This window comes from Chanos chanos, chromosome 3 (genome assembly GCF_902362185.1).
Source record: "Chanos chanos chromosome 3, fChaCha1.1, whole genome shotgun sequence".
NCBI lineage: Eukaryota > Metazoa > Chordata > Actinopteri > Gonorynchiformes > Chanidae > Chanos > Chanos chanos.
The window spans coordinates 36,915,276-36,976,223 of NC_044497.1; the positions used below are offsets into that span (position 1 = coordinate 36,915,276).

At 39.0% G+C, this 60,948-nt stretch overlaps 1 protein-coding gene across 1 annotated transcript; it reads left to right on the forward strand.

The window, feature by feature from the left end:
* The first annotated feature begins 28,299 nt into the window (after positions 1-28,299).
* Positions 28,300-51,694, forward strand: cntn3a.2 (contactin 3a, tandem duplicate 2). The gene is made up of 22 exons (XM_030767812.1): positions 28,300-28,354; positions 30,000-30,135; positions 33,271-33,446; positions 33,869-33,961; positions 34,589-34,792; positions 35,587-35,689; positions 36,212-36,396; positions 38,703-38,839; positions 39,130-39,259; positions 40,236-40,386; positions 41,287-41,414; positions 42,638-42,807; positions 45,447-45,564; positions 46,492-46,650; positions 46,958-47,107; positions 48,441-48,511; positions 48,839-49,073; positions 49,507-49,616; positions 50,002-50,188; positions 50,371-50,483; positions 50,746-50,911; positions 51,585-51,694. Exons 1-22 carry the CDS (start codon positions 28,300-28,302, stop codon positions 51,692-51,694), a joined length of 3,087 nt encoding a protein of 1,028 aa, XP_030623672.1.
* Positions 51,695-60,948: the final 9,254 nt, after the last annotated feature.

Genomic DNA, 60,948 nt, shown 5'->3' on the forward strand with positions numbered 1-60,948 from the left:
ATGTGTCATGTGTCTGGCTCCTGCGCTGGGACTACCACCAGAATACACACACCTTAGAATTACGGCTGTATTTAAAGCTTGCCAAATGAAGAAATAACACAGGTAGAAATCTGTTGGCTAGTGCCCTCAGACAACAGTGAGATGCAGATACAGACACCTTTGTGATATAGATGTGGATTATTCCTCCCAATTTTTTTGTGTTTTGTTTTCTGTTTTACAGGGACTTCAAGATGCTCAGCCACCAGAAGAGGAAAGAAATGAAGAAAAAAACACTTGGCAAGCCACTTTTTCAGAATTGCTATGGACAGTTTGGTGAAATGGCAGTTGTACTCAGAACAGTTTCCTATCAGCTGGTGTATGTGTGTGTGTGTGTGTATGTGTGTGAGAGAGAGAGAGAGAGAGAGAGAGAGACAGACTGCACTCCCTCCCATTCAAAGTCATTCCCATTCCTACAGCTCACTCTGACATACTCTTCTTTAATCCCAGCAAGGCTTGGAGTCAGATAACACATTTATCATTGCCTTTCACCTGCCTGGTACTACAAATTATGTACTATCCTCCAAATATTAGCCCTCTTTCCCCTCCCCTTCTGGAGCTCTGTATTTGGCTCCAAAACTCAGGACCTGAGTCTGGGCTGGGCTGGTAGAATTACAGTACATAGACCATGTCTGTCGTGTAACTTTTTTGAAAGACTGAGGCTGGAAATTATGATGCAGAATTGCCTCCTTTTATGAAGCAGTGAAACGTGTGACTGTTTATTAGGCTGTGAAAGTTCTACACGTTTTTTTTTTCCTTTTTTTTTCTAAACCATGACATGAGTAGCATTTACTGTCAAAGGGCTGAGGTAATGAGATCAATAAAATCATTATACACTTATAAAAATAGTTTTTCAAATATCAACTATGAATGATGAAAAGAGGTCATTCGTTCATTATTACTGTCAAAGAGAAACAGAGAAAAGAGGAGAAATGACATGTTCCGCTCTCTTGGTAGAGAAGAGAAATGCATATGAAAGCTTTCGCCTTAAAGAAAAGGAACACAATACCCGCACCTGTAAGTACTCTCGCTGAGTATTCTGAAGCACATGGAGAGAACAAAGCAAGAAAAGTCTTGGACAAATCTACTACAACCAACTGCTGAAATATTATAAATAAATAAGTCAAAGGAAAAGTAGAATGTAGAAATAGTACAGCTGTCTGTGGAACAGCATGGTGAAAAAAAAAAGAAAAAAAAAGAAAAGAAAAGAAACGATCTTTAGATATGAGTGTGTTGAAAGCCATTTTCCTTGTCTTGACTTGTGGGGAATTTGATGGCTGAATCATCTTACTGTAATCTATGCCCCACAGTCATTCTTCAGAATTTCACTACATGCAACATGCTATGACAATGTTCCACAGTAGGCAAACATCAAAACACAGGTGAACAAAAGGTATCGATGCACAGTGAGGTTAATTTTTTTTTTGTCAGAGAAAGAATGATTAACTGTTTACCGACACACACAGTGACTGTGTATCTTTACAAAACCGTTGTGCTGAATATTCATTGAAATCGTCATTGACTGATTTGTAAGAAAGTTGTGGTTCTCATCAGGAGTGTGTGTACACCTGGGGTTATGAGCACATGTCCACAATAAATGAGTCACAGTTTTGCATGAAACTGTATGTGAGCTCATTTCTTCTAGAAAAGAGAGGAAACACACCGGTCAAAAAAATTAAAATATAATATAACTTGGGAATCCACTGGTTGTAATAACTGAGAAGGCTATTACATACAATGTACACATGCTCGCCTAACAAGAAATGTCAAAATATAGTCAGTCATTACCTGTCGAAATGAGAGATCCCCTGAGACATGATCTTTTTAACAGTACTTTTGTTTGTCTATAAACTGTTTGTAGAGTTTACAATACATCCACACAGCCACATATGCCATTTCTGGAGTGTGCACCCTCTGTTGACTGATATCAAGAGTCAGTATGGTTTTACTCATTTACTCATATAATATTTACAGGGAGAATCCAGCAGATATACCTTAAATATTTCATCTTTCAAAATGACACAAAATTCCTCAACGAGCTTGAAAAAAGGAGACTTGTTCAAATGAGGGTCATGAGGCTTCATATAATAAAAATAAAAATATAATATATAATCCAAATCCACGTATGGTACAACGTTCTGTAGCTTTGTAAGGTGTGAAAATCACAGACTGCGACTGTCATGTAGTACTTAGTTTCTGAGTCACACATTTTGGAAGAGGATGAATGGAGCGGCTTGTTCTAGTCAGTGTGTTTCTCTGAAATACTCTATTAGCTGGAACTTTGTGGGAACATGTCACATCAGCTCAGACAAAAATGGGGAGATGGGAGACTCTGGAAACTTATGGAAAATGTAACTTTTTTTTTAACCTAAAATATGGAGACTTCAGGTGTCAGGAATTCAGAAATATTTGTCCAATGTAATATGTCAAACTTTGAGGGGTAAAGAAGTAAAATGAAATATTTCTCCAAACAGATGAATATGTAGGCAGGTTAGGCCAAGCCTAAATGGTCTAATGTTCAGAGCCAAATACTCAACAACTCCCATCCCAACACCCTGCTTTGATCTACACAAAATATTGCAACACCTCCTAAGGCAACACCATTCAATACCATTCATGTCAATTAATGCTTACATCCCGCTGACACCCAGTTTATTTGACAATAGACAGGAAAGTGGGCAGCACACAGAAGCACGTCAGCAGACATCACAGTGAAACCTGTCACTAAATACTTTTCATTCAGAGTGATGGGAGCTGCAAATACAGCAACCTATAATTACATTTAAAAGGCATTTTTTTTTCACATTAAAAACACCAAATTCTCATTTTCTCTTTCTCTTTAAACCAACTCCTATAGTTTGTAATGTCATTCACCCTGTGGGAAAAACACACAGATAAAAAATCCCTGAGGGTTTTTTTGGCTTATCATCTAGTAACACCAGTGTATGAATTATCATTGCAATTATTGTTTAAGACTCTCTGTATGCCTTCCAGGACCTTTTACTCTGGAAAAACATATGATTAATTTTACGTATCAAAAATAACATAGTCATTTGACATTTGAGTTATTTAAGTGAGATTTCCTGTTTATCTTCACTGATTTATGATACGTCAAAGCATCATGTGTGAAATTCAGCCTTCATTCTACTTGAACCAATGCTGAATGAAAAGGGATTGAGTGCGTTTGACTTATGGTTTTGAACAGAGAACAATGGGGTTAAGGTGCATGGGGTTTTAAAGGGCCAGGCACTGCACTGGCAGGTCGAGAGCTCTGTAGAATTTGCTAGAATACATGGGAATCTCCTGGAGAGAGAGAGTTCATTTGCATGTGAATCCATTTCTAAACTGAGGAAAGAGCACCCATTAGCAGATGTTACTGAACAGATAAACAAAGGGGGGGGGGGGGGGGGGCAAAATCATACACAGAAGTGAGAAAAGTTGCCTGAGGTTCGAAGTGACATGGGAAATTACTGCTCTAGAGGATGATAAGAGGAGGAACAATAACTGTTAATTCAAGATCATAGTCATTCCAGCTATTCCACTTCCTGTAGTAAAAGTAAATATTAGCTTGGTCCAAATTTTTTGTTTATGTGCACACACATTTGTGCATTTGTGTTTCTTCCTCAAACAAGCATTTATTACTGCCAAAGCATCCATATAAATGTAGGATGCTGAAAGAACACATTAAAGCTAAGAGTGCACATCTGCCATGTAACAACGAGGTTTGGTCAAAACTTGCCCTATAATTTATGGCTTATACCTATAAACTCATGACTTCACTCTCGCTTGCACGATAGACTTCAGTGTTGTTTTGTTTTTCAGGAATCTAAGTGCTCTTAGTGAAATTTGAATTCCATACAGAGCTTCCTCAACCTGCCAAAGAAATCCTTGCAGCTAAGAGATGTGTATCAACCCGTTTAAAAACACCCCACTGTGTCCTGGGTTAGGCACTCCCTTTGTGTTGCTCAGGCAGCGCTGGATATAAACAAGACCTGAGTCTACTTCCATGCCTTTGATTTGAAATTAAGCCTGAGATTATGCCAAATTATCTTTACTTTCTATTTCAGCAGAATATACTGAGTCATGTTCCACACAATCACGCCATCGAGGAGGAGAGAAACCGACGAGGGGGAGGAGGCATGGTGGAAATGGAAAAGTTGTCTATATCATGTCCCAGCACCGGTCAAAACATTCCCAACACTGAGTGTTTTATTCTAAGCCGTGTGATACTGGGAGGAGGGTGCGACAAGAGGCTAAAGAGGGTGGTCTATATTTGGATGAAACAGAGAGGGCACTGTTGAACCGCAAGAACCCTGACTGAATAAAAGTGAAGTACACTCCAAGCGCTAGCTAAACATGTCCATACTCACTCAGTGGAATGTGGAGCTTTGTCCTGCTGAATGAGAGAGGACCGAGTGCGTGAGTGTCCAGGCAGATACAGCACTGGACAGGATTCAGTGGGAATGTTAGTGCACCACAACCCTGATAGCTCCAGTTCCTGTTTCTTAGTAGGTGGTATGAGTTCATAATACAGTACTGCCTTCTCTTTTTTCATGAGCATCGGGGTTACTAGCTGGCATGGAGGGGTAGTGACTTCTTCACGTGGAAAGTGTTTTGCTTGGGGGGAGCAAAAAAAAACAACAAAACAAAACAAAAGAAAAAGATTTTCTGCCTCACTGCCTTTACTGTAAAAGAAATGTTGCAAACATTCCACACCTAGAAAACACACTTTAACTACAGAGGGAGAAAGAATGAATAAGATAACTCACATGATGAATATGTACAATCACAGCACAGAGTTAAAAGTATGACAGCAGCCTGTAACAAACAATAATAGCCTGTAAATAGTTCAAGTTATCTGCAATTTGATCTACACTTCACAGAGGAGAGATCTGACTGTGTGAACAGGAAAATAGAGCATTTGGCCTCTATGGACATAATTCCTCCCTCCATCCTTCCAAAGCATAGGAAAATACAATAGACCTAATTAGAGAGACTGGAGATGGCCATGCTGCAAAGGGTTTTTGCAGAGTGGTTTTGGATTCTAATGGCACTCTGACTGTGCTCTCCCCAGCAGGGGACAGACAGCTCTATGGAAGCAGACCTGTTTGAGAGAGGCCAGCATGTGAAAACAGGCTTTTACCACAGAATCCGGAAAAGAATGCTTCCCTTGCTATCACTTCAAAGATGTGATGGGTGGGGGTGATGGGTGAAACGCACTCAAAAATAATATGCAAGTATCAGTACAGGCAGCCAAAGAATTTGGTTTCTGTTCATTACATTGTGTTAAATCACAGCTGCATAACAAACACTAAATATATTTTAGATTAATGAGATTGATGATGGAAACGTGGTTTAACTGGTGAATGTTTGTATTTTAATTAGTTTAGTATGCAGAACATTGCAATTGAGAAAGAGACTAAAATCTATGCAATTGTATGATAGAGTAGGCAATAAAAAAATTAAAAAAACTCACTCTCAACAAACGCAAAACACAAATGGCAGCTCGGAGAATTAAAGTATTTTTGGAATTTTTTTTTTTAAGCTGTTGACACTGTGCAATGGGCAAAAATGCTAAAGCTAATCATCACAGCACTTGGGAACCTGCCACATTATTATGAACAAGCATGCTGAGGTCAGCTTTTCACCCTCTGGAAATTCAGACTGATACACATACACATCACTCATTGTAATTTACAACCAGAAATATTCCATTCTCTAACACAAAGATCACAGTTTACTGGGATTAGTATATATAAAACACTACCATCTCTGCACAATGAGGATTGAAAGTTATGGTTATGCATTATTAAAACCCGGAAAATTGTGATAAAACATTGAATCAATAATCTCTAAGACGAAAGCACCACTCAAAATAAGGAATTAAACAGCAGTGGTGGGGGGATGGACAATCTCACATCAATTGGTCCCTTGAAAAAGTTTATTGAACGACAGGATACTAAAGTGCATCATAACAAATAATTTCATTTGATATGACTCTTAAACTCTCAGCTAACACCATTGCTTCCACTGTCAAATAATTTCTTAATATGCATTGTTTCTTTTTATCTTCAGTGGTACAACTGATCTTTTAAGGCAGGCACTCACATGCAGAATAGCCTTAAATTGCAGTGGAGTGGGTCTTTACATTGGTAGATAGCACTGAACAGTACTGAAGATGAAAGCTCCATTAGTATGTACATGAAGTAGAGGGGTCAAACTTGTAGACCCAGAAAGAGACCACACAAAATACCGTAAACTGTTAACAGGACACTCACCCCCTTAATGCCTCATTGTGTTTCACTCTCTGTTTACACAGTACACAAGAGCCCCTATTGCCCAATGACTTAGTGAAAAAAAAAAAATCTCCCCAGTGCCCATTTCTGACTGAACCGGGGTTCACACAATGCTTTAACTCTGAATAGGCTACCCTGTAATCCAAACCCAGACATTTCTTATCGCCAAATCCTCTAAGATGTCATCAGCTATGCTTGGAGTGAGGGAAAGGGAAATGTCTCTGAATATAAAAACTGCCATCTTTCAAAGACATTAAAGGGACATTTTTAGCATTTATATGGATTTGTCCCTGTGGGATGTGTCGGCAAAAATGATTAATTGTGACTGGTTCAGGTTATACCCAGATGTTCATTTCATTAATAGTTTTCAGTGTTGGTGTTGCTCCACATGCCTTAAGAGGTCTCAAGCACTTTAAATTAAGAAGAAATTATTTTGCCCGACATAAGTCGTCCAAACGAAAGATAATACTACACATACCAATCTATCTATGGCATGAGGGGTCAACTGTTGTTCTTATCTGTGTTTCATATCGTATTTCAGATATGGCTGTCACAGTCATCTTTGATCTATAACGAAGAGCCCTGAGATTGTAAAGATAAGGATTTTTCTTGTTGTTTATCCTTGGTTTATCTTGAATCTCGCTCCTTATCCACTGTAAGTGCCTCTATGCATTCCATGCCAAGAGCCAGTATTATATGGTTATCCGAAACTATGAAAAACAGTTACGTTCTGTTTCTCCCTGCCTCCTTTAACCACCTCTCTTTCAAAAAAAAATGCACTTGGTGTGTGTGTGTGTGTGTGTGTGTGTTTAAAATGGGGGAGAAAGACAAAGATCAACATTTAGCAGACATACCCATCTACAAAAATAGGCTTCAGAAAAAGAAAGGCTTCAACATAATATTTCATTTCTTACAGTAGCAGGTTGTTGTTGTTGTTGTTGTTGTTGTTGTTGTTTATGTAAAGGGCTTGAATCTTAGGTCCCCAGTGCTGCAGTAGCTCAGTGTTGAAATAACCCTGGATTTTCCAATTACCCGTTCCCAGTCAAGTTAGGTCACAATGAGGGAAGCTCGACCTATTTCTGCGCACAAAGCTGTGGCAGACTGAATAGCGACGTTTCAGAGGACCAGACCATGGCCAGTGCCCTAAACGACCCAGTCTTTTTACTCCGTCTGAAAAGATTGCAGGCGTTTGTACTGTGTTCATTGCTTTACTCACCCGACTGGTTCGTTACTAGACATGATAAAGAGTTCGTTAAAAGAGTCGTGATAAAGAGCTAGCTAAGGGACAGGTTGGCCAAATTTGTACCTGTTAATGATAAAAGTGTAGCCTACAGTTTTATACATTCATTGAAAAGTTTTCTCTTAGTACAGCTTTCTTTATGGCCGAATGGGGGGTTGTGACCAAAACACTCATTTGACCCTGAGTAGGCCGAGGTTTAGATAGAAATAGTAGATTTTGTGGTTCGACCATATCAGCACTACATTTAAAAAGAAAATCGTTAAAGCGTGCAAAGCAAGCGTGAGTGCAAGGTGGAAGACCCGCAGAGGGCTATTATACTTTAAGCACCAGTCTGGTCGTTTTGTTCTGTTTAACGATATTGTGCTGAGTCGCTTATCAAACTGACAAGTTATTTTTAATATCTGCCCACAAATACCTTTAAACCCCTGTGTTATTTAACTGAATTATGTCAAGAAGTATAGAAGATAAACAGCTAGGAGTCCCAGTAAGTGTTCAAATCCATCCTGAATTTAATCGACACTCTGGTCTAATAAATTAATACTCGGATATCAGTTTGACAATGTAGCGGTCAACTCAGCGATCAGGCTGTAATGATGAGACTATATGCGGCAATTGAACTAGAATCCGAACGGAAAACGTGTAGGTCTCTCAGTATTTCCACGAAAAACTCAACTCGGCGAACACGAACAAGCCAATAACTAAAACTATCTACAGAGTTTTTGGATTTTCAATTCCTCTGTGAATTGTCATTTCCTCGAGTGTCACATTATTTAACCTCGTACAGCTTTACGTCACCTATAGCGGATACATCACTGAGAATTGTACATTTCTCACTCGATTTTTTTAAGTGAAATGTCTCACCTTTTAATGACAGCTACGATGTATTTAATAACGTCCGTTTTCTATATGCTTTTCACACACAAAGGCAATCAAATCTTCAGATGAACATTTTCCGTCGCAGCCGATGTGGCTCCCAACTTAAAGGAAAAGTTTTCCCAGTGAACCGCAGGATAATCATGCTCCGACTAACTTTGTCAAGAAGTAGAAGTCCGCTCGAGAATTATAAAAGAAGACCGCTAGGTTGAACCCTTGAATATTTTGAAAGAATGCCAAATGCCAACTTTATGTATTTGCACAGAGAAGGTAGATAAAGCAGAGAGAGGGAGAGAGAGAGAGAGAGAGAGAGAGAGAGTGATCCAATAAAAAGGCTGCAATAACAGGCTGGGTCAAAAAAAAAAAAAAAACAGTGACTCTTAATCACATACAACCACTGCAACATCGCATTCCAGGTTTCAGCACCTTCAGCACCTGAGACAGCTACAAGCACTGCACTAGAGGGTGTCATTGTGGATTTGAAATTCATTGCTCTAAGACAGAGGTATTCAATTACAAATTTAAACAGGCCAAAATCAGGCCTTGTTTAAGGGTAGGGTTGCCACCTTACCTCTGTTAAGATCCTGGACACCGGGATCGAAAGGTAAAACATACCTATATGACTGTATAGCCCGTGTTTGATAGGGAAAGTGTTCCATAACGACATCAGCGCCATTGAAATTATCCCTCTGATGCTTCTTGTATTTTGTATTAATCTACTCTATTGCTTACTTGTTCTCTTAGTTGTGGCTAGCCAATCGTTTTACACTTAGGATGTTCAGCAGAATTCTATTTTGTGTTCATTTTTTTTTTTTAACATTTCTTGGCTAGCCCTCTTGCAATGTTTTAAGACTTTACACAACAGAAATGTCATGATATTATTTAAAATGGATTCCATCCATAGCTATCCTGATAAACACAGGTCCGTGTTAATGTTTTTATTTCACGTCCGTCACTGCTTTTAAAACTGCTGGGAATTAAATAAGTTTACAGACAGAAAAACAGTGGGTATCAACTGTTGCTACTTAGAGGTTGTAATCTAAACCAACGACACGCGCTCTTGTTTAGAAATAAGACTTGGTAAAAAGACATACTAGAAGCAACCTAAATTTCAAAACCAGTAACACCTGCACCCCCCGAAAATGCTCGGACTCCGGGGCATTTGGTGTCCCGGACAGGAGAGTTGTTTTCCCCCGTTCAGGACAGACCACAAAATCCCCGTAGAGCGAACGCGGAAAAGATTAGACGGATAGCAACACGTTCCAGCGCTGTTGTTCTGTTTTCATATCATAGACGTTGACGCCACTAGTGACTGCCTGCCGTTCACTTTTCTTCAGAATAGCTCAACTATGTGAAAATTCTCTCATTGCTGTGAAAATAATGCAGTAGGCTACATAGGTTGGTCACTATCCCTGACAGCGAACACACAGATAGTTTTTAACCTAAAATCGAACCGAATTTTAATACTATACTATGAGTGACTGCGAGGTTATAGCTTCAAACGTTTTACGAGAGGTAGCCTACTATCTGAATAAAGGTGCATCGTCTTTGCAACGATAAACTTTTACTTCATAACCTTTGAATTGGAGTCCAAACCTTTAAGCAAAATACGTAAATGCTCTTATTTTATTTTGTTTTATTATATGTTACCATGGTGTAAATGGGATAATCTACACCGAGGTGTGCTTTAAGGGATTTTGAGGGATTTTAACAAACTCCGCAAAGCGCAGAATCCTTTAATGCAAACCTTCATGAGGATCATCCATCATAATCCAACAGTCATGGAATGCCTCTTGCCCAACTAAATTACTCGACTAAACTAACTATAGTATAATTTGAATTTGGCTGAGATTGCTTCAGGGCTGCTGGATTTTGCTCCTGGGCCGAATTTGGCCCGCGGGCCGCCAAATAAGTAGGCCTGCTCTAATCTCTCTCTCTCTTTCTCTCTCTCTCTCTCTCCCCAATTGTGAAGTTCAGAATGTCAGAATATGGAAGAACCACATATTTGCCCTTCCCACACACGACAGTGAAATCTGCAATTTGGAATTTTGTACCACAATGCCCTAATTGCAAACATAAGGTGAATTTTGCTAATTGCATTAGTTTTGCCCACAGTGATTAGTTGAAATGCTTTTGAAAGAAGTGTGCATTAAGGAACAACATTGTAAGCCCTGGACCAGCTCAGCTTCTGTGTGTAGTGCATGCCACATTTCAGGGCAAAGTGGACTGCATTCATTTATACAGCACCAGGCCCAGAAGATATTTTTAATATATTAAAAAGGAATTTGTGCTTATCTCTGCATGCACAGGTGAAGAAGTAGTTCCAATTCAAAAAGAAATACTTCAGAATATATACAACTTTCCAACATGGGAGTGAGGTTTCAGGCCAAATTAGTTTCAGCAGATAAAAACATGCATTGATATTGTTCACCTGTATACTTGTACTTAAGTCAGAAAATAAAAATGTAAGCAAAGTTTCCTCTGTGTCCCATGGCTATTAAATAAGAATGTGAATATGAATATGTTTTAGAGCTTGTCAGTGTGTTTGAATGAGCTGTGATTACTTTTTTAATCTGAGAGTACAGGAGGAGGACATTCATTGTTCAGTCAAGCATGTAATTGCTCTCTGTACATACCCTGACTCATTACATACACTGGTTGGTCATTTCGGTTCTTATCTGAGCATATGTTGCTGTCATTTACTCTGTGGAATTACCATTCCTCTGCACCACATTCCAAAAACTCTTTCTCTCTCTCTCTCTCTCTCTCTCTGCTCGTGTGTGTGTGTGTGCACGCTCATGTGCGTGTCTGTGTGTACGTGTGTGGGGGTGGGTTTGTTTGCTGTGAACTGCATGATTTTTTTTGGAGAGGGAAGGTAAAAAATATTGAGTTGAAATGCCACACATAGCGTGGTAGTTGACTGATAAATGATTCTGATAGCCTACTATGTGGGCAGGATCAGAAATAAGACTTACGAATCTTCCCAGAGAATGGATGATAAATCTTCCCACTGAATCAACAGGGACCAGCTGATAGTCTTTCATTTAAATCTATCCTTAAAGGCATAAGCTGGTTTGAAATGAGAAAAACAATGACATCATTCATGAGAATGCATGATGGAATAGCCAAACTCATAAATGCACGCAATGTGTTCAACATTATTTCCAGATAGCCTGCTTATTTAATAATTATAACTTTAATGCAGTGCTGCAAGAATATATAAATCTAAGTGTGGTTCATTTTTTCATTAGTGTGATTTTTGGGCAAAAGATATTTGAATTGGACTACAGTCACCCTTAAATGTTGTTGCAGAAATGTTGATGTCTTGTACATTCACAAACAAAAAATGTTTTGGTGGATGGGATGCCACAGACGATTTTGCTTAATGTTGGCCATTTAGTGATGCAGGTTGCAGTGTGTGTGTGTGTGATCTCTCAAGGAGTGTTCAGTTAAGCCAGCATTTTATGCAGTTTATAGTTTTGTGTGTATGTGTGTGTGTGTGTGTATTTTGTTTTGGGAGTGGAGGGGGTTTGTGTGGGTGGGGTTGCAGTAGAAAGATCGAAGTCAATGAGAAGGGATGTTTAGATCTTTATTCATGGGCTTTATTATGTTTGTGAAGTACAATCTCATACCATTGTCATGGCAACCTTAGCTATGTGGAATGCAGGAAGTCAGTTAAATATCTGTGTTTTCCATCTCATTAAGTCAGCGCTGTGACCGGTGTCTTTTTGCAGGCTTTGAGAAAAATCAGGATTGCAGGGATAATCATGGTGTTGACAAATCCAGTCAAATAATTAGCAGAAATAGGTAAAATGACTTGTACAAAGGATGATATTAAAAAAAGAAAGAAAGAAAATCAAGGAGGATTCTCTTAAGAGGTAGCCTAATTCTACCACCCTCATCCTCAAAAATGTTCTTTCAGCTATCCTGTCATAATATCACATGACCTAAGTTCAAAAGAGAAAGTTCCAGGCCACATTTAAAAGCTACACGTTTAACAGGTGAAAATGAAATGATAATGTATGAGAGATTTCATGAAATTTCAAAATGTCATCTTTCCATCCATCCTGGAGTTCTTTTTCTAATTCAGAGACAGAATTCTGCCCTCTAGTGTTTAAGACTGGCAATCTGGCAGAGGTGTCACCATAGCAATCAGTATACTGTTTTGGTGGCAAACTTTGTATTTGCAAAAATGTGACAACTCTTCAAATTGATAAATAGATTTCAGTTATTTCTTAGAGCCAAAAGTTAAACATTTAAGTCCAGTTTTAGCAGCCAGGAAGAGGAAACTTTAGCCATGCTTGTGAAGCCCACCTCTGTGGAGAGGTTACAATACACATCAAGTGTGAGACTGTCAAATGTGTGAGTGTGTGTGTGTGTATGAGAGAGAGAGAGATGGGGAGGGGGTGAGAGAGGTTTAGTTAAAAGGCTGCAATATCAGGCTTTTAAACAAGTTATTTTGCTGTTTTGTCTTTAGATAAAGTGAAAACATTTCATTGGACCAGTGAGGGTTGATTGGGGAGTGGAGAGTGGAGAATGGTACTTGAGTTTTGTCCCAGCTGAGGCCACTGGAGGGTTTTCAAGGCTGTTCCTTTCAAATGAGAACAAGCAGTACAGGGATAGAGAGCACTGACCGCAAAATGAAAATGCCACTGTTCTGTCACACTTTTGAAACAGCTGAATGGAAAACTTTGTTGTTACTTGTATCAAAGAAAAAAAACCTAGATTGATTTATATATAAATTTCTAAAGTTCTAAAAAGATCTTTTCTTCTTTTATGAAAACACGCTAACCTGATATTTTAATTTTATGTAATTACATATTACCACAAGGTTTACCACACTTAATACCGAAATATTTATGTAATATTTGTTTATATTCTTTGAATATGATGACATTTCTTAAAAAAAAATAAAGAAGAAGAAGAGGAGGAAGAAGTGCGTGAGTGAGTGATCACGCGAGTGAGTGAGGGGTGAGTGAGTGAGTGAGTGAGTGAGTGAGTGAACGAGTGAGTTAAAAATCCTTCAAAAACTCAGCCAGTATTCACAGAAATTCTACTGCACCTGTTTTTAATGCTGTGTTACATTTTGTTTTGAGCTGTAGCTCACAGTATCTTCAGTTTGAAAAAGGCTGATAATAACTGAATTGATTCTTGAACTTGAACTGATGACACTTGAACTGATTGTGAAGAAGCCACTAGAGGGCAGCCACAGACTGTGACCTCCGTGAGTAATACCACAGCTGATTCTGAGTGACTGTTAAAGCTGCAGATGCTGCTAGCCTCAGAATACTTTCAGATAGAAACACTACATATAAACACTAATTTACCTGCCAGTGGTCCTTTGAGGTCTGAACTGCTGTAGTAATCTTCACGGCCATACATCACAGAGTTAAGGTAAAAGCACATCTCATGTAAAAGGGCTTCACTCCTTATTCCTGAACACCACCCTACAGAAGAATAGCCCTTTTCCGCTGTTCTGATTCATACTCACTGGGTTTCAATAGAGAAAGTGATGGTGTGTAAAGAAAATGATCATTTTCCATGACATAAAGGAACTACCTTTCAGTTAAACTATTTTTTAAACAACAGCTTACAAGGAGCTAAGGCAGACCCGTGCCCTTTCAGAACAAGGTAAACTATCCAGATATCCTGAAATGTCATATACTTAAAGATGGTAAGAATATATGTTTTCATACATATATTTTCAGTTTCTCTATGCTTCAAGTAGATAAATTAAGGCTGACATTATCAAAATCTGGAAAGGTTCAGTTATGGAATATATCATAATCTTGTAATAAAACTGCTGTCTTATTTCAAAATGCTAAATACAATAATATTAATAATAATGACTTACATACACATTTTTCTGTTTTGAATATTTGAATTGTTTTATAGCGTAACACCCTATATCAACTTGAGATGAATACATAACTGCACTCATGGTATCAAATTACCATTATACATATATTGCAATTTAAAGGAAGGTTTTTTGTTTAAATGATAGAAAAATCTGAAAGCAAATTAAATCAGACTGAACATCTGAATGTCTTCAATCAAATATGAATAGAGCATCAGATGCAATTTCTTGATTAGACATATCAAACCCCTCACCAGGAGATGGCACGTAATGTTGAGGCTTTAACAACAGAAGGGACACTTCAGCAAAATCTTTGTTTTTTATGAGTTACCTTCTAAAATGATATTGAGGAAACTATCCTCTTGTAATACTTCAGCATAACACTTTGTTTTCCATATTCAAGCCTTGGTACCATGTTCATCACGGAGTGATAACCAGTGATCTCCTAATATGCATAAATTCATTACCTGAAAATATTGTTTGTACAAGATCCTTAGGTTGTGTAATATTTTCATATTAATTAATGCCGATTACCTTCAAACCATAGAAGATAGAATGTTACGTTCTGCCCTGCTATGTTGTACACTCCACATGCAGTAACTGCGTGTTGATATATGAAGTACTGTGGTGCATGGGTTCATACAATCACCTTGCATTCTCAGTGGCATACAGTGCATACAGAAAGTCCTCAGACCCTTTCAAGTTTTCTGCATTTTGTTATGTTTCAGACTCCTCTTAAAATGGATTCAATTCATTTTTTTTCTCATCAGTCTACACACAGTACTCCACAATGAACAAGCAAAAACACGTTTTTGGAGTGTTTTGTTAATTTATTAAAAATAAAAGACTGAAATATCCCATCTACATAAGTATTCAGACCCTTTGTTATGACACTTGCATCCTGTTTCTATCAGTCATCATTGAGATGCTTCTACAACTTGACTGGTGTCCACTTGTGCTTAACTGAACTCATTGGACGTAATTAGGAAAGGCACATACCTGTCTATATAAGATGTCACAGTTGATGGTGTACATCAGAATGAAAACCGAGCCATGAGGTCAAGAGAATTGTCCGTAGACCTGCGAGACGGGATTGTGTCAAGACTCAGATCTGGGGAAGGATACAAGAACATTTCTGCAGCATTGAAAATGCCCAAGAGCACAGGAGCCTCCATCATTCTCAACTGGAAGACATCTGGAACCACCAACAGTCTTCCTAGATCTAGCCGCCCAGACAAACTGAGTAATCAGGGACGAAGGGCCTTGGTCAGACAGGTAACCAAGAACCCAATGGTCACTATGAATGAGTTCCTGGATCACTCCACCGATCAGGCCTTTATGGTGGCCATAAAGATCAGCAGCCAGAGAGGAGATTAGCAATGTTCTAAACACTATAATACTGAACCAGTCAATGGAACCACTGAACCATTTGATAGCTACATACATTGCAAACTGCTCATTCAAGCACTGAGTCAACAAATGTTTTATTTCTTAACTATTATATTATTATTCAGAGAAAACATACAGCCAGGCAAATTTGTCACTTTTAATATCTAATAAAATTAAGACTAATCAGTTAATTTTTCAAGGGCAATGCACATGTTGTAAATTAATGCTCAGAGACCACAGGAGAAAAAAAAATCAAAAATAAAAGAAAATCAAAATACTAAATTTTATCTGAAAAAAATGTAAACTTAAAATTTTCAACTTACTTTTAAATAAGCTATAAAGCTTTAAGAGTCGCAATGTGTTTCGTAAGTTCCTGAGAAAGATTTCACCATCTGCTTTCTACTGGAACTCAGTCTTATATGTTTCATCACTGTATGATACAACTAACTCCTCTGTGACAACAGTATATCCAGCCAAAATGCATGTATATTTACAGAACTTATAATAAACATTTAAAAAGTTTGTGGACTAATATCCAGGGAAATCTTCCCGTCTAGGGCTCTTGCTTGTATGCGGATCCATACACGCAACCAAACTGGAACTAGAGTTCGAGCCAAACATCTCTTTACTTCTCTCATCTCTCAGTATTAACGACTGAAATTTTTGTTACATATATATATAGACTTACAGGATCATCCCAGTGCAGACTGTGTTTATGTATGTATGTCTTTCTTTGAGTGTGTGTGTGTGTGTGTGTGTCAGAGACAGAGAGAGAGTGTGCGTATGGAGGGAGTAGTAGTCAAGTTCTTATTAATGGTTCCATTGTTTTCTCCCCCTCACCCAGATTCCCTCTTTCCAGTCAAACTGAAAACAAACAACTCTAAAGACCATCTCATCCTCTCCTTTAGTGGGTAAACATTTAATTTAACTCATGCACACACTAAAGGTGAATTATTTCTCAAGTGCAGCAGTTTGGCCAAAGTGATATGAGACCCTTCAAAACTTTCAAGAAGGAAGGAGAGGATGAGAAAGTGAGAGAGAGAGAGAGAGAGAGAGAGAGAGAGAGGGGTGGAGAGAGGGAGAGAGAGAGACAGGGAGGGACTGAGAGAAAAAGCAAAAGTCTCGGCCCTTTGTGGAGGGACAGAATGTAATAAAGAACTAATAACCACATGCAGACTCCAATACCCTGTGCAGCATACTGATCTTACACCCCAAGGTTCGCTTTACATCATCAGTGCACACAGACAGCAGGTCTCTTTTCATATGGAAGGAATGTCACATTTTGTCAGAAGAATGAGCCCTGACTTTGAAATGGCAAATTTTTTCCCTACTGGACCAACAGACTGAAAAACAAAGAAACAAAGAAACAAACAAACAAACACATTACAACATCAACAAAACAAGTTTTGCAAAATGAAAGGTTTGCATTATGCTCTTTATAGCAAAAAACTGCATCAAAATAATACCTGAACATTTCAAAAGCCTCACATGGGTTTAGAAAACACACTGTCTCATGACACTCAAGCGAGATATGCTATCTATATGTTATTTATTGTCTGCCCTCTACTCTGCTTTAAGAACCATCGAAATATTCTGACATTTTCTTAACATTTGTTCGATTCCATCCTTAAAGATGTTCCTTGCATTTGGATTCAGTGTTCAGAGTTTCTCATCTTCATTTTACAACACATTTTTACTTATACTTTGTGACCCTGTTGCTGTTTTAACATGAATGTTTCCAACAGTGTGGCCCGGTGGTTCAAAGAGCCCCTGTGAAGAAGACCTACTGCTCAAAATGGAGGATGAAATATTTATCACTGATACATATTCAGCTGTTGGTCTTTTGTGAGCACTAGTACCATTCGTCTCAACACGCAAGCAGATTAAATATTTATCGCTGGTTAAATAAATGCTCTGCAGTTGGGCATGACAAGTGAGATGCCCCAGTGGATGAGAGAGAACACTGAGAATGATAAGATAAAGGAGGGAGATAGCAATGGAGCCATGAAAGAGATACAACAGATAGACCCACACACAGGGGACAAAGGCACAAGGCAATACTGACAGATATGAATGCAACTGCTGTGACACACTTAACTATTCACTCTTAGATCAGAGAAATCTGAAAACATTTTTTATTTTGATCAGCATAACTCTATATTTATCTAATATGACAAAATATGTGAATGAAATTCCATTCATAGACCTAGTGTATGGAGACAGCTGCTGGTTTTGGAGAACAATGTGGTGTAAATGTGCCAGGTGATAATACTTGAGCAGAGGAATCTCTTTATTAGGTGATAACTGTTTTACTTTTATTATTACTCTTGACAAATCTAACAAAACAGTCAGATGAATATTACATTCATCTTTTCCTCAGTTTGGATACCCAGATTAATTTGGCATAGTCTATTCTCTGATGACGCAAAAGATAAATCTGGAAATGGAATTCAGCAAATCGCTGTTTGACAAAAAGATTTTGACCAAACCAATTAGATTAAATCTCCATTCATTTTAGTCAGCTGAGCTTCCTCACACGCCCACGCATGTCGTGCAGAAAATCTCATGCCAGATTGACATTTGGAAGTGTTTTGGAAGCACCACCTGCTCCCTTCTCATTTCCCTCCATCGCCTGGGTGGATGAGTACAAGCGGAGTTGGGATCTATACTGAATAAGTCACTGAAAGCCTATGCCATCCGGTGCCACGGAAGGCATGTGGATTTCAAATGCCTGCCTCTAATTGTCTCTCTTTCAGCAACAAACAACTCCACTGACCAACCAAAGAGGATTTATATACAACCCGAGTGCTTCGCTCATTAAACTCAGCTATGGACTCTCCTGCAGTGAGAGGGTAAATTCAGGCTCCTCAGATTCTAATGGGCCAGAGCATGGTAGCACTGCAGTGAGCAATAAAAGCTACATGGGGCCATTAGTCTTATGCAGGCCAATGAAAACATCCTGGATAATGAACTAAGGAGACTGTAAAGGCACCCAGAGGAAATAAGACACTTTCTGCAAAGGTGAATTCAGCAGAGGAGACAAACACAGCATGGAAATGTGAAAGCGAGCCTGCAGACCAACAACCGTGCAAATAAAAAGCTCTCTTGCACTCAACAACAGCCTTTATTGTCCATCAGAGTAAGAGAGATGGAAAAAAACTGGGACATCACAAGTAGGCAAGGCAGCAAGGCACTGTTCAGATAAATTTCAATTGCCATCATTCTTGATTGGTTTACTTCCACCCCCAACGCCCCCCCCCCCCCCCCTCTCTCTCTCTCTATATATATATAGTAGATATGCATGTGTGTGTGTGCATGTTGTAACACAATGGTTGTTGTGCTTGTTCTGTTAACTTTGTAGTTGCAAAGCAATAAAGTCACAAAATATGTGTTAATTGATGTCTACTGTTTCCTCGCCTCAGGAATACCTGAGTACAGGCTGTCAAAAGGGACTTTTCCTTTTTCATCCAGGTTGACTGAGGACAAGTCCTGCCAGAATCAGTTTAGTCATTTTGATTGTCTCATACAGATGGTTCAGTTCCATTGCCAGGACCTTGTCAGGTCTCCAAGAGTACCCACCCTTTAAACAAACTTTAAGCCAAGAGCTGTGAGAAATACTTGCAGAGTGAACTTAATCTCCCATGACAACAGCACTTTTCTGCGCCACCGGTACTCCACCACAGGGCTGTTTACAGATACAGACCCAAAATAGAGGTTTAAAGATTTCTGTTTTCTCAACATACGATTGTTATTTTACTTTATTTACCTCTCATTTTACTTTATTTGCATGAAAGAATGCCAGTATTAAATACTTTCTGTGGGTGTGTAACTGTGCAAAAATGATTAACAGTGTAATTAAATAAACTAAATTTGCCTGTAAGTATACGCTACTGAATGTGAACCTGCTGCATTCTGTTAATGGTATTGGTAAATATGAGGATGTTTAATTTATTATTACTGAATGATAAAGCAAACACAACATTATACCAGAGTCCCCCATAATATTCCATAACATAGATTTCCTCAATAAATGTATGTTAGCTGCAGGGTCTAATAAATAAGAGTGATTGATCTCCCAACTTTAATTAGTTCACACTGAGAGTAAGAACTGAATATGAGTTTCCGAGCAACAGAAATATCATTAAATGTTGCTTTACAGTTTCATTAAATTTAGACAAATATTACCAAGAAATATCTCACCATATCAGGATGAGTATTTTATATCTCAAATACAAACCACTTTACATCAGCATCTGAGAGGCTCTACCCTAATCCAGAGGTTGCCAGACAGGGATGCAGGGGAGACTGTGATAGAAATGTCAATGTCCAATAAAACACAGTATATTTTTAAAATAAATATGTTTCAAGTTAAAACATATTAAACTAAAACAATCACAATTAATTTTTACAAAGTGAAAAACAGGCCAAGAGGATTGCAGTGGAACCTCTCAGCATTTATTCAAAGGTTTGATTTAGTGAAAATCTCAAGGGGGTACTGGAGAAAAATAATTTGGGTTGAGATAGTTCAGCTAACAAAAAAGGTTAGGAACCCCTGCCGTAATCAATAGCTTTAGTGCTTAACATACACAAAGACACACACACACACACACACACACACACACAAACATAGTGTGTGTGTGTTTGTGTTGGCGTCGCTGTGTGTCTGTGAGCACGCACATGTGCACACACACACACACACACGCACACACACACGCACACACACACGCACACACACACAAGCTGTAATGACTTCCAATCTTTCCATTAACATAGATAATCCCATGCCTTCAAGAGGCAGAGTAAAATCTTCCTACAGGCAGCTTTTCACAACAAGACTCAGCAATACACTACAAGAGTAAGTTCCAGAGATAATTAAAAGAAATGTCAAAGCAGTGTCCTGGGCCGAAGCATTAGTAATGATGTCCTAGCTACCTCACAGTGTCCTGGGCTGAAGCGAATGTGATTAATGTGTGTTTAATGGTGGTGGGAGAGAATACAGAAGCCAGCTGTAATAAAGAGAGCTTATTCTACTGGCTTCATCTCAGGTATTGACCCATGCCCAAAGCCCCAAAGGGAAGGACTGTGACCTTTCTAAAGAACATCTAATCTTTAGGCCTTGTTTTAGGATTTATCACGCCGTGATCAACAATTAGAGAAAGGTGATGTGAGACTGTGGTTGTAGATCACTATAACTGTGATGGGAAATCATTTAGAGAAAACTCATTTTCTGTGTTGTTACTTTTGTGGGTGCAAACATGTAAGTAAGCAAATCAATCAATCAGTCATTCATTCAGATCCACATTTGATTATAGCTACAGTACATTGTACACATAAACATAGAGGGATCACAAGCAGAGGGCTGGAAGATAAGAGGATCTGGTACATGCCTTTCCATAAAGGGCAATTTTCTGACCATGACTAAATCGATAATTTAGCGTTTCATGAGACATGATTACACATGACATGAGTGAGATGAATCTGGTTTATCTTAAAACCAGTCACTTCTTAATGTTATTTGGAAATTGGAGTAATTTCTCTAATTATTTTCCTAAATTATGAAACAGAGTGCTATTTGCATTTCTGACATGGCTGAGATAATGTAGATGCAGTGGACCACGAACGGTGAAAGAAATTTCCAGAGATTATATACGTGATGTATTAGTCCTCTGCCACAGCAGCACAGTGTGAAATTGAATGCTCCACTATGCAATGCTTTATAGTGGAATAATGTTTTCAGAAGAATTCTCAAGCCTTTTTTTTCCTTTGTGTAAGGGGATAATCTGGATGTCTCTTATAGGTCTTCAGAAAATACATAAAGGAGCAAAAATGCAAACTCTCTAATGATGTATGAATTATGCTGAAATCATTATTTAATTTTTCAAAGGAATTTTAGGTTGTTTCTATAAATAATAGATACATTTGTGATTAATCCACACTTGCCAGAGGTCAGGTATATGCTTAGATCAAAGTGAAAGTTAGATTTTTACTGAAGTCATGTTAAACGTATGTTTTCGATCTTTGAGAGCCACGATGTTTCTGATATCCAGTTACATATTATTAGTTATATTTTCAGGAATATGAATTACATGCTACATAAGTTTAGTATCCTATAGATTAACATTAATTTCAGAATACGTGATATGCGCTGAATCTGGCCTCAGGTACTTTTTAGTTGTAGACAGATGGGTTGCCGGCTGTAGGCTCCAAGTTCTTCAGCTGTGTGCCACACAGGAGCAGATCTGAAGCGAACACTTGCACAAAAAGCGGAATATTTGACTGTCCCCCAAATTTCCCTGTCAGATGGTGGCGCCGTTGTTCAATCAGTATGCCTGTATCTTCCGTTCTACTGTCTCACTATCATACTGCTGTGTCTCTCTTGCTTTGCTGGACCCCAAGGCTGAGTTGACACATAGAATGTGAATCTATCTAGGCACGAACAACGTCTCCGTCTTTCAGTGGCGATGAATGTGGCGACGTGAGGTCGCAGGGACAGGAGACCAGCTGTCTTCCTCAGTTTAAATGCTGTTTTTTTTTTAGACTCGTGGGTTAATTACATGGGTGCCGTGGAATACAAGTGAGGAGAGAGAGACGAAAAGAGGTGTCTTCGTATTTGTGCCTCTCTTAGACCTCGCACCTTTTAGAAGACTCTGTGGCTCCTTCGCCGTTCTCATCTGTTCTTTTCTTTCCTCCTTGGTCCTCAGAAAGCCTGAGGGAATGCTTCTGATCAGAAATCCCTGACTACAATGTCAACCAATCTCACGTTTCGACGGTGGCTCACAGATTTAGGAATTTTCTGAAAGAAAAAAAAAAGAAAAGAAAGAGAATATTGTTGGGTAAAGTACGATTTTTCTTAACATTTATTCTGCTCTGAAACGCGTTGTATTCGATTTACTCTTTCAGCATTCTATTCCTTTTCAGAATGCCAAGAGGTCTGTTCGCTGGTTTGCAAAGGTTTTGTTGTGGCATGATATGTCTAATTTGACAGGATTCGGGATTTTTTTTTTATTACTACATTGTTAAAATGTGACCTCGTACTAAAACCTATTTAACTTCAGAGCCTCTCGATATTGGTGGTGGTTAGTTGCTAAATAAGAGCATTTTCGAGTAGTATTGATTCTCAACGGTTTGTGGAATGTGCTGGGATTTCGTGTTGATTGACGGGTTTTTGTATAATGAAACCCCATGCAGTGTTGTGATACCCCGCTGTGGTTTTTCTCACCGATAGAGGGGAGCTTATGGCAATAGACCCCTCTGGCTTTTGTGAGGGGCGTGCTGTCGGCGCTGCTGCAGAGAAGTTCGGGTACCGTTTGCTTCACTGCGCATCTCCTGCAGACATGTACAGGTGCTAACAGCTCATCTTTTCAAGGAAAAGCTCCAGGGTGTTTACTGGAACTTTTAATCCCTTAGCCGAGCCCCTCTTTGAATCGTTAAAACCAAGTTTTTGAGACATTTCATCTTTATAAACAATATGGCAATAAATGTCTTTCGTCGGTTTTTATTTTTCAGTGTGCGTCTTGTCTAAATCTGACATTTTGCCAAGAATAGCCTACTGTTAGTGGAGTTTGATCATCTGGGTCTAGTGATACTTTAGAATTTGTGAATTTTATCACAATTTCAGTGGTCTAAAGTTTAGACTGCTGAAACTGATAAATTCACAAATTCAGACTTGGGGACTGTTTATCAGGGAAAATTCGTTCTCCTCAGGTGCAAGCAGATTAAGCAAGAAGAGCTTAGACCAGTTCCCTCAAAAGTGCTCGAAGTAATACATATTTAAAATTTTTAATGCTAACGTATAGTCTTTAATTTCACTTGAATAATTTATCAGCAGATACAAGACATAAGAGAGGCTTTCAATGTTGTAGTCTGTCAAATAAATCAAACATATCTCTTCAACTCAAATCTAGCATAATTACTCCCTTCAGATTTATGTAGAGAATATGAATGTGAGTGCAGGATGGGACCTAAGCCAACTTCCCTAATATAGTATCATTTAATCCAGGGTTAGGAGAACTGAACTGAACTGTATTGGATTGCATTGAATTGAACTGAATTGAAATGAGCTGTTCTGAAGATAACTACCTTTGTCTCTAAATGCACGTATACCATGAGGTATCTCACCATATAAGAGTGTGTTTGTGCAGCACAACATATTCCAACAATTTGGTGAAATCCATACTGTTTAATAACATGAGTGTGCATGATTGAGTAACTTTGCTCTAACCTGGGAGTTGGCTTTTGTTGTTAAAGTGGAGCTTAAACAGTAAAGAAAATCAGAAATTGAAGTCCCACAGCATCCCAGCAAAAGTATTTTGATCCTTTGGGATATATGCGTTATTGCATGCTCAGACATCTAGGTTTTACTGATAGAATACGTATTAGAATAAAGTTGTAGAGGTAGCTCACAGCAACAGGTAGCTCTCACACAGGGGCTGTTGACAGGAAAGCAAAGCATGGATAGGTTACATTATGAAGTTGCTGCTCTGAACCATATATCAAGACACGTTGAGCTTCAGATTGTGATAGATTGTTTTCTCTGTCATTTCCATTCCCTCTGAGGGAGGCCATTGAAACAACCACTAGTTGTCTCAACTGGTTGCCCAAGAGTGCACTAGCTCTTTTTTTTTTGAGGACATTTCCCACACAGAAGTACCGTATTGCAGTAACCCTTGAGCAAGCTGAGGTTAAATGCGGTGTGCAAAGGCAGTGGGTTGAGGTGGAGCAGAGACAGTATAGGCAACAGCCTTAAGGTACAGGTCAGGTGAGGTACAGCATCTGTGGTATCCCACCTGGTGTTCAAACCAGCATCTTTCCAATGCCTGGAATGGAGCCCTAACCCTTTGTACGAGAGAGAAACAGGTTCTGCATGGGCCCTTTCTTGTTTTAGAATAATTTAAAAAGATAATACGCTGGCTTCATTTTTGCATATCTATGTAGGGGGATGCTTTTAGGTTTTTTTTTTTTAGTCATCCATGAATCATATTCTACACTTATCGGTCCACGTAAAACCACAAAAATTGGAGGCGTCTGTAAGTAGAATGATTTGTTCAGTGATCTTGGCATGTTTGGTGAAAACAAAGTGTTCTAGATTTAGAATGAATTTGCAATCCAGTGACCCCTCCATGGTCTAGAATTAAAATGGATTCTCTGGCCAGCTGCCCCCTGTGTTCAAGATTGGAATTCATTCTCGTTCTAAAGACCTCTCCCAAGACTCTGCTCTTCACCCCAGGGAGCTGTACTGACCTTGATGTTTTTGGGGAGAAAACTAATTAGTGCATATCACAGTATAACAGCACAAGGATACGATAGAGAGAGAGCTTTGTTTATCATCCATTTGACATATCTAGATTAACTGTAAGCAGGATAGAATTGATCAGGTTGATAGTGTTGTACTGAAGAACTTTAACTGGTTTGCTCAGAGATTTTCAAGAACTTATTCTTTTAAAATAAATGCAACCGTCTGTTTCTTAGGTTTTTCTTTGGTAATAAGCAAGAGCATGCTTCCAACTGTTTGTTTCTGCGCAGGTAAACTTGTATTGATTGTGTATTGATGGGTATTGATTTCTTGTATTGTAGTTTTTCCCTCCACAATCATCTCACATAGAATACCAATGCAGCTTTCATCATTAAACCCTGTTTGATAACAAATCCAATGGTATTGATAACAAACCCGATGATATTAGCTATTTTTCATTATTTCTGCGAGCAGCTGTCTTATAAATCTACCAAATGTGTGTGTGTGTGTGTGTGTGTGTATATATATATATATATATATATATATATACATAAACACTCTACCCCAGACTCAAAAAAAAATCATTAGCTACAACTCACCAACCCAATGGGACAGTTCTCCAATACAGATTTCAAATTGTTATCAGGCCTCTATTATTTTGAAGTGTTTGGTTCAACAGAGCATACTCTTAACAGGCAAAACAATGGTGCAGGTTTCAGTTTTTCTTCCTTTCAGGAGGGGTATGATGGGCAGTCAAGTCAACTAATATGTTACAAGAGGCTTTATTCATCATATGCCTTAGAGGAAAAATGACTGCAGCGGTGAGGAAGGCTGATTATGGAGAATCTCTTGCTTTTGTGTACTCTCGCAGTTCCCATGTTCATTTGTTGTCTTTGATGAAAGGCTCCAGTGCCTGGAGAGGCCAGCAGGGGCTGTGAGGAAGTGGAATATGCTTTTATTAATGGTTTTGTGTCAGAAACACGCTCCCATTCTCACTCATCTTAACTTCCTCCTTATCTCTTTGCTGTGCTCGACCAATTACACACTATCTCATCACCCCTGACTTAATATCTTGTTTGTGAATGTTTCATCGTTTTGAGTCATGAATGTTGTCCAGTACTATAAATTTGTGTGCGTGTGTGTGTGTGTGTGTGTTTGTAATTTTTTTCCTGATTTTAATCTATGTTTGGCCATGTACATGCTTTCTTTCCTATTGGAATTGTCTGTGGAGTGAACAACAACATTAATGTTGATCTCTACCTGCAGCTGATGTTGGCTGATTTTATCGCGTCTAGAATTGTGCTCAGTGGCCTCATACTACCATTTGCCTCCATAGCCAGTATCTGCCTTACTGGCTATACAGTTCATAGATATTCATCGTTTGTCTCAGCTCTGTTTCATGTTTCACTCTTTTAGGAATATAATTAAATAATAGAATACAAATATAACATCTGTTCCCTCCAAATTGTGCTTGACAATTCCATAATTGAGAAAATCAGTCAATCTGTGCTGCCGCATGCAGATTCTTCTTCTTCTGCTTTCTGCGGTCATTAAACACACACCAACCTCAACTACTCAGCATGGGAATTAGGCAGAAAAATGATGTTCAATCAATCATTCCATGTCAAGAAAGTGTTGGTTAACTTATAAATACTAGACTGACCTAAAATTGTTTTTGAGGCCGTTTTGTCACATGTGTCTGGAATGTTACAGATTCTGAAGTGTTCTGGAAATGGACAGGGTCAGTTCATAACTATGAATTTCTCATCCCACTTTTGATTGTTTGTCCTACTAATTAAATAAATAGACATTGGTGGCAAAGGTTAGGTAGTCTAGGGCAGTACCTACGGTAAACCTCCTTACCTGATGTTCAGAAGACACGCAGGTGACTGTGCTAATGAGTTAAACATTTTGCTCACTTGCTAAAGTGTATGGCTCCAAACCCTGAGTTCAGTTATTTAAGTCCAACTCAGAATGAATCTGTTACATAAATGTATAGAAATAAATATTATATCCCCATACAGATTATACATATATGCCACATATTGTGGGGAGGGTTAGTATAGCAGGAAAGTAGCATCTTAGCTGTAGGCCTGTCTGAGAAGGGAAGACATGCTGTCCTGTTTTCCACTTAGAAAATCCATAGCATGCAAATCCAATTTCACAGATCTTGCTAAATTCAGCATCAAACTTGAAAGACCAAGAAAACTCTCCCTGAGACCCTGTATGTCTGTAATTACACAAGTTGACAAAAAATGATCTCACAAGGAGTGTTCAGTTAAGCCAGCATTTTATGCAGTTTACAGTTTTGTGTGTGTGTGTTTGTGTGTGTGTGTGTGTGTGTGTGTGTGTGTTTGTGTGTGTGTATGCATGCTTACGTGAGCATGCTTGTGCATATGTTTGTGAAACACCTGCATGAAACACCTGCAGAGTTCCTGCAATGAAAACTTTATGTCTGAAATGCAAACCAGTTCTGTCATCAGAGCTCAATTCCCAACTTTAAAAAGTAAATTTGCAAAATTCAGTAACACACTGTCCTGTGCTATTCTATTATTTCAGTAAAGTTACGGCTGTATCCATGTCTGTCTACAGTCGTTATCTTTTGCTTCGTGTTAATTCATCTATGATCAATCACCTCTTTTTGAATTACGGCTAGTACACTAGATCTGAGATATACTAAGACTTTTTTTGTAATTTTGTAATATTGTGAGATATAATTTGACCTCTCTGGACTGTTTTGCCATCCTAGATTAGAGCCTGCTTTTATGTATATGGGATGTGTTTGACTAATGTACATGTTTAGCATTTGTCACCGTTATGTTGTAAACATAGGTTCTTGGGGTTTGAATACAAAAGTCCTTAGCTTTTCATCGCTTCTTCTATCTGATGGAGAACTTTCTCCAAAATACAAGAGGCAACAATTAACAGACAAATCATGCTATGTATGAAAATGAAATCTTCTTTTGAGGATTTCAATAGAACTGAAGTTGTTCTAGCTTACGTTGAGGATTTTAACAACCTTATTCATATTTTCTTACATCAGAACAATGAGGTAAACAGACAATATTTTAACCTTGTTTTATTCCAAGGGGAAAAATACTCTTGCAAGGCCATATATCACTGTGTTGACAGAATGTATGGTATGGGTTTTACAGAAAGTAATTTTGGACAGTTTTTCATCTTTATAATTATAGAAATCAGTTCTTTCCACTCTGTTATTCATCCACTTTACAGAACCACAAGAAAATAGTTCTTATCATTTTTTTTAATGTCTGCCTTACTGTGATTTGATCTCAGGGCCATTCCACTCAAAGGGACAGCGTGGTACAGTTGTAGAATCCTGGATGAAAGTCTTGCTCACCCTGGGCTGCCGACAATGATGTTACTATGGAAACAGGTGTTGCTGGTATCAGTCCTAGAGTATTTTACAGGTAATTTTTTGTTGTTGTTGTTGTTGTTGTTGTTATTTCATCTTCTCAAGGTATCACTGTCCATTGAAATGTTTAAGTAAAAAGTCAACACATATGTTTGTGGTAATCTCTGAAGTCAAGCTGTACAATACTCTGACTGCTAACTGTATAAAAAATACTTTTACCTTTGGCTTGCTCACACGTGGGCCACAGGCTGAATGTTCTGTCAACCTGCTTTTAACTGTGTTGGCTGAATTGAATTGAGTTGAATCGAGTTGAATTGAATTGAACTGATTTGAATTGAATTGAAAGGTGAAATGAAGACAAACTATCTCTATCTATCTATCTATCTACCTATCTATCTATCTATCTATCTATCTATCTATCTATCTATCTATCTATCTATCTATCTATCTATCTGTCTGTCTGTTTATCTGTCTATCTGTCTTTCTGTTTCAAATAAAAAGCTGAACTCAAAGTATTAGTGGATTGTAAATCCATTTTGGTGTTAAAATGTGTATCATTCAGCACCAAGGTTACTGATGGTCATAAAATGAATGGGATGACTAAGAGGGCTGAGAGAGTTCTTCTGGCCTTGTTTGTTTAGGATTCAATTAAGTGGTGCAGTCATTTTGAAAATGAATTGTGTTATTTGGTGTTGGTGAGGTTTGAGGCTTTTGTAGATAATTCAGCCTCAAAGGAAATGCCAGCATGTTTCATAGTAATAGCTTTTATCCCTTTAAGACGTGCAAGTTTAATTGTTCTCTTCAATTTGCATTCTCCCAAATACCTATGCTATCCCCAATCTTCCCTCTGTTTTGCCAGTGTATGAATCATCATACAGTTTATTGGATCATTTTACCTGCTGCCAACATGGGTAGAAAATCAATACTTAGAAGCTACAGAGTTAAAAACAGAGCACCCTCTGGCCAATTTTCAAGACACATGCATTTTTTTTTCCCGGGACTTCTCCGACATCCAATCTTTTGAAAATCACACCTCTTATTTGTTGGTCTCACCTAGTGCTTACTCAGAGCTTCTTAGAGAGAGGGAAAGAGAGCACGAGAGAGAGAGAGAGAGAGAAACAGAGAATAATGATGCAGGGATAATGGATCATTGATGTCAATAGCTGATCCTTACCACATACGGTGTGCATGACCTCCCCTCTTCCACCTCTGTCCTCCATAAATATATAATCCCCCTGTGAACATAAATTTCACCTTACATGTGATCTGTTATTCTATTATTACTGAACCATCCCTAAGTACCCTAAGTACAGTCTCTAAATAATCTCTCTAAATACTCTCCCAGTGAGCAGGGTTCATCAACACTGCAATTCAGTTTTACTCCAAACAACGGCAACAGGATTTAAGTATATGTTAGTGGACAAATGCAAATACACACACACACACACACACACACTTATCTATTGCTTGATTACACAAACAGTAAGAACACACAAACATGCAAAGATAAATAGTATTTTCACAATTTATGTTTGGGCTGTTGTTGGTGGTAATATTTTCTCATGGTTTGTCATGTTTCAATTTCGCATTATTTGGGGAAACCATTGAAGAAAATGCTTTGTACTCAGATTCTCCTTGCATTCTCTGCATTCTCTCTCTCTCTCTCTCTCTCTCTCACTTTCTGGCTGATCCTCTGACAGAGTGTTTTGACTACAAGTCTTTTCATGGACCTAAATGGCGAATGGAGCCCAGTGATCTGACAGTACCTGCAGGTTTACCTGAAGAGGAGGCCACACTCACCTGTGATGCCAAGGGCCTCCCACCACCACAATACAGGTGAGAATACTACTATTTCCCTTTCTCACCATTTCTGTGTCTGTATGTTCACATTGATCATGGAAATCTGTGCCACTACCTGCCCTGTTAGTTCCTCCCTCTCAGCCTTGATTAAAAGTGAGTGATAAATGAATCTGTGACCCCATTGTATGTACGCCCACTTCTTAGTCTCTCACTATGCACTGGCGAAAGAGAGCTGTATTGTCAGCAGCTCCCAGCTGCAGAATTCCCTGGGCATGACTGTGAACTTCACAAAGGCCTATGGTAGATGGTTTTAGATTGTTCCCCCAATCTCTCCCTGTCAAGGGCAAAAACAATACAGAATTTATAGTTCTCCATATCTGTCAAATTTACTCCTTTTTTCTCAGTCACTTCATGACAAAAATACATTGACATAGGGCCAAGCATCATTTGCAGACTCTATCCAGTCTCAGCGTCAGTGTAAGTAGGTATCAGCATCAGTAAATGAGCGAATAGACTCAATCTTCCAGAGCCTTCTTCAGTCAGAGAAATCACATCATGATAAATAATCAGATATTCAAAAAAAATATTAACCATTTTAAATGTCAAACACATATAAAATGCCTGCGATGGACTGGTGACCTGTCTGTCTTTTGCCCAATGAATGCTTGGATAGGCTCCAGCACCCCCTGCGACCCAAATTAGGATAAGTGGCTTTGAAAATGAATGAATGTATGAAATAAATAAAATGCAAATTCCCAAAACTTTAAAATCTGATCAAAGATTTGGTTTGTATTGGCCACATAACAACCAACAGTAAAATGGTGTAATGAACTGGACATGAATTTTGCTCTGTTGTGGAGAGTGTTATACAGGACACACTGCCAGGGTTCGTCTTCTCTGACAAGACGCTGTTCTACATATCTGATTCTGATTGGCTCAGGGAGAATGTGTGGCAGCCAAGGAGGCTTTTTGGCAGCCAGCAAAGGGTTGTGATAACAGTTTTAGGGGGGTGGAGAGAGAGAGAGAGAGAGAGAGAGAGAGAGAGGGAGAGAGAGAGAGCGGGAGAGATAGAGAGGGAGAGAGAGAGAGAGAGAGAGAGAGAGAGAGCGTTCTTATGCTGGGGCAAGCTGAGGCAGTCACAGCGTGAGTCAGTCTCCAGGGGTAGGCTGCAGGTGCAGGAGGGATGTATGAGGGGCTGAGGAGAAAGAGGAAAAGAGGGAGAGTGAGAGGGGGATGCTGCTAGAGACAAGTGAAAGGAGTTCTACTTTGGGCCGCAGTCTTCTCATATCAATGAATCCTCCCTCATACAAAATTGATAGGAGCAGCAGGGTCAATATGAGTTCACACCAACAAAAATCCCAGAGCTGTCCATAGAACCAGGATACCGACTGAATGACAAAGTAGTAAATGTCCGTGGTTAAATGAATTGCAAGAGCATAATTTCGGGTTACGTAAACACTTTTTAAATGTTTACATAATTCACTTTTACCAAAGCATGATTTTGGGAGTACTGATGTTGCAAATCATTAAAATAATTTAAGTAGGTATTCCACACTGTTAACTATTAAATTTGCTGTGTGGTGTGAAGGCCAGAGATTCGTGCTGAGTGACCAGTTTGTGCTGATGCGGTCCTGCCCAATCAGTATGGAGTTGTTCCCATGTACAGGTTTGTCAAATTAGGTGTGTTTGCGATGGTATGTTTGTGTATTACCTCATGTGCCGTAAGAGATGGCAGTATGTAAAAAGGAAATGAATGGAAACAGGGAGGAAATCCCCAGTGCTTGATTGCTTGTTTGACTTTGGGACCACACGCGTTTTTATTTCATGAACTGACAGATTGAGCTATAAATGTGTCACACAGTTAACCTGGTGTACTCTGAGAGAGAGTGATGGTAGAGAAAGGGATCCTGCTGTTTTTAAAGAGGAGTGTGTGAACATGTAGGTGGTTAGTGTGCTTGTGAGAGGCAGCTCCTGGCTGCCCTGTCAGGAGGTGCTAATGCTGAGTGCTATGGGAGGATAGGCCCCCCCCAACACCCTGACAAACAAGTGAGGTGTCTGCACTCACAGCACCATGGTAATTCAGTGCCATATCAGCCTCTGGGTGCAGGAGGATTAACACACTCTCTCTTTCTCTCCCTCTCCCCCTCCCTCTCCCTCTATCTCTCTTTCTCTCTCTCTATCTCTCTTTCTCTCTCTCTCTATCTCTCTCTTTCTCTCTCTCTGCCCCCCCCCTCTCTTTCCTCCCTCCCTCAGAGTCTCTCTCTCTCTCTCTCTCTCCATCTCTCACTCTCATTTTCTACCCCGCCTTTCTCTTCCTCTCACTCTCTCTCTCACCGTCTGTTTTCTCTCCTCCAGTGTGATATGTTCATGCTAGTGTGTGTTGGTGTCGAGAGAGTTTGAGTGTCTCTGTGTTGGGCTCTGCAGTGTGTGTTGCTGGGGTGGGAGCCTGCGACGCAGAGCTATAACCGAACCTTGGGAGCACACGACATCATGTCTAAATATTCAGCAGCAGAAAAGAAGAGCTTTAAATCATCTCTCTTTCTTTCTCTCTCCAGCTCTCTTTTCTATAAGTCTACGACTGTTGGTTGGACTATGTTTTGTCTGATGAGATCTCAGGTGCTTTCGGCTCCTGTCTCGTAATGACTCGTTCGATAAAGTGTGATGAAATTGAATGGGTGACTTGTCGTTTGATTAATCAGGCCTTAATGAAGATGTAATAACCCAACACTTCAGTTTCATCAAATGACCATGGTCGTATACATAACTTATCAGATTTCTCTATTAATCCAGGTTTTCCATTGTCGGTTTAAAAATGTGTTATTCTGGAACTAGAACATTTCACTGATTTCATTAAACGTCTTGAAACAATAGATTTGCGTAATTCCAGCACAGTTTACAGTCCTTGACAAGATTGAGACACAAGCAATATCCAGTAGTATCATGTGATCCTGTTGACAAGACACTAGTAGTTACTAACAACAGCTTTTCAAAATATTATTCAACAGTTTATGAATGTATCTTTTTAATATTCCAGATATTCATTGTTTCCAGATGTGTTATGGTTGAAGTGTGGAGTTGGTACAGTGTACCAGTGTACTGCATAAAGTAGCCAGTGTTTTTGTGTTTCTCTGTTCCATTGTTGTAATTGTGTCTGCATCTGTGTCTGTACAGGTGGACATTGAACGGGACTCTTATTGATCTGAGGATGGACCAACGGCATGTGCTGTCTGGTGGAAACCTGATCATTAGGAATTTGGACAGGAACCAAGACGCAGGGACATACCAGTGCACTGCATTCAACCCTTATGGAGCCATCAGCAGCAGGAGAGCAAGCCTCAAATTTGCCTGTAAATCATCAGAGCCTCCTTGTTGTTTATATGCGAAGACCCAATGTGAATTGACAATGTGTCATAACTGATTTGACTGAAACCACAAACACGCTTAAGTGGGTGTAAAAAATAGATTCTCCTCCCCCACAGTGTGAACGTTATTAAATGAATGCTGTTGATAATGCAGCTAATTTCCACACAATAGCTGTTGACCTGACAGGCTGAGATAAGTAAAGGTCACATGTTAATTAGACCCGTTGCTGTGTCATTTTGTCCTTTAATTCATTTTTCTTTCTCATGACGTTTTTAGGACTGCGTGTGTGTGTGTGGGTGTCTGTATGCATTTGTATATGTGACTGTGTGTATGTTTTGTGTGTGCATCAGTTGTTGAGATGGTTTCATTCTTTGTTAATCTTTTTTTGTTGTTCTTTATGACATAGATTTGAGTCTCAAAACCCAAGCAAGAAGTGCAGTTTCTGTGCGAGAGGGGCAGGGAGTTGTTCTGTTGTGTGGAACACCGACATATTCAGGAGGTAAACAGAGAGTTATTGTCTTAACTTTACCCAGTTATACTCTAATTTGTCAACCGGTATCCTCAAGATTTAAAATGATCAAGATGTGGTTAAAATATTATAACGAAATTATATGGTTTGACAAGTGCTTAACTAATTAAATATTGTGCTTAAAGCCAAAAGTGAAATGCTCAGATTAATTGTTAATTTAAAGTGTACTGTCAGACTGTACGACAGGCCATTCTGCTGTGCACAGTTCTGTTTAGGCCTAAAATTGCATTCACACTATGTCACTTTGTGCTTACAGATGTTGATGGTACAAGTGTTTCTTATATTCATAAAATGTGTGCCCCGTGCTCATGTTTTGATATTGTAATTGTTTGTATTTGTTTTGCCCTGTCAAAGATCTTGATTCTGATATTCTTCAGTCTTAAGATATCCCAAATTAATATTTAGCAAATCCCTCTTCTAGCTTATTACTTTGATGCTTATTTCATCTGTCCTGGACTAAGGGGTTCTGTGACAGATGAAGGATGTGATTCCTCCTCTCCCCTGTGGGATTACTGTTTTAAGATTTCAAATGGGAAGAATCCTGGCTCGGGATATCTTATCAATAGTTGGTTTATTTTGCCCTTATTTCCGTTCTAGACCTTACCTTTGCATGGGTCTTCAATGAGTACCCTTACTTCGTCCAACAAGACAATCGCCGCTTTGTCTCTCAGGAGACTGGGAACCTGTACATCGCCAAAGTGGAGCCGTCGGATGTAGGCAACTACACCTGTGTGGTAGTGAATCGCATCACTAAGGACAAAGTGCTCAGTTCCCCCACCCCACTGGTTCTTAGGACAGACGGTAAGCTTGCGTGTCTGTACTCCAAGTGTGCGTTACGTCATCTCAGTTTTAGTTCAGTTTTACTCACTTCCATTTTAGTTCAGTGTAAACAACTTGGGGAACAAATTGAAATTCATTTTTGTTTAAGAAACACAGCAGTCAGCCTTTTTGTAACTTTGTTTTAAATGTATTTCATGTATATTTTCACCTGTTGCAATAGCTCCACTTGAGAATAGTCCATTCATGTTCTATTTGTGAACAAAATCTATCTTCATTCACTTGGCAGTGCTCCATGGGTGGTCTGGAGGCACTAGCAAATTAATTACTCACTTCAGAGCATTGGTTTCCAGGGCTTTTAGGAAATGCATAGAATGACCTTGTATCATGTGACTGACTTCATAGTGGACGTGATGCTTTGATGTTGTTGGGAAATCAGGTCATGAACTATAAAATTCCCCCAGGGCATCACTGCTCGCATTTGAGGAAACTTTTCAGTGAGTCTAGCACTGGCTTTTGCTTTCTCTTAAAAGAAACCTTGCCAGTGGCAAGAATTAAATATTTACCAGCTGTATAAAATAGGTGGGAGCTCCACAAGTGGTAAAGTTTACCATATTGTATCTGACTAAGAATAGGTCTGAATCATCCACTTTGTTTAATTGTGAATAGAAGAGATCAGTTTTTAATAGCAAGTCATGTTTAGTCTGAAGAACCTCTTTGTGCGTGTGCTTGTTCAGAAATTTGTGTTGTTTTCCGATGTTTGAAGACATATAAATAATGGATGGGGAAGAAAAATACTTTTTTTGTTTGTTTTGTAGGAGCAATGGGTGAATATGAGCCAAAAATAGAGGTTCATTTTCCTGACACCGTTCCAGCTGCTAAAGGATCAGTAGTTACATTGGAGTGTTTTGCTTTAGGGAAGTAAGTAGATTTTTTTTGGGTTATGCCCTCCCTTCCTTTCCAGCCAGTCTGTCACTGAAGTGTGTGTGTGTGTGTGTGTGTGGGCTCGTGTGTGGATGTGTGTGTTTTTCACGTCGGATCCTTGCATTTTTAATCCTGGCTGTTAGGCTATGTTTGTGGAGAGCCACGTGAACGTGCATTTTTCCTCAAAGCAATTTTTCTGCCTCAGTTGATCCCATTAGCTGAGGAGCTACACGCCCTCTCTCAGCTTCTTCCTGTAATTAAACTGGAAATGTTGTACTATAACAAACCAAAGTCAATTAAGACACTTGTGTAGTGAGGAGAGAAATTAAGAACAAAAAAAAAAGCTTCATTATTCTGGTGAGTCTAATGAATTCTTTCTTTATTCTGTCCATTTTTAAAAGCATGCAATAACAAATTTGACTGAGAAATGAACACGTTACACACTTTTGGGAGCTATATATATAACATTCATTCTGCAAGGTTATAAATTCCTTCATTACTTTTCTCTTTTAAATTAAGTCCGGTTCCAGAGATAACATGGAGGAGGGCAAATGGAGTTCCGTTTCCCAGTAAAGTAAAGATGAGGAATTCTAATGTGGTGCTAGAAATTCCCAGTTTCCAGCAGGAGGACGCAGGAGGTTACGAGTGTGTAGCAGAGAACAAGATGGGCAAAAACACAGTGAGAGGACGGCTGGCATTTCATGGTAGGTTCTGTTTTTAACTGTTTTTAACTGAGAACATCCGTTTCACCCCAAGGTTTGTAATGTTTTGCTAGAGAAACAATGCTGAAGCATTTTTTTTTTAGATCTCAAGAATGCCAGCAGATTCATCACTTGTTTGGAGCAGTGTTATCTCTCAGTCTTTGTAATTTCACTTACATTGTATTAATGTGTGAATTTTCAGTGTCACAGGTTTTATAGTGACTAACTGTATCAGTGCTAAATGCCACCAGTTGGCTTGACCATTTCCTAAGCACCAAAAATGTAGTTAAACCTTGAACTGTATCTCTACAACCCTTCTGAGGGTGACTCATAAGGTTAGCGTACCTCTCCATCCATCTGTTTCTACATTTAGATATAAATACATTTGTGTGCATTCATTCACATACATGTGTGTGTGTGTGTGTGTGTGTCTGTGCGTGTGTATGCACATAGAATTGTATTGTATTTTTTGTGCGTGTTCTTTGTCTCCCCTTTTTACACATCTTGGCTGTGTGTGTGTTGCCTGCACTTCTGTCAAAATCTGTCCATCAGCACTGGGTTTTTATGTGCTTTACTGATTGTGAGACTGGACAAAAAAGCCCTAATACTGGAAGTGTCATGAATATCATTTGGCTATGATTAGGTGCAACAGTACACGTTGTTTTTTTGTTGTTGTTGGGATTTTTGTTTTTTTTCAACAGTAAGAATAGAACATTTTACCATGGCATGATTATTATTGTTTGTGTTGTTGTGCTCAGGTTTTCTTTACATAAAGCAGTCTTCCGGATTTAAAGAGGAGAATCTTGTCAGCTCTGTCATTTTGCTCTCAGTGTTCAGTCGTTACTTCGTTGTCAGTGTGTTTCTCTTTCATTTGCTCTCTCTGTCTCAGCCTGATGGTTTCCATGGCCACATAGAACAAAATTTAAGTGAGGCTTCTGTAATTGAGGTTGACAGCACTGAACTAGTATGTGCATTGTGTATATTAACAAGTGGAAGTGGTGTTAAATTCTCCCTAAAACAAATCTGACAGAAACACAGTTACAGCCCTAAGAGAGTATCTTTTTTTTTTTTTTTTTTTTTTGCACGACTGTTGAAATAGATCTGAATTGTGTTTACCACAGAGCTGTAAGCGTGTGACATCTGAGCCGCATGTTTGCTCAACACTTTAACAGTTGTATTAACATCTTCATACACACTGAATCTAGTCGAAATGTATTGTCAAAATATATTTGTTGTCTTGTTGAAATATCATAGCTGATGCTTCCCAAACATATAAGCCAAATCATAATAGCATCGAAACATTGGGACAATATTGGTTGGATAAAACCGGGAGTAGCTTTTTTTCTCTATCCTAACCATTCCCTCCCTCTGTCATATTGGCTCAGGAAAGCCATCGCTCACGCTACATGGAGCATTCATTGAGATACAGATTGAATCTAAAGATACAGATTGAATCTGGGTTACATCAGGGCTCCTCCTGGGTTTCATATGACTTATTGAGAAGATTTGCTGCACATGGATGGATCTCTCCCTGTCTTTTGGTTATCCTGCCCTACAAGCATCAAAGAAATGACTTGTCATTAGGCAGGGGGGTCAGGGCAGCTTGACTGGTCACATCAGCCCATAAAAGCCCTTCAAAGAGGCCTAAGGAGAGAGAAACAGGGGGGAGAAACAGAGATGATGGAGAGAAAAGCAAAATAGTTAGTGACAGAAGCACTCTTGGCATGTGTCTGTTTAACAGTGGATTTTTAATTGTAATGACCTAACTTATGATTATTCACATTAGGGCTGATACTAATGATGATTTTGAAAGTGATTAATCTGTCAACTATTTATTGATTAAGTCATTAATCTAAATGATGAATTTCATTCGAATAATGCTGCAATGGAGGAATTTCACATGCATATAAATCTGAGTGCAAAATACCCAACATAAAGTCAAAGAAATAGTGTTGTTATGATTTTGCTTTGTTGTAAAATCAGTCAGTGATTTTACAACAGTGAGCATTGGTATACACAAACACACACACAAATAAAAAAAACCTGACGAAATAACAAAAACACCCCCACACCCACCCATCCACACACACGCACACAAACACACATACACACACACATATATGAAAATGTTTTTTCTTTAAAGTGATTTTACAATTCTCATCACATAATGTTTTCAGGAACTCTGGCTGTCACCCAGACATGCCTTGGTGAAAATGTAGATTCACAGCTCAGCTGTTTCCCTCAGTGCTATGGTGAGGCTACAATCACAGTATCTTGCTGATGTGTTGTAATGCTCTTTGATTTGTCAGCCAAACCGCAATGGGTGCAAACCATGCGGGACACTGCCTTGTCCATAGATGAGCGGCTGTTTTGGGAATGCAAGGCTAGCGGAAAGCCAAAGCCCTCATACAGCTGGCTGAAGAATGGAGAGTTGCTGGCTACAGAGGTAAAGACAACAGTATACTGCTTTTCACTGCTTTGAATGCATGTATAATTTCAATGTTTATTTCCAGTGTTAATTTGTAGTGTGTAGCCGGGAGTAATAAAGTAACAAATCTAAATAGTTAATATGTGTCTATCTGTTATACAGTGTATGAACTTTGTTAATGAAATGGATTCTTTCTTCCTTTTTTCCTTTCTGTCCCTCTTTCTTTCCTTGAAGTATATATATAAACATCAGTATACACACCTCTCTCTCTCTCTCTCTCTCTCTCTCTCTCTCTCTCTCGTTTACAGAGCAGGATTCAGATTGAAAGTGGTGCCCTTATGATCAGTGCAGTAAACCTCTCAGATGTAGGCATGTATCAGTGTGTGGCAGAGAATAAACACGGCCTTATTTACTACAGTGCTCAGCTGGTGGTGTTGGGTAAGATCACTGTCGGTCCTCTCTTTTCCTTTTCTTTACCCTTTGCACTGTCCTCATCTTCTTCTGTTACGATTCCTCTGTCATTCCCACCATCTGTATATTTTGGCAGTTTGATTTAATTTGGATATAGTTAGTCAGGGTCAAATAATGCAAATCAATTGGCAGTATTCACTGATGATATCATATTCATACATCAGGGGTTTATAAAAGAAAATCAGTGTGGGTGTTGAAATAATATCAACAAATTCATGTGACATGTCCATCTCAGATTGCCCATATCCACATCTGTTCAGTCATATGAAAGTTGGGCAGGCTCTGTTTGTGCAGGCTTACTGTCTCTCAGTTATGTAAATTCAGTATTGATTGGGCAGCAGACCTGAGGTACGAGTGTCTCCCTCTGATGACAGCGTAACAGAACCGACCCAGTGCATCAGAGGGAGGAAAAACTAACACCATCTTTATCCCTCTGTGTCATGAACACACACACACACACCACACACACACAAACATACACATATGCACACTCACACACACACAAACACACACACACACACGCACACAGAGAGAGAGAGAGAGAGAGAGTAACTCTAAGACTTCCAGAGCTAAATCAGTGTAGCATGTTTAGCTTTCGTTTTAATGATGTATACGCAAGGAAGAACAGCTACCGTAGTCACCTAATTAGGTAATAACCAAATAGTCTGGGTCACTGTGCATGCTGAGACCACAGGCATATCGAACATGACCAGTGCATGAATCAGTTTCCACAAATATCAAACAGGAAATTTAAGCAGCAGCATTAGTCAAAAGCGGAAAGTCCAACAAACAGCCCACTACTCACTGCAGGTACATTCTCTGAATATTCAACATCAGTAAGCAGCATGTGCTATGTATGTTAGGATTACTGCCATCTGTAAATATTCTCATTAACACTATTGCTCACAGTGTGTACATGTGTTTTTATTTTTGTTTGTTGCAGCTTCACCCCCAGACTTCTCCAAAAACCCACTGAGAGCATTACTGAAAGCCAAGGCAGGCAGTGTGGTTATATTGGAGTGTAAGCCGCAAGCTTTTCCCCAAGCAGTAACCGTGTGGAAGAAAGGCAAAGACCCAATTCAGAGCAATGACAGGTAACACCCACTGTCAGCTGCCACCCCCACCCCCTCCCCTTTAAGCCAGTTGTTGACATTTCATAATCTTAACAGTTATCAGAAGAACGAAGTGCTCCCACATACCTGCCACAGGTCCACCAGAACACTCATAAATATGGAATGAAGTCATCAGATGGTACTCGTGTTGGGCTGAGTAGGTTTTTTGAGGGGTGCTTAGAAGTGTGAAATGACTGGTTGTAGTACACCATTACAGGAGGAATGGGGGACATGGGCTACATTGTGTTTTAAAAGAAAGCAAGTTCAGTTAAAAATAAAAAGTTGTGTTATATGTTTTGCTGAAGTGTGCTGTTTTTTCTTGACTAGTTGGCTTGTACTTTGGCATTAAGCACATGGGCTGAAAACCACAACTGTCAAACATATGGTCTCAGAATATTACAGCATGATATCACTTCTGGAGAAGAACATTTTCAAGTTACAATCTATCTGGTGCTGAGCTGATGCGATGGTAGTAATATAGACCAAAAGTGGACCCTTAAGCTGTGTGAATGACATGGTAAAAGCTGGTGTAATATGCAGTCAGTCATCTCAAGCTAGAATGTGTGCTCAGGTTTTATAATGTGTGAGTCATCTACAGCCAGCTACACTGAATGTGAGCCAGCATCAATCAGTTCCCACCCACATAAGGGCCCAACAGAACAATATAGCCAAGCACGTTACACACACACACACAAACACACACACACACGTGTACACTCACACACTGATTTATGATTTATTGACTAGATTCAATAAAACGCAATCTTGTGGTCCTTCAGATCTTCCAAAATGAAATGTGTTTCTGTCAGAAGTCAATGCTCTCCTAAGAGGGAGTTGAGACTTTTGGTATGTGTATTGAGACCCTCATGGTGTCTCTTGCAGAATAACCCTCTTTCCTGATGGAACCCTGAGAATCACAAATGTGACAAAGATGGATGGAGGAAGTTACACATGTCTAGCCAGAAACCAGTTTGGAACCACAAGCACTACTGGAAGATTGCTAGTCACAGGTAATTTTGTATAGAGCCATATAACAGTTGGTTGCCTATGCAATATTTTTTCATTCATCTTCACAAAATTCCTTCAGTACAAAATAATGTATTGCTTCTGTACTCCCTCTGGATAATTGCTGATTTGTTGACATGTTGAATTGAATGTACCAGTACTGTACAAACATAAACATGTGTTGCCTAACCAGCCCTTGAGACTGGATTTCAGATGCCAGTTGTCTTTAGGCCTGACTGAGAGCAATACAGAGACAAATCAATTCTAGTAGCTTGACCTGTACTTTCTGCTAAAGCACGTCAAATAATCTTGATCAAAGGGACAGGTCAACCCATGAAGAGGGGTCTGAGGATGTTTGTGGGGCATTTGAGAATATCAAGCTGTTTTATTCCTAGTCAAATCTGGAGAGGAGCTGAATAATGTATGGGGCTGCAGTTAGTGTAAAACCCACTTGACCTCTTTGTACCCTCGGGCTGCAGAAAAAACAAACACATTCAGACAAATGAATTTCCTTTCTGAGGGAAGCTACGGAGGTGTTATGGATGAGGTTGTGAACTCTGTTTCTATGGAACTTTTTCTGCCCTTTTTAATGTATTCGTAGCAGAAAGCTTTTTGATGGCTTTTCAAGGCTGACACGTACTCTCTGTATAATTCCATAGATTGTAGCGATTAAGTGAATTGCACAACTACTTCAGTTTTATTAGATTTAACTCAGCATACACTGGATACATTATTACTGTGCTACTGTAATTACTACTGTATGAGTTTCACTTTGAAATTCACTGTAACAGATGATTAATGAGTTTCACGGCACAAGGTTCTATATGTGTTTGTAAAACAGGAATAACATTGAATATGGAAACTGTATGTTGTTGACATTAATATTTTAACAGATATTAGAACAGTTTAGGTGGAGAAAAATCTTTTAAATCTTGGATATCTGTCTGCATCCACTGATAGATGCACGAGGAAATATATGTTACATGTAACTATACTGAGATAAATTCCTTTGCACATTTAAATCAGTTACATGGATTTATTAAAGCTCTGATTAAGGTTGAAATGCTAGCAGTACAGATGCATTTTTCATAGGGATACAAGAAATCAGTGCATGGAAAAATGATTTCAATATAGTTCTGAAAATTCAAAAATCACTTTATTGAGTTTTTGACTGTATACCTTTGAATGGAGATTTTAACGGGTGAAATTGCATGTGACGTTGGGTCAGATCCGACCAGGATTGCTCAGGGTCCAGTGGACATGGAAATCATTGTGGGGGAGAGCATCGTTCTGCCTTGTCAGGTGGCCTGTGACCCCGCTCTGGATGTGTCTTTCTCCTGGGCTTTCAACGGTCAACCTCTCAACAGACAGGACCGACACTATGAACATGTGGGAGGGGTAAGAACTGCTCTTTGGCTGTCTGTATGTATTCCATTTCTTTTACACTCGTTTTAAGATATTTGGATAGTGTTTAACATAAGGCCCATAGTTCAAATCCTGTCGTAGTCTCTTTAAGTATGCATAATGTTGAACCAGTGCTACATGATGTGCTCTTTTCTGTCTATATTAATATCTGTAATAGGTCTATCTGTCTGTATTGAGTTGCTACCTTACTCACAAAAGAATTTCAGAATCGTGCTGAAAAATGCAGAACTCCTCGGTTTATGTTCAGAAATGATGAAGGAAGTGCAGTTATGAAAGGCTATTACAGGAGTCTAGTCAGCCCCCAGTGCTGTATACTGCACTTGCTGACTTGCTTACAGAAGGTTTAATAACTTTTATTGATAAATGTATTGATATTTCTACTAAATTTTCATGTGAAACGTGGATTTTGTGGGGACTTTGCAGAAAATGTTTTTTTTTTTTTTAATGTGAAAGTGATGAAACAAATGGTAAGATGACTCAATGTGTGTTTACCCATCACTTTTTGACATGTTCACTTGTGTAAACCAATGAGAGTAGGCTGTTGCGGCTTCTCCAGGCTGTTTTGGTTGGAATTGTGTACTAATTTAGGTATGTCTGCTTGAGCTTCTGCTCCCCAGTGTATGTCACTGATTTTAGATAAGAATATTGAACAACCTGCTAAAACTTAACCTTAAAAGTCATCTGTCAAATCTACCACCCAGAAATGATTTTTTGAATAGCCAGATTAGAATAGCAATGGTGCTTTCCTGAGCAGTAAAAATACTCATTAAAATCCACTTGTCTTGGTGATGCAATTGTTCTCCTGCTAAGAATGTTAATTAACTTCTGAGCAGGAAATAATGTTTCCTAAAGGAAGTGTCAGTTTAAGCTCCACTTGATTAAGTCAGTTCTTGAGATAGTTTGTACATTAATTACCAGCTCTTCAGCTAACCTTTGGTTTAAAGGGTTATTTTAAAGTCACAAATTATTAATCAAACTTTGTGAGCAGACATTTTTTTTTTCTTGGATTTGTGTTTTTTTTTTTTTTTTTTTTTTTTTAGTGTCTGGGCAAGCTATTGGGCACATGCGAAACATACTGTGAAGGATTGATTGTCTGGTTTTACATGAAATTTCCCTAATTTAAAAGCTCAGATATCGCAGACAAATTGGGAAAAATCATCAACAGTTGATCAACAGCACACACACCAACCAATCACACACAAACACACACACACACACACACACACACACACACTTCAGCTGTGATTTTATCTATAATAAGATTCACTATAATAAGATTCACTTCCCATTAACTCTGTAATGTCATCCATCATGAGGGATTATCTATGAAAATTCACAGCTCAGATGAATTAATTTCCATAATGAAAGTAAATCTGCTTCCTAATTCTCTTACTGCTAAAGATGCAAATTAATCTCAGATTTGCCAAAATGCGACTTCCAGGCATCTTCAGATATTGTAAATACAGCATGAGGTGCGGTTTTTTGGCAGTAGTAATATGACTTCACGTACACCAAATGTGGTTGAGGCATTTACACAAACGTAAAGAAATAAAGCTGCACCTACTGGATGTAGAGTTATTCCACACCCACACACACACACACTCACATACACACATACACACACTCACACATACACACACACACTCACACACACATACACACACACACACACACACACACACACACACACACAAACACTTGTGTTACTTTTGTCAACATACTTGAGGGAAAACAGCTTCTTAATCTTAATGTTAAAGATAAAAGTCAAAGACTGAATGAGATTAATCAAATTAAATATGCCACATTAGAGTTGTTTTTTTTTTTCAGTTTAAATCACAATGTGAATTTTGTTTTCATTTGAGATGTCCTTATTTTTGCAAGACTCAACTTCTTATTGGCATTTAAAATACACACAGTTGTATAGAGTTAACTTGTTATTATTTATATTTGCTGATGCATTTGACATTGCATCTACATAGTAAATGTAGACTCACTTGCTATTTTGATTGCGGCTTAATTAGTGGCTTTCAGCCTGTAGGTTTGTTTATCCACTGGGACCAATTGGAAAACCAGAGGGGTTATTTGTTCAGTAAGAATATTATGTACAATCAGGCAGTCATTGGTTATGGAGCTCAACTGTATCAGTGAGCTGTTTGCCTGTAGGTTTGTTTACCTGCTGGGACCTGTTGGAAAACCAGAAGGACTGTTTAATCAGTATGGATATTATGTATGTAATCAGACAGTCTTTGGCAATGGAGATGAACTGTATTTTCCTATTAAACTAATTTTCCAGAAAACCCTACAATCTCAGACTTTACCTCAGCAGCTCAAACTGTCTTCTGCAAAATCTCAGCACAAAAAAAACATATTCTGTTTTTGTTGTTGTTGTTGTTGTTGTTGTTTAGTTTTGTTTTGTCTTTTTCTGTATCTGGTTCACTGCAGCCATTAGTGAACAAGATGCAGCAAAACAGCAGAATATGTGTTTTGCGGTTGGAGTAACAGTTCTGTGTGTGTGTGTGTGTGTGTAGAACAGGAATATAAATTGTGCTTTTGACTTTGACTCCTACATCTTTACTCACCTGCCACTGCTGTGTTTGCATGTTCCTCTGCAGAGTCTCTCTGGTGATTTGATGATAAGAAACATTCAATTAAGTCATGCAGGAAAATATATCTGCATAGTGGATACAGACGTCGAGAGTCTGTCAGCTGTTGCAATCTTAATTGTGAAAGGTAAGAAGACATCTCTCTTTCTCCCCCCCCCCTCTCTCTGTCTCTCTCCTTTTTTGTTAGTTAACACTTTTAAATCTTGAAATACAGTCCAAGCATTAAACCTCACAGTGAGAGGTGCATTCAAGATTTAAGCAGCATTTTAAAGCATAGTTTGCTATTTGTAATGTAAAACAGACTTGATTAAATCCGTTCCCTTAAACTGTATTGCTCACTAATTTACAACTAGAGGCTGCTCTCCAGAGGAAATGAGAATTAAAAAACAAAAAAGAAATGTGAATACACATGTCCAGTGCCAACAGACAAGGCTTACAGGCTGACTGAAATTGATTATGTATTGTGCTCGCACTGCAAAGGAAATTTAATTGAATAATGAATAGAGCCTCAGTTATATGGTCAATTAGTATGAGTTCATTAGTGGAACATATCAAAGCTGTTTGTCTGAGGGCATTAATGAGTTTGAGTGGGATCAATAGCTTTCAGTTAAGATTATCTTGGCATTCTTAAATGTCCGTAGCACTACCCTGAAAAAAGTCTTTTAGTAATAGGAAGGTTAGATAACCTCACATACTCAAATATTCTTGAATTTGTCTGCATTTTCTAAAATTCTGCACTGAAATATGTCAGTTTTGGTCAAAAATGTGTATGTATCTTGTGTCTCTTAACATTAATTTGATCAATACATTACAAGACAAGTGTTTAAGTCAGAACTTTTGGGGAGGTCTTCTGTTGTTCTGTAATTCAGACTACCTCCAAACAAAAAAGTGCTTGTATTGCTGTGTTGAAACAGCCTAAGATGTAATAACAGTCATTGGAAATGGCCTCATAGCTCAAAGCCCTTCTGCTGTAATGAGATAGAAGCTTCAGCGGAAGGTTGAGAGGTTAGCATAATGTGGGAAGCTAACTTTCTTAATTGTCTGAATGAGTCAGGTCCCCCTGGACCCCCGGACTCAGTAACGGTGGAGGAAATCACAGACAGCACCGCTCAACTCTCTTGGCGTCCTGGACGGGATAATGGCAGCCCAATCACCAGCTATATCATCCAAGCCAAGACGGCTTTCACTGTTGGCTGGCAAGCCGTAGACACGGGTAACAGAACAGCATTAACTACAGTCAGTCTACCAAGCAGCCAAGAAAGAGAGAGAGAGAAGGAAATAGAAAGATAAGCAAAATTACAGTAGCTGAAGTTCTCTTAGTGCAAGAAATAATTACTTAATCCTTAGCTGCATGCCAGAGTTTGAATTCAGTTTTAAAACCATGCCTTCAGAAACTATGTGAAAGGAATTTGCAAGTATCATGACAGTTCAGGCTTTCTTTAAATGCTAGTTTTAAAAAGCATTGCTCTTGATGTTAGCACAGCAGTGTCTAAGTCTACATCTGGTGTGTCTGTTCTCAGTCCCTGAGGTAATTGATGGAAATACACTGACGGCTACTGTAGTGGACCTGAACCCCTGGGTAGAATATGAGTTCAGGGTTCTAGCCCGAAATAGTGTGGGTATTGGAGAACCTAGTCCTACTTCTCTGAAGACAAGAACTGAAGATGCTGGTGAGTCTAGCTGTCTTACTCACATAGAACAAAAGTCACGGAGGCAGCATAATCTTTCAGTGGAAACTGATAGAATGTTCAGCCACATTCCACTAGTAGAACCTTTTCTTCTAAGTACACTAGTTACTTCATTGAGAATATCAAAATATTTGAGATTGGAATGTTTAAATGTTATGCTCCCACACTGTGAAACTACCTATACCAATCTTAAATGAGTTGAATTAAAGTCTGCTGCATCTGCTGCATATATAAAGCTTTTCCAAGAAGGGTTGAATCGAGGGCAACAGGACTTGGTTGTAGACGTTGAAGATGTTTCACCTCTCGTCCAAGAGGCTTCTTCAGTTCTGGCTTACTGGTGGGGAATCCCAGGTGTTTAACCTCTGTGGGGTCATTTATTTCAGTTAACGAACTCAGAGTTTTCATTAAACCCGCTTTCTGGAGAACCTCCCCAGACATGTATGGGATGATGATGTTGTTGCATTTATTCTTCTTTTCTTCACCACCTGCAATGGGATGAAAGGTGGTTTGAGAGAGGATTGAAACAGGCTATCTATGTTAAAGTAGAGAAACCATCCTTCAGCAGAGGAAGAGGTCTACGACACCACTTATCGCCCACCCACAAAGCTGTGCTTTCATCCCTTCCCAGGACATTTAACAAACATTCACACTTGGCCTCATGTGACTCCAAAAACAACTCCGACTACTGTCATTTACACTTGGCCTCAGGTGACTCCAACAACTCTAATGACTGTCGTTACAACAACCAGGAGCAACAACGAACCATCAATGGCCTTGATAAACGACCCCACAGAGGTTAAACACCTGGGATTCCCCACCAGTCAGTCAGAACTGAAGAAGCCTCTTGGACGAGAGGTGAAACATCTTCAACGTCTACAACTAAGTTACCCCCGATTTAACCCTTCTGGGATGGCCATGACCTTGATGACCGAGAATCTTCACAGACATATATAAAGCTTTGTTTTCACACAACTATCTGGCATGGGTAGAGACAAATATTGTCAAAGATTTGCTGTATTTTGCAGCACTAGATGAACAAGTGCCCTTTTCTCTTCTTAAGATGGAGACACTCTTGTTCAAATTGTGACATTCAGTTGCACATACAAGCCTGGCTTACTCATACAACCTTCATAAAAGACTTAGCAGTTGCTAAGGGACCAGGCTTTCATTTTGTGTTGTGATTGAAAATGAGGTCTGAAATACAACAAAAGGCAGGAGCACAAAAAAAGCACCAAGGACAGGCAGGTGCTGCATGTTCAACTGGTGTCGAGCTGAGAGCTCTTTATCTGTTTGTTTTTTTTCTCCTCCTCCACAGTCCCTGATGTGGCGCCTGCCAATGTTGGAGGTGGGGGCGGCTCCAAATCAGAGTTGGTGGTAACATGGGAGGTAAGTCATCTGTCCATATTACTGCTCCCTCAGCGCGAGGTAATGCTTTTGCCTAATTGAATGGAATTGAATGGGGTGTTTATTGCCTCAGTTAAAAAAAAAAAAGGCTTTTTTTTTTACCTGAGCTCTTGGGGCCCTTAACACCATTCGTTTCAGACCACAGTTCATAATTCTGAGCGTTTCACCGTACTCGACTGAGAGACTTCTGTTTTTTTTTTTTGTTCTGCATGGCAAACTGAGATATGGAGTAGCATTGTTTGGCACTGAGGCTTAGGCTGGTGTGTGTATGTGTTTTAATATCACTATAGTTTTGTGTTTAACTCTCAGCCAGTGCCCGAGGAGCTGCAAAACGGTGATGGCTTTGGTTACATCATCGCATTTCGGCCGCTGGGCAGCGTCACCTGGACCCACGTCGTCACGTCAGCTCCAGGACTGTCTCGATATGTTTACCACAATGAAAGCATTCCCCCATTCTCTCCATTTAATGTGAAGGTTGGCACCTTCAACACCAAAGGCCAGGGCCCTTTCAGCCCAGTAACCACAGTGTTCTCGGCCGAGGAAGGTAAGAATGACAATTCCCAACCCAGGCAATCTGACAAAATCAGACAAGAAGGCAGACAGAACATAGTAGGTGGTCTTTAAACAGCAAACATTCTAGTGAGTGACAAGAATGGAGAGACTTCAAGTACACCTCTTTAATTGTCAGTTTGATATCAGGTATTACACTGAATGGTGGCAGGAGAGATCAGGCCTGACAGCAGGCTGTGGTATTAATTGAATATCTGAGTGGATAAAGTTCTTCTCTGTCTCTCAGGTTTCCCATTAAATGGTATTATTTCATGGCTTTAAAAATGCATATGTTTTTAAATGTATATTTTATAATTTGATGCAGACCTAGTTTAGCTGGTTTTGTGCTTCTGGTGATGTTAATATTTGGTGAAAAGAAACGCTAACCCCCCCCCCCCCCCACCCCCACCCCCACCCCATCCTTATAGAGCCAGGTGGAGTGCCAGAAAGAGTTTGGGCCAGAAGTATATCAGCATCTGAAATTGAAGTCAACTGGCAGGCACCTCCCCCTACTCCTGAAAGAGTTCTGGGTTATGAGGTAAGGCAGCATTCCTAGTTCCAAATGGAAATGACAACCCCCCCCCCCCCCCCCGACAGGTCAGTTCTCACCATCTATCTGCATACACCCCAGCATTTCCACCTCCACTTACTGTAATCTTCCAATCTTCCAGTGGATTTAGAATTTACAAAAAATCAAATGTTTTAATCGACAGATAAGAGAAAAACCATTTCAACCTATAGAAAAAGCAACTTTTTATTTGGTCTTGTTGACAAAATCACAAGTGCTGACAGAACTCTGCTTTTGTGTGTCTCCAATTTATGTCACTCCACCCCAGGAGACATCCCTGTTGCCATGGTGCTACAATACTGTGTTAAATAGTCCTATAGTCTTATCCCTTTCCTGTTTTTCCATGCGAATGCAGGTTGTGTACTGGGAGGATGACACCAAACCAGAAACTATGGGCAAAGTGAGAATATCTGCCAATCATAATTCTGTCATTATTGGTGGTCTAAAGGGATTTAGTCAGTATTTTCTGACAGTGAGTGCCTTCAATACTGCTGGTACAGGCCCACTCTCCTCTTCCATCAACGCCACCACCAAAAAATCTCGTGAGTATGTCACAATGCAACCTTTTAGTTTTCTCTTTCATAAAAGCAAGTGGGAAAATAATAGGCAGGAGCTTTTGTTGAATTCAGAGAGGTTTAAGTCTCAAGCTCTTGCCAAAGATGGTAGTATAACTTTTTTTAAGGCACAGAGATGTAATGACACATACCTGGCTCGCTTCCCTCAGCACCTGGACAACCACCTCTGAATGTGGAGTGGAACTTGATTGGCTCAAAGCTCACGGTACACTGGGACCCTGTGGTTGCCATGGAAATGGAATCAGAAGTCACCGGATACCAAGTAAAGTTCCTACAAATGTTCCTGTTACACATTATGTAATCCAACTGTTGTTGAAAGTGTTTTAATGACGTTTTAATTGTACTGTTGCCTCAGGAAATTTCTGAATTATCCTGATCTCTACATGCAAACACTACTCAAACAGACATAATCTGGCTTCATAATCATCTATCAGAGTGACATAGTTCTAGACTTACCGCTGATAGTGTGGAAATGGGCTCCTCTCTCCGTGTATCTCACACCCATTTTAAATTATTCCCTTCAGGTGTCTTACAGGAGGCACAGACATAAAGAGATAAACACAGTCACCACAAACCTGACATCGGTCGAGCTCAGTCTACCTGGTGACGATGATTACGTCATCCAGGTGAGGGCGTTGAGTGATGGAGGGGAAGGCACGCCCACCGAACTCATCTCCATTCACAAACTCAGTAAGCTCTGATTTCCCACCTCCTGTAATTCTTCTCTCTCAGTCTTGAAAGCTGTCTTTCCAAATGAGGTCTCACTTCTTTTATTTTTCTCTTTGGGTGTCCACAGTGGACCCCTTGTTCCCCCTCTCCTGGGCTATGCAATTGTATCTTTATTAGCTCTGTAGTGCTACTCTCATCTATCCCTGTCTTTTTCTGTCCCCTGTTGAATACAGAGTAATGGAGGCAGATGAAACCACACCAGAGACTCCTCTCCTCAGTTTATTATTCACATTTTTCATCCTGTTGCTTGCACGTCCACTTTCTCATGAAAAAATAAAGACGTGAATTTCTATAAGAAGCTATTACTCCTTTCTGTTTTGCTAAGAGCAGTGTCGCTTCAGAGAGAAATGTGTGTAGCATTCCACAGAGAAAATGGCAATGATACCTCAGACAGAAAATATTTCCGTATTTAGGAAAGCATAGAATTAGTGATTAGAATTACCATTGCGTCTGCAGAAAAAAAAAGATTAAAATAGCATGGAGGTTTACATTGCTGATTTAACTGCGAGAAACAAACAAGCAGCAACAAACAATTATCTTTTCAGCTACACAGCAGTGTAGGGCTTTGCTGTAAAACTGAAAAAAAACTATCTGATCCTTTAGTGTGCTGCCATGAGTTTTCATTGTGTTTCAGGTATGAGTGTTCGAGGTTCCAGAGCATGGAGACCAAACCCAATACCCCCCTTTCTCCTCTTCATCACTGCATTCTCCACGATTAAGCCAACATTGTGGGAAAGTGTTTAAGGATTTAAATTCGTTCTGCTTAGATTGGCTCTTGACGCTTTTCTTATTTTTGAAACCATTTGGAGTAATGCACTCAGCCATATGGAACCTTCCAGAAACCTTTGACTGAGAGCAAGGAGAGGGGAGTGATAGTGCATATCAACACAAACATGGATTTGTTGGCTTTTGTGTGCATGTTATTTACAGTGTATCATTGTGCAATGGCAAGTGCTGAAACACTGATGATGTTTTGACTTTTTTGTTTAGAAAGCGTGTTTGATTTGTATCTTTGTATTACTTTTTTGGGGAAATTCATGACTTGTATGCAGTATGCACTACTTCTTCCTTTGCCTCAGCAAGCCCTTGAAAAGAACAGATGCCTTACCACCATGTACATGCCAAAGTAGTTTAAGTCTCTTTTCATTGTTGCTTTGCTACAATGTGACTCAATGTATGCTTTTTTATTTATTTTTTTTTTATATGAAGTCGTACTGTTCTGAAATGTTTTTGTAGTGAAGTAATCAAAACATGTTGTGAAACCATAATGATTTGGTAGAGGCTTTGCCGAGGCTAACTCATGTCCTAGATATATGATTGTTTGTCTCTGTGCCTTTTAAAAATCCATATTGATGTGTTTTATTTTTAATTTATTTACAAAGGCACCATTTGCCTCAGTGGGAATAATGTAGTGTTTGGCTCATTGTCTCCTAAAACTTTAAAAGTGTGACGATCAGGGAGCACTGTCAGATAGGTGTGAAATATTGGCCCGATATGGACCAGATTGGAGATGAGAAGGACTAAGTAGCAAATTTGCCAGTAATTAAGTGTAAGAGAGTAATTATGGATTATATAGACACAATTCAGTGTTTATACATAAGCATTCACACTCACGAGTGTAAATGCAGTTGCTGTATGAGAGCACTCAAACAGTTCTCTCTTGCCAAACAATTGTGAGAATGTAGGCATTAGTGCAATGTCCAATAAGTATGAAATGAAATTTTCCAGGAAAGTTTACAATGGAACATCAAAACTTAGAAATGTGCTGTGTAGAGTGAACTATCCTGGATGTTGTCTTGTACTGAGACAAAATTTAGGGCTAGACCAACTCATGATGTAATTTCCTGTGGAATAGTCATTCACATGCCTTTGATAGCCTCTTGATACGACAACTGCAAAATTACTTCAAATATGATTTATACAGTTTAACAGTTTACATTTTGTTGTGAATAATCACTCTACTATACGACACTGAAGGCCTACATGATTTCACTGTTGACTGACTGAGAAAGTGAACTATATTGTCATCTTAGAGCAATGAAGAATAATTGATTTAATTAGCACTGAATGCATGGTTTGGTGGACACACTGTGCTAAGATGCATCTAAATTATGATTGACCTTCTGTTCATTACTATGAGATGAACAAAAATCACTTTTAGATTAATTTGATAAATCAGACCAACCAACAGCCACGTTGGTTGGACTGATTTACACTCTGATGCTTACCATAATATGGGGCACGCGTTCAGCTCACACACACACACACACACCCACAGACACACACACAGACACAACTCAACAGTGGCAGAGGGTTAGAGATGGTCTGACCCGAGTGCGTTGGAAACAGAGAGGTCTATTTTATGTTGGGATGTGATAAATGTAATGTCAGACCCTGGCGGTGATTTAGAAGCCATTAAAACATCCTAATAAATTACAGCATAGCCGAAGGGTCTTCTGACCAAATGTGCATCAGAATAATGGCTATCATGGCAGCTCTGAGAGATAGATGGATTGTGAACGGCAAGAGGAGCTATATCAGGCCAGTCCAGATAACACTGATAAAGAGAGAGATTTGTTTTTTGTGTCTCCTCATGGAAGTAATGGGGATACCTTTTGCCCAGTAGTGTTGTCTGTGGCTGTCAGTTGGCCGGAAAGTCAGATTAACTTTTGTGTGTTTTATTAGGTAATGATTTGGAACTCCTTCATCCCTTAACCTACATTCAGGCCTTGATTTTTTTTTAGTCAAGTGAAAAGAGCAGAGTAAATGAAAAAAAGGGTGATAATGGTCCGGGCTCACGCTCAAGACAGAGGGTGTTTCTCCTGGGGATTTAGAGCTGTGAATATAGAGAAAAAGTCTAAATTCAAGATTAGACCCTCTGCATGTTTCGTTTGTTTGGTTCTGATTATGCTGGCATTTAGGTGTCTGAAGGATGTAAGGTCAGTGTGTGTGTTTTGTTTATTTGTTTGTTTTCCTGGTCACACTATTGTTTGTGTGTTCCCTCTGATGTTCTTGTTGACGGTCACAATATATCTGCTTGTGTTTACAGGGGCGCTAAGCCTTCTTGGCTTATGTGAAATAAACATTTAAAAGCAGGAGAAAGGTAACATGTACACACACACACATACACACACACATGCACACACACATACACATATACACCGGTTGATTTATGTGACTTGTCTGGAGATCATTTTTGTAAGTGTGAGTATGGTGGGTTTGTTTTCTTTTAGCGGATTTTATGTTTTGTGAACTGAATGTTTTTAATACATAAAAAGATCAAGTGTTGCAGAAAGGAAATCTTAATGACATCTCAGTCATTCAGTGATCACAAGCATCACAAGGACACAAGCATCAGTACTGGTTATTTTAATTCCTTCCAATAATAGAAACAGTCAAATGAAATTTTTGAAGAAAACAGACTCCCAGCAAATTTTCAAACAGCATACTAAGTACGTATATGCATTACATATGTGGGAAGTTTCAGTCACATCCAGTGCATCTGCAGTGGTACATTCTCACAAAGGTTAAGGGTCATACTAGGACTCTATGTAGACCGATTCCCCAAATTCTCTTACATATTTGAAAATATTCAAATGGAAAAAAATAAACCCATATTCCAATACCTCATTTCCAATGAGGTATTCCAAATACCTTGACCTAATATGCACTCTGTAAGCAATGGATTAAATGTAGAGAGCTTACATTAATGTACAGAGGTCATACCACAATGGATAAAATGTTTCAGATCATGAAGAATGGTAACATGACAAAAATGACTTTGTTTGATTTTTAAAAACTGGTTAAATAGTTAAAATGAGCTTCAGTATCTGGGACAATGAGTCACAGCTTCCAGAAAAATCAGAGAACACTTGATCTTTGTTTTGATACTGCTGTATTAATAACAATGATTTTCATCTCTGTGAGATGAACAGTTTATTTCGAAAAAGTTTTCATATTGAAAAGCTCTCAGCTCATCTTGTATATTAACATTGTGCATGTTCATATTTGGGTTTTGTGTGTAAGTTTTCTTAAAAAAAAAAACAACAAACAATAAAAACTATTAACTGGAGATTTCTCCAGAACATCCAACTCCTGAGTCTCGAGCAGCTATGTGTTACAACAAAATCTTGATTCTTTTCTTAATAACAACACAGTCATTACTTTCATAACAGGAGAATTATTGTTTTACAAAGAGATTTCCTTCCACCAGTTAGTGGACAAGTGATGCATTCTGCCCCCTCAAATTTAGAGATTGCACTTTTGAAAAACAAACTTAGATGTGAGCTTTTTTAAACAAGATTTTTGAGCACTGAGAGAGAAGTGATAAGAATATTGATCCAAAATGTTTCTATTAACCAATTTTAATCAGTTTAAATAAGACTTTCTTGTGTTGTGGTGTTGTGTAAACTCATGTAATGAATTATGATGTTGTATTACATGACAGTGTGTCATTTTGTGTTACATACTGTTAATGAGATTTATGGAGAGTGACACAGAATCTTCTAGCAATATGATGGAATTAGTATTCCTGACTTAAAGAAACCAGGATGGTTTATAACTCAACCTGCGTTTAAGGAAATACAATGGTTTAAAACAAGTAAAAACTGAGATGGGGGGGGGGGGGGGCTTCTTTCTGTACAAATATAGATCGTCTATGAAACTATAATTAAATGTGAAAGGCATGTTGAAATGCTATTGGTGGTCTGGATAAACCATGTGAAAGACTTTTGATTAGGGTTTATTTATTTATTTATTTATTTATCTGTACTGAGTGAGATCAATTTGTACTATGAAACAGCACTCTTTAGGCACAACACCTTTCAAATTTCTGTTACTTTTTTTTCCCCCTTAACATTGTGGAAGCAACAGCACAGTACAGAATATCCAAGTGAAGCTACAATTGGGAAAAAAGCAACTTTTTTTGACCAATGCATGTATTGTTGCAGCACCATCATCAGGACACAATGAGCAGGCATATGAATCATCATTGGTAGAACAGGTTTTAATCAGTGTAGCAGGCTGAAGTGGTGTAAACAGAGCTATTATGAAGCTCAGGCAACGCACTCAAGATTAACCAAGAACAGGCCTGCAGAGAACTCTTCATCACGGCCTTTGCCAAGGCTATGCAGACCGGGCCACGCTTTGTTTCGGTACAGATCAATTCAGTACTGCTCATTTAGATGAAATTCAGGTTAATAAAGTTCTTTTTGATTTCATTCAGTTTGATTCAACTAATTTCATTCATTGTGAACCAATGGCCATTTACTGCTTTTTATGCTTCCAGTTGAACTGGATCTCTGCTCATTTCTAGAACTTCAGAGTAGAACAAAATAACCCAAACGTAGATTGCAAGGCACAGTCTGTTTTATGTATGTTCTGGGTGAGCAGTGTTTTGGGTGATTTTCTGTCTGTATCGTGGCTTTGAGATAGTGATTGGTTTTGGCTGTGATTCATGTGATTTCTGGCCAACAGTTCCTCTCAGAATTGCTCTTATGGCTGTTGGCTGAGCAGAGGAGAGATGAATGGCGGTCAGCCCGTGGTGAGTCTGTGATGAAATGTCCATCTTAGTCACATAAATCCTTACTGAGTGAGGGAGTAAAACAGGGCATTGGGCAAAACAAACACAGACTTCTGCTGTACAGACGAACTCCTTACATCAGCCAAAAAAAAAGAAGCCCTTGGGTTCCAAAACCCATTTTTTTCAAACTGTGCTTTAGTTTCTGCTTATATTTTGTGTACATGCATCGATTGATTTTCCATCATGAAGCTATGTAAGATATAAAAGAGAACTGAATTTCTCCTGGTAGTGAATTAGAAAATAATAATGTTCTATTTTTCACTGGAACAACCTAAAAAGAGATACTGTAGAAGACATTGCCTGGGGGAGCTACTGAAGGGTGTGTTTAAATGTTAAAGTGAAAACAAACTCTCATGCTGAATGGCATTTCAGTAAATCTTAAAGATCGATATTTCGTTGCAGTATTTTACTGCCTCCCAGAGCAGAGGTAAAGGTGACTTAAAGAGGAAAAGTCAGCAGTCTTTGTGAACCTATTAGGCGGTGAAATTTTCCAATTAAAAATGTCTCCTTGGCCATAAACGAAATGATCAATGCCTTGAACACAACTGCTGTTGTGCATATTTCCATAAACCATTCATTTAAGTCCATTTTCCCAAACAAATTAGCTGTCTGCATTTCCTACTGAAATGCATTGGGATTTTCGCATAGTATTGTTTGTGTGTGTGTGTGTGTGCATGTGTGTGTGTGTGTGTGTGTGTGTGTGTGTGTGTGTTTGGTAGCTGCTCCAATAAATGAGTATAGGACTCAATAAGTAGGTAAATGAACACTGGAGAAGCATGTGTTGTTAATGATTATATTGACAGGCAAAATTCTCAGTAGCAATGACTTGCTGAAATATAGGACAATTAGTCTCAGCTCTTTTATTCAAAGGACCCAGTCTGAGTTTGTAAACCCAGCTCTTATTATTTAATCTTACCCTCTGAGATTAAATGAATCATGAAATCATGAAATTGTCATGGACATGTACATGACAGAGTAAATTCCACCAAAAAAGATAGAAAGAGAGGGGTTGTAGAGAACAGATCATAGTGTGAAACAAAGGACATCTTCTCAGAAGAAAATGATCATTTTCATTGATGATAGCGTCCTTCTCAAAGATCTTTAATAAATGTTCTTCAGGAAACAATGATCAGCTCTCTTCTTTGTCTTAACTATTTTCTGGTTCCGTTTCTGAAAGGCTAACTTTTATTATTTTCTTGATGCTTTCTCCTTCATTATCAGAACAAATCAAATACTTTTAATCTTTCTTTTTGTCATATCAGATGAAGTAAATCATAGGACAATAATCTCATTTAATGAAATACTGCTAAGATGAAACAGCAGAGGTTTGAGGTGTAGATTCCAGTAATAAGGTCGCGTACTGGACTGTGAGTGGGGCCTATTTATTGGACACTAAAACATGCACACCCTGTCTACTTCTTTCAGTTTGCTTGCTTTCAGTAGTATAAAAAGGGCATTGTGTTATCAGTCGAAGACAGGACGGTATAGTTCCTCTTGTTCTTGGCCTTTGATGGAGAAGCTGAAGAAGTTTTGTAATTAGTGAGCTATGAATGGGGACCCACAGTACAGTGAGAATGAGGAGATATGTCAATAATAATTATGTCTGATCTCTCTCTTCCTCTCTCTCTCTCTCTCTCTCTCTCTCTCTCTCCCTCTCTCTCCCTCTCTCTCTCTCTCTCTCTCTCTCTCTCTCTCTCTCTCTCTCACACTTTCATTCTCAAAACATGAGATCAGTAAGAGTTGTTAGGGAGCTTGGCAGACGTGTTGAGTTAACATTGGCGCTAAACTCGCCTCAGATGCTATAATTCTATTTGCCTCACACTCGATTCTTTATTATTGGCATACTGTCTAACTTCAGTAGCCCTGGTCTCTCTGGAACAGGATGCAGTTTATTGCTTTTCTGAGTTCAGTTCAATAAGGTGAGATTTAGATCAGGAGCAGAAGCGACACTAAAGGCCCCAGCTGGTCATAGACTAATGAATGTATCTTGTCTCATCTGGAAGGCTCAGACTGCAGTTCCAAAGCAGTGAAGAGACTTACAGTCATCACTTTCACCATTACACAGAACAAAACGGGCAGTCAGCTACACAACCCTTTTGTTTGTACCCTTACATTATAACTCCCAGAAATCAAGTTCAAGTGATTGCAAGTTTGTTCTCTCTTGAAAAAGCAATGAAGGACAGCTAAGGGTCCAGAAGCAGAAGAGAAGGTGAATCCTGTTGATGTTAAATTCAGTGATCTCAGCATTGGTGACAGGAGCAGTGTCTACACACTGCTGCACAAACCCCGTGAAAATGCTATCACTATTTTGCTTCTTTTTTTTGTGCTATTTTTTTTATCCTTTCAAGCCTCAGAAAGAATAGAAATTCAGATGTAAAAACAATAATCATTCCAGTAACTAAATGCTTTCATGGAACAATGAAAGCATAGCACATTGAGTGTAGCACAGCACATGACCACAGTGTTTTTTTGGGAAACAGATTGGTGTGATTTCCTTTGTAGACCTAGTCCTCGTTCACAGGGCCTTACGGGACCATGTTTTCTGTATTCAAGACCCAATTCACTACATGTAATAAGAAGATTGAATATTCCAGCACGGTGCTTCACTTTATTTCTTTGCCATTTTAGAAAATTCTCTCTTCTCTTAAGATCACTCTGTACACATACCAGTCACATTTCAGCTTTATCAACACAACTATCTATTCAGAGCAGACAGCAGCACAGAGGAACAAAACACACACACACACACACACACACACACATTCCTAATGTCAAGATCTGTATTAGAAATGTCAAATATTTGTAGTGTGTAGAGCTTTTCAGGCAAGGTCAGATACATATTGAGGGAATTTAAATCAACATTAAAGAGTGTGCTGTGGTGGATGTATTTTTTTTCATTATTAATATACTTATTTTGGTAAGCATTTCTCTGCATAGCAACTGTTACCATGCATCATAATTCTGAAGGCATGTGGTTGAATGAGGGGAAGCTGGAGTTCGTGTTATGAAGCATGAATGGTCTCTATAGTGTTTTTAATGTGATACTTTCTGCTAAGACCCACACATTCATTCTGACACATAAAAAACACCCGAGCATCTCTTTTAATTGGGCCGTGTGACAACCTGCTGATAATTATGCAAAAGATACTTGTCAAAATTGTTTCTCATGATTATAAGTGGGAGAGACATCATCCCTTTGCTGGATTTTTTAGTTTGAAACAGAAGGGATTTGCAAGGTAGACTTGAATATAAATTCCTACAATCCTACAAAACTCCTGTAATTCTACAGACAGAATTTAGAAGACTAGAATGAACAATGACACAGTGTTCAAAAACTATCCAAAATGCTATAAACTCTGAAATGGAATAAGAACAAAATCTGAATGCCTAGTCTGCCAAGAAAAGGACATAGTTCAACCAACAGCATTCTACAATGATGTCTTGGCAGTCGTGCAGTCTTCTGATGTTTTAAGTTTATATCTCTGCCATATTTCTCTGCCTACTGTCCTGCTCTAAAATTACAGATCTTTGTAGCTAAATGGAGTGATTGGATAAGTTTGATATATGTGCTGATTAAAAATGATGGGCATCAGTAATATCAACAGATATCATCTTTGTAGGTAAAAAATGAACAAAAAGAAATATTGTCACTTTTCCAGCTCTTCCTTTCTGCCTTGAAAAAAATAATAATAACAGTCTGTTGGCAGTCATTCAGAGCTGGCCCTGTCTGCGTAATACAGTAATGAGTGAAACTGGGAAGGGAAGAAGATAGGAGACCAAGCCAGAGGATGCAGAGAGCCTTTTTAAAAGGCAGTCGGAGAAACCAAGGGGGTCGATGCAATCAATGCATGGCCCAATGCAATCACAAACAAGCAGGCTTCCACTGCATGCTTTTTAAACATCAGGGATGGTTTTTATGATTACCAACACTGACAAACGCAGTGACAGCCTGCTGCTCTGTTCGCCTTCAGCAAGCTCTCAACAACAAACACACGCCATGAAGATCTGTATGACTCTTTCTCTCACTGTGTGTGTGTGTGTGTGTGTGTGTGTGTGTGTGTGTGTGTGTGTGTGTGTGCACGGGTGTGTATAAGCGTAAGGGCCTTAAGCTCAATGCAGAACATAAACTTTGTTGCTCGCTGAAGTGTGATTTCCTCTTAAGATACGGTGTGGAAATCCAACATTGCATTTATTTGTTTTGTTGTTTGTGAATTTCATTTTATTTCCATTTCCATTTGCTCATTTTTAGACGTAGTGACTTGTAATTTTTATGTAGTGAGAGGGCCAATGTCTCGAAATGAACACAGGAGTGAATGTCTTCCTTAAAGGCACAGTAGCAGAGAACCACTCAAGCTCAAGATGCAAACACACCAACTCTCTGGTGGTAGACTGTCAAAGGATGGTTCAGCTCAAGGAG

What these genes read in the sequence shown, in the direction of transcription:
- cntn3a.2 (XM_030767812.1), top strand. Translation starts at nt 28,300, where the DNA reads ATGATGTTACTATGGAAACAGGTGTTGCTGGTATCAGTCCTAGAGTAT. An exon ending in CTGGCAAGCCGTAGACACGG is followed by an intron (nt 46,651 to 46,957) that starts GTAACAGAACAG and finishes GTCTGTTCTCAG; the next exon opens with TCCCTGAGGTAATTGATGGA. An exon ending in AAAGAGTTCTGGGTTATGAG is followed by an intron (nt 49,617 to 50,001) that starts GTAAGGCAGCAT and finishes ATGCGAATGCAG; the next exon opens with GTTGTGTACTGGGAGGATGA.